Raw genomic sequence first — 71,751 nt, forward strand, 5'->3', positions numbered from 1 at the left:
TATGTCAGAGGTACCGACTGTTATTCCAAGGGTGAAAATTCCAACGGTTAAATTAGCCAAGAGTTATGAGGGGTCGAACTAAACAAGAAAAGAGACTTAGAGCTTAAGTTCCAATGTATCTTTACCTTAATGTGGGAGTCCATTTTTATAGTTAAGAGTTGCCTAAGTGAAAGAATAGTTAGGAACAGGTGGTGGCATAGTGATTGGTGATGGGAGGTCGAGATACATCCGGCCGATACCACGTGCCAGAGTCTGCAAGATGGCCGGGATGCATCAAACCTGTACGACGTGTCAAATTTTGTGAATCGGCCAAATACCCCTACATCAAGTGGGTACACAGCTCTGATGAGTCAATGAGTTGGTTGGCTCTATTCTGGAGAGAAATCAATGGGAACAAGCTATAAATTAGATAAAGCACTAGACCGTGGACATTTTCTTTTCTGCTTTATGCAAAAATTGGTAGGAGAATAAAGTTCTATATTGGGGAAAATATTTTACAATAATTTCATAAAATTATTTTCCTTAAATGAATTGCAATCAAACTAGTCACCATGAGAGAGAAGGGACCAATAAGGCAACCATAACAAATAGAGTCGATGATTAATATATACCAAGATCTAAAATAACCAGAAGAATGGCTGTGTTGTTGCTAGATTTTCTTTAACCGTTGCAGTGGTTCCAACTGCTAAGTGCCCATTTGGGAGGTTTTTCCCGTGGCAGCTTTGGGCTTTGCAAAGTGGGCCCCATTAGGACAGCATATAAACAATGTTTTGATGAAAAAACATGGGCCTTCAATAAAAAAAGGGCTTTGCACCTCAAAAAAAATAAAAAAGGGCTTTCGGTTGCAACTTCTCTCAGTGGCATTTCCAGAGCAGCTCAACCAAAGTCTCATCCCTCCCAAACTGGTCCTAAGTTGATTTCAGGTCGTCTGAAGTGCTCTCCATAAATTATTTAAAGAGGCTGAAGTGGATAGCCCTAAAAACAGCCAATTTGGGTTTTCCGAAATTTTCACCAAATAATATATATAGCTTATAGGTTGTCCTTATGGGCCCACCTTAGAAAGCCGAACAATCTTATTCTTTAGCCCTCCCAAGTCGCAAATAGATACTTAAACAAATGTATCATCTTTACTACATAATGTCAATACTTACCTTGGCTTCATGTCCAGGTCATGAGAGATATATCAAAATATTTGCAATTAGTGGTTATCCAAATATTTTAATATGTAAATCCAATCAATGAGTTAACGCATTTAAGGAAATGCATTAAAAAATATTTTGAAATAAAAAATGTTGTTTCATCCTCAAAATCTAAATGCCTTGCATTTGTAGTGTGAGTTTAAATTTAATCCAAAATTCCAACTATAGAGACCTTATAGTCTTTTTTCTAAGATGATTCTTTATATAAAGGTAATGAGAAACACAATGTAGAAATTCATCGCTTTCTTAGTGAATTTGAGCATGGCCCATCCTGAAATAGCACATCATTAATGTAGCATGTGTTTGGTATTATTTTCTATTTATTAAATAAATGTTTGTACTTAATTTGTCTTCAAAATTGAGAAAAGTACTTGATAAGCCATTTATTGACAACTAGGGGTTATTAGACGCCATTAGGCACCACATCAGCGGAACCATGAATAAACACTCAACCGTAGGAGAAAGAGTTAAAATAGAACTTTTGGTATGCATATAAATCAAAACCCACTTTTGTGAATATCGATGTGTACGGATGAAAATGATGAAAAACATACTGATTTGGCAATGACATGGCAGCGTTTTAATAAATGTCTATCACAAAACGTCTACAGAACAAAACACATGCATAGCATTTCTCATTCAAGAGATTTTATAGTGACATTTAAAGTTTACCTATAAACCAGACACACAATGAGGTTGTTTGGTACTGCTAACATTTCAAATATAAACACCGCACCACCAGTGCCATGTAGGCATTTTGTGCTAACATTTCAAATGTAAACACCACCGCACCAGTGCCATGTAGGCATTTTGAGTTTAGCAATCAATTCATAGCTTGATACCCATAAAAAATTTATTATAAGTCATAACTCATAGTAAACTATAGTCATTTCAAACACTTATTTTTCTGAATTTTATACTAAAAGAACAAACAAAGACATCAACAATTAAATACTAATAAAACATAGGATTAATATATATAGTGAAAATTGAGTTAAGGTCTGAGATTAAGAAATTCTATAAGATTTTAAAGGGTAGGAAGAAGATTGGATTAGATTAAGGTTGAAGGAATTTAGTTAGGGTTAGGATTAGGATTGGGTAGGTTGGGTTAGGGTTGGCCTCAACCCAACCTAACCCGACCCGACTTACAACCCTAATCTCATCAAAAGAATGAAAGAAAGACAAGCTGAAGAATTTAGGCAGAAGAAGCACAGTTTACCACAAACCCCCCGGTAAAAGTAAGAACAGAAATCTCCCAATGCAACTTGCTGAAGGCAAGGTTTGGTATCATGGTGTTGTGTATTCATTGTTTTTATGCATTGGAAATAGAGAAAAAAAAAACAAGCAGGTTGGGTTCAATGTGAGATGCAATAATTGTTTTAATATTTTATTCTATATAAGCCCTATTAATTTAAGCACCACATATTAAGATGTTTCCTTTCAAAAGTGAATTTCACATAACCCAAGAAAAAAATATGCAAAACATTTATACATAATCAGCCAACCAAGTAAAATTTAAGCATAATTGTCTATCTAGATACTAATATATCACCAAAACTAAATCACAACAAACATACAACACCACGATACCAAATTCTATAAGAATAAGACACCTTTTGCTAAATTATTCATTCTACTCTTAATGCCCATCAAGTGTTTTCTTTTTTATTCCTTCACAAAAGAATGCGAGTGTCAGTAGTGAGGCATTTCCCATCAGACCAAGGGATCCCTGGTATTTCTTGTGACCCGTTGGAAGAAAATAGTTATGAACTAACAGAATCATATTCTTTGTGAGTTGACAGTGGAAAATAACTAAAAAGAAAAGAATCACACGTTTTATACTGAAGAAAGAAAAATGAATCACAAGCTTTAGCAGCAACAATAATACAACTATTCAGATAAGCTAGTTTCATATTTTCAATTCTGTTGAGTTTGTTGGTTCAAACGTAAAAGAAAGGACTCTGGATCTCCTACCCATGGGAATTTTGTTCTCGCCTACCCACAAAATACTATCTTTTGTGAATTGAAAATATAATACTATATAGAGGATGAGATGTTTTTCCTATATAACTATGATTAATGTGGACAGAGTTCTCATGGATGGGAGATCTGGACTCGAAAAAAGCGGGTGGGAAAGCAATGTTTTTGCCATAAAAATTGCAAAATTACAGCTGAGTATTGTAGCGTGAAATTGTTTTTTTTACCCCCTACCCCCTGTGGCCTATGGGGGAAGCAAATGTGACTTGGGTTTAACACAGAAAGGAACAAAAACTCCAGTGAAGTGGTTAAATCAACACAAAGAGGTAAAAGAGCGCAAAAAAACAACAAAACAAAAGTTAAAAAGCTATGTGGCTTAAGAAAAAGTACAAAACCACAATCAAGAATCAAATGAGGAGGCAGAAAAGAGAATAAAAAGGACAAAACCCAAACAGAAAGTATGAACGCTGGACCATTTCTCGTGTGGTTTCACAAAACTGGTGGGTCAATTAGTCAACCAAAAGTCAACTGGGTAAGAATTAAAAAATGACAAAACAAAACGGAGGAAAAATCCAAGGGTAGTTTGGACTAATAAAAGGAATTCGGGGCTAGGAATAGTATTTAAGTTGGTAAGCAGGGGCTTTTTCATTAATTAAGGAAAGAAATCAAGGGCAGGTTGAGGCACCTCCCTGCGAGTTCTGATCTGCTCTATACTAATCGCGCCTCACACCATCCTTACAGTGCATCGTAGTCGTGAGTTGGGAATCTCTTCCCATAAATGATGACATTATGTACGGGAAATGTTATCAACGCACGGCTGCAATGATTTGTGAGGTTGGTGTGAAGCGCGCTTTGTGAGTAGCAGATCCGACCTCCCTTCTGCCCTTCTCCTTGCAGTTGGAGTTGGAACAGCGAGGGTACAGTATAAAATAGCCAAAGAATTAAAGGGGAAGAGAGAGAGAGAGAGGAGAGAGAAAGAGGTGATAGATAGTACAGACAGCAAAGTCAACAGGAAGGAAGTCTGCCTCGTAGCAGCCTTTTCTTTTGCACTGGCAAAGACCACAAACAAAACGGTTTCAAAGTCGGAAAAACAAACGCCAGCATCGGCGATTCCCCTCTCACTTAGATTTGTTTATTATTTCTTTTGTATTCGTATTCTCAGAGTAAAAGTTTTTACATGTTCTTCTCGCTTTCTCCCTTTTCTTTTTTATTTTATTTTCAGTTATTGTTCATATTACTAGTGCGAACCGAGAACAAGGAGAAATTCAACAGCATCGACATCCCAGGTCCCCTCTGACCTTACTTTCGCCTTCGATTCTCGAACAAGGAGATTGGTGGTGGATCGGTAAGAGGAATTATGAGATACCCAACTCACTTTTGCCCTTTATTTATTTGTTTGTTTGCTTTTTTTTTTTTAGTTTTGGTGGTAAGTATGGAGTTTAGACTTGTTTTTACTTGTGGGTTGTTGTTTCACGATCGTGTTTCTGGTTCTGATGATGCAGTTTGTGAAATTCCGGGAGAAATCGTGGATCTCTTAAGTGGGTTAAATCTGGAGTTTCGATTTTAGGTTATCAGAACAGGTAGATGTTGAAAATTTAGTGGAAGAAGTAGAGACGGTGCAGATTTATATGGATAGGTTATGCTGCTTTAATTCTCCCTATTCTGAGGTTAGTAGAATTCCCCTTTTTTTATCGTCTTTTGTGGATTTTTTTTCGATGCTTTTGTAGTAAATTATCTAGCATGGTAGTTTGATTAGTCTCCGAAGAAGCACGAATCTGTTTAAATTTGAAGTGGCTTTATATTTTGCGGTTTTGTACTGATTGGAAAATCAGTAGCTTCAGATGGCTTCTCTGTTTACTTTTTACTTTTTTCAGTTTGTGTCTTCTGACATTCAGTTAGGGTTAAATTGAGTTATATGGTTATTTTCCACTGCTCTTGAGCGGAGATATTCGTTCAGAAATTGTCATGGGTTGTCCATTTTCTTTTGTTGCAAAATACTTCTCTGCTAGGTATAGTTTCTTTTGCACCCCTATCATTTTGGGTTTTAGTGCAATTATTTCATACTGTTCCTGCTTCTTCTTCAGTTAGTTTGGTTGGGATTTTTGTTCAATATTTGGCTCTCAGCCTTATTGGATACTGTTAGGGGCCATTGCTTGGTGCAATGGTAAAATCTATGGCTGGCCAGCGTGAGAACACAAGTTCAAGTCTGAGCAGTCACTTTGTGAAACAGAGAACTCCAAACGTCTGGTCTGTGTCCAGAATACCCCTTCCAAGACCCTGGAAAATTGGGGTAATGGCCCTAACCTTGTTGGATACTGTTATTAAAATTTGTCTGGTTTTTGCAATTAGTAACTTAGCATAGTTCTTAGTTGAGTAACACTTCAAACTGAACCCAAGGCTGTTATTAGCGGGAATTTTTTATTACCTTTACTATGGTTTATTTTCGTTTTTTTTTTCTAGGGTTTGGAGGATTGGTTTCTACTTGGATTTGTTTGTCTCTTCGTCATATGAAGAGTTCTAGAAATTGTTCCTCTTATCTTTCCTTCTATTGTCTTTAAGTAATACTTTAGCTTCTCTATGCGCATTTTCTAGTTCTCATGAGTTTGATGTTAGTATTATCTCTTTAGTTTGTAGGAGTACGTTCCTCATGTAGCTCTGGTAAGGGGCGAAGCCACCAAGGTCCAACGAAGTATGGATTTAGCCTAGTGAAAGGTAAAGCGAATCATCCCATGGAGGATTATCACGTTGCTAAGTTTGTCCAGGTCAAAGGACGTGAGCTGGGATTATTTGCTATTTATGATGGCCATTTGGGAGATAGTGTTCCTGCATATTTACAGAAGCATTTGTTTGCCAATATTTTAAAGGAGGTGAGTTGTTTATGTGATGAGATTGCATATTTGATGCTTGGGCTATTTATTTATGAGATTAACCTGAAAGGGTGCAATCTAATTTCATATTTTCATCATTTTAGGAAGAATTTTGGACTGATCCCAATAGATCCATTTCAAAAGCCTATGAAAGGACTGACCAAGCAATTCTATCCCACAGTCCCGATTTGGGACGAGGTGGATCAACTGCTGTTACTGCAATACTTATAAATGGTCAAAAGTTATGGATAGCCAACGTTGGAGATTCACGGGCGGTTCTTTCAAGAGGGGGACAGGCAATACAGATGACTACTGATCATGAACCTAATACTGAGCGAGGCAGCATAGAGAACAGAGGGGGATTTGTCTCCAATATGCCAGGTTACAAAGACAACTTTGAATTCTTTGGTCTATTTCTTCTATTTGTATTTGTGCAATTTTATTTGTAAATAAGGTAAAAACAATAATCTGTATTTTATCTAGTTGTCTAGAAAGAAGTGGGATATGGCTCTTTGTTCTCTTTGGATTTAATGCCACAACTGAATCTCTAAGGACACATTCTTGCAACCAAAGCTACAGTATGTTTGTGAAAATTCTTTCTCACTTTCACCAATACACATCATTTGGCCATCATTAAGCATGTTTACCCAGTTAATGAGCCATTTGGTATGCACAAAAATCTGCTAATGAGAACTCCTAGGCCCCAACTTTATCAATACTTGAAAGTGTTCAAGAAAATTTCTCATGTAATCCATTATTACTCATTTTTCATGGTGTTTTATGACAGTTTTTTTAGTGTCATCATGCACAACCCCCCTATTGAATTAGTAATCTTTAACTTAAGTCTAACTTGGTGATATACAAGTGTTTGAGTCCCAAGGCCTCCTCTTGCAGGCCATAGAAAATCAGTCATTTTCCAAGAAATGTATTAAATTTTAAAAATTGAAACTCATGTGTATGTTTGTTTATATGTACCTGTATCAGACTAAATCAAAGTGAGGAGATTAAGACACCCCATGAATCCTCACAGAAGGGTGGTTCTTAGAATTTTGAAAACTAAAAATTTACTGCAAAACCCTTTTGCAATTAACTGTTGGTGAATTCAAGTTCTTAATGGATTCATTTCTTCTTCTTTTTTTTCAATTATATTGTTTCCTTTTATTTTATTTTATTTATTTTCTTTTTTTATTATCATTGTTTAACTTATGGGTCCTTTGTTCAATTTTCTAATGCATGTGGAGTGGAATAAGAAAAACTTTCATATGGTTAAAAAATAAGTTGTCAATTTCCTGCTTAACCTAAAATTAGAATTCAGCTGTCTGACCAAATGATCAAAACTACCTTTAGTGCTAACCTATAGTGCACTTAACTACATTGCATACAGATCATTCCATTTGAAACCTTCATCGAAAATGATACATTTTGATGTCGATCATTCTTACTGTTCCTCTTAGCTATTCCTATATATAATATATTCCCAAATTTCTAGGTTCTTTTACTTTATTATATTTCCTTTTCCTTGTTTTGTTTTTTTTTTTTTCTTTTCTTTCCTCTCAGCTAATAAAGGAAAATGCATAATCAATAGTTCAATATTTCTGCTAATAGGGCTAATTTTGTTTTGCTTCATTGTTTGATTCATCTTAATATAGTCATGGTATACCAGCAGGGAAAGGAGGAAACACTAAGGGCTTAGTTGAATGTAGAATTGAGGAAGCTTGAGAATAACTAAAATCCAATAAAACAATTGAGGAAATTTGAGGAAATAATCTATTTCTATGATTCATGGGGGAGGTCTACCTCCTGTGTTGTGCAGCCCATTGTTAACAAAAAATCTCATAACTTGTTATAAATAAGTCTCTTCCTTGTTGATGAGTTCTTTATTATTATTTTTTTAAATGAGAAGATCCCTCAATTAATTAAAGCAACCAAGTTGAGAAAGCCACTATACAGATGGATGGGACTCTGGCAGCTTACAAAGGGGTACACACAGCATTTATAGGATGGTCCTTTTTTATCTGAAATCAACAAAAAGTACTATCATTATGAATTTTGGAAGATTTTACTTGCAGATTGAGATATGACAAACATCTCTTGAATTACTGTGTGATCGAGTTCAATATCAGACCAGTCAGAAGTGCGTTTTTATTATTTGATTGTGTTAGAGATTTATCCATGCTTGCTTTATCTCCTCTAATCAACCTGGTCTTATTTGTAGGCCTTCCTGAAATATAAGTGTCATAAGCATCATCAGACAGGCCATCTAAATAACTGAGTTTCTTTGCTTGATCTGTGAGGAAAAATGATATGTTCTAATCCACAAAATGTCATCCTATCTAAAGTAGATAGGTAAAAAATATAATTTGGAGTTCTCTTCTGAATTTTAGGTTACACCTAAGGTTTTGAGATCTTGGATTGTAGAGTCAACAGACTAAAGAATAAAAACAATGGCAACAATTTTACGAGGAAACAATGAGAAAAAAAAAGGTCCAAGATAAGGCAAACTGCATATGTTGCCTATATCAGAATCAAGCTCAAGTTTCTTAGATGAGTTTTCATCTGGACCAATGATATTCCAATAAATGGAAGAGTATTCTGAATGTAAGGTTTCAAAAGAGGTGATTAGACTGAGTTCAAATGAGTCTTCAGAGGTTTGGTTCAAGAATAACTTTGATAAATTTTGCTTTAGGGATTATTGGAGTTGGATTTTGTATGATTCCTTGTTTCTTCTCTGGTTTGATGGACCCTAAGGGTATGTTTGGTTTGGAGGAAAAGGTAGGGAAAGGAAGGGAAAGTAGGGAAACCTATACAAGGTTTGTAAAGGTTTCCCTACTTTTTCCTTCAAAGCTAACACAGCCTACAGATTTCAAATGAGATATTCTCGAATGGATGGGAATAAACTTCTAAATTTTGAAGCAATTGTTTTATGTTGGAAATAACTGTTGAAAACAGCTAAGTGCACTGTTTAGGTTATAAAGCAATTGCTTTATGTTATTTCCATAGGTCAGTTCTAATTGCTATCTCCTGTACCTGATGAGTAGGTATTATGTGAAATATAAAGGCTATGGGAGGAGGGAATGCAATTAATATTCAATAAATGGACAGAAGTGAAGGATAAAAAAATTACTGGGAGCAATTTTAACATTAGAAAAGTCAATTCATTCAAATAATGGACACCCATAAAAAACCACAGCCACCAACAACCTAACAGGAACAAACACTGAATCCTACTGTTGCTCAAAAACAAAGACTGGGCCCTGATTGTCATTGAGAAATCTACATCAGAGCAGAAAAAGGAAAGCCCCTTTCCCCCCACAGATTGTCAACAACAAAGACTAGGCACTAAAGTCTCAGAATCAGGTTGATGACTGATTCTAGAATCAGGCTGGATCATAAATCGATTGTAAAAGCTGCATATAGAATCCAAACCAAAAGCCTCGGATTCTCACTGGAGTCCAATTCTGGATATAATCTAGATTCTTAGAATGCTACTGAAACAGCACCTTAGATGGTTTTTGGCATGAGCATAGAAATTTGCATATTGAAGTACTGATGTGGAGTTAGCTGAAATACCAATAGGGAAAATGAAGTTCTTATGTTTTTTTTTTTTTTTTTTTTTTTTTTTGTGGCTGCTGAATCAAGTTCTTAGTTTCTCTTAGTGTTTCAGGAGAGTTAAATGCAACAAGGGCCAAGAAGAATCTTCATAATTCTCTTTTCTTTCTTGGTTAAATCAAGTGTTTTTTTTCTTATTATTCTACACTTTTGGGTGACCAGAAATCTAACATCCCGTGATTGTTATTCTTCTCATGTCTCTTCCTAGTGGATTTATTTTCTTTTTATTGATTTTTTTTTTTTTGCATGGATCAAATCAACTAAGTCATTTCCTTTCTTTTTAAATGGTTGGTTGACCAGAAATCTGTTATCAAATTACATGATGATTCATCATATGATCTCATTAATGAAAACAAGTGATGCAGAATTTTTATAATATAAATTATTATGATTAGTCATTTGAATAATTTAAGAAATTCAGAGTTCGAAACTTGAAAAGTAAAAGGTTATGATTGTTAGTTGATTAGTTATTATTTTTGTTGAATGCTAAAAGTCTAGAACGTATTGCTTATAAACTTCTATTTTTGGGTCATTACGCCTCAACTATGCCTTTAGCCTTTTAAAATCTTGTTTTAATGGGGGGAAATGAATAATTGTGCACCATAATAGTTTATAGTTCATTTTTTTCCTGGAAATCAGTTGTAAGTTGTCATTGAATCCTTCAGTGATTTAATTTGAAGTTCAATAGTTTATTAGCATTTTAAGTACATGATATTTGTATATGGTTATATATATACATTGTAATTTATTTTTTTTATCCTTACTTTTCCACCCAGACATGACCTCCCTCTATCTGGAGATAGTTTATAAGGATATGGCCATTGATAGATTGAAATGGTGAAATAGGATATCTATAAATAACTGAAAATGGTTAGGATAAAGTTTTATTAGTTGAATTTAGAATTTCAGATGATTTTATGGTAGATGTATAACTTATCAGCAGATGTTTCCTAAAAGTTGATTTTGTTGATAATAATGATTGTATTGTGATCTTTCAATATAGGGCTGGTCATAAGGATTTGATGAAGGGACTTTAGGCCTACTACCTTGGTACGGGAATTGAGACAGTAGTAGAGGACACAACAAAAAACACACTAGAGGAATTCAATCACCCCCAATACATTATATCCCTAAACAGCCCTTGTTTCACAAGAGAGGCAGCCAAACTTTACCCAACCTTCTGAGTCCACTTGGATGAGAAATTCAATGTAGCTGTGACATGCTGAATCTCTCAAACCAAGTGCTCTAAACCCTAAGCTGATTATACTTTTAGGAATATATTTAGATCTCTTTGATGCTCTCCAGTAGGGCTAAACCTGTCATTCTATTGGAGTTCCCATTGCCATTGGGACTGGAACAAACATAAAGAATCATCATGTTACCATCCTTCCACAACCCCCTTTTCCAAATACACCTTAAGGAAAAGAAGAATATTTAAGGAAAAATAAGAAACAAAGAGAAGTTGTGCTTGGGAATAAGTTTCAAATAGCTGAACTTGATGTTAGTTTCAAAGAGAAGTTGCTATGAGTTTTGTTTTTCATCTTTTCTGGGTGATTGCTTATCACCGATCTGGATATAATCTCTCTTTTTCTATTAATGAAATTTTCTTTTTTTATTTATTACCAATAAAATACACTGGGAGGAAGGTATCTTAGATTCAAAAAAAAAAAAAAAACTCCATTTTAATTAGTCTAAATTATGCCCATTGAAGGTGTTACTAATTCATTCTCTCTGTGGCCCCAAAGACGAAGTAAATAGTTCTACAGCCTGTTTTGATTGTTTTCTCTTTGTCATTATTGTGAAATGCATTAATTTCAAGGAGTTCATGTTCAGTTTCAGCTTATCCACTCCAAATGGAAACACAATTACATTGATATTAACCTAATAAATTGTATGAATAAGTTATTGGTTTTTAAACCATATACAATAGGCTTGATGGCTCATAATTTTATAGCAGCCGTGAACCTCACACATCTATGGCATTTTCAATCAGGGGATGTCCCAAGAGTAAATGGCCAGTTGGCAGTTTCTCGTGCTTTTGGAGACAAGAGTTTAAAATCACACTTGCGTTCAGATCCCGACATTCAAAATGCAGACATTGATTTTAATACTGAACTTCTCATCCTTGCAAGTGATGGTCTATGGAAGGTTTGGCATTTTATTGTAAACAATTTCTGGACTAGGATCTGCTACCAACAAGACACTACATCTGTACATAGGGAACATCTTCCCATATATGACGAAGTATGGTAAGGAGATAGATGTTCCTGATTTGTGGCTGCAGGTGTCTTGTGGGTAGTGGATACAAGCACCTTTTTTCCATTGTATTTATGTTTCCATGTGGAAAACCTCTATGCATTTATGCACCATCTGGTCATTTATGCAGGTAATGGGTAATCAAGAGGCAGTTGATATTGCAAGGAAGATCAAAGACCCTCATAAAGCAGCTAAGCAACTAACAACTGAAGCATTAAATAGAGATAGTAAAGACGATATATCCTGCGTTGTTGTTCGGTTTAAGGGATGAAGCATAAAGGAGATATTTAATACTCAGCAGCTGCTATACATATTTTAGTAGGCCCCTTTTTGGGATGCCAATCTATGGGCAAAACCAATTAAGGGACTTCTGCCCCAGTAGGGTGGTACTGGTCGTCGTGAAACCCAGCACCAGCACGACTCACGAGTACGGAGTAAAAACACAGTTTACCTCCCCCCACTAGCCGCTGTAAATTTTTTTTTCTTCTTTTTTCTGTTCCTTTCCTAGGTTGTGGGCTTTGATATTGTTTGATTTCTTGAGCATATATGCTAGCAATGGGATGTACACAATTGGTTGTTATCTTTTTCATTTCTTTTCTCTATTTTAATTTCTATTTGCACGATGAAATCCATGGGGACGTGTAGTGGACAAACAGGGATTTTCATTTATTTGTGATAATGAATGAATGGAAAGTATGGTTTTGTTCTTGATGATGGAAGAAGGTGCACGTCTGTCTGTATGCGCCATATCGAGAAACTGGGCGGTGGGTGGATGGAGACGGACATCTCCTCCCAAGCAAGGCTTATCGGCTTAAGGCCAACCGCCAACTCTATCTTTTCTTCAATTGATGTCTGCATCGACTCGTTAGCTTTAAGCTTTTAAGGCCATAAGGGGAGGGCCCGTTCAGAGAGTTGGCTGGCTGGCTACCCATTCTATGCTCTTTTTTTTTCGCAATTTTGAGTTTTGACACTTGAACAACTTGTACCCTCCCGCTCCACACTCCACTCCAGCACCCGCTCGTGAGCGTTAAGGCATGACTGATGACCCTAGTACACCAAATCTGATGTTTGACATCTAGCCTATAATAAGAATCTGCCTTCATTCTTATTATCTAATTTCTATGTTAAAAATTCCTGTAGGAGAGGATAATTGGACCTTGGTAACAATCTTTCCTGTGTAAGGATTTTCTGTTGAAGAAGTTTCAGATTTATAAGTGTATAACTCGTTAATGAAACGCACCCAAGTCATCAAAACTTTTTATCACCACTTCAGCGGTGGAGGAAAAACAAAGGTTCTCATCTTTTCATTTCCCTTAAATGGTTTGTATAGCTTCCAAGTTAGTAAGGTATCAATTTAAGGGGAGTCTGAGTTTATAATGGTTTGAAGGCAGAATTGGGATTTTCTCCTCACTGTCACATTCCATCGTGTGAGGAGAAGATTCGGAGTCTTGAAAGGGAATTTTAACAATTATGAGACAAATTGTTGCAAGTATAAACAATTCAGAAATACACCATATATGAGTTTGAATTGTCTTCAACCATAGTCCTAATACTTGGCCAATCACCATATATGATACACCACTTGGGCCCGTGTATCAAACTGAAAGACATAATTGGGATGACTAGTGGATTATATCATTATAATGCCCATAGATATACATATACAGATACTTGACAGCAAGGTTCTACATATTGATACGTCCGATATGGGGCATATCGTGCAGTATTGTTACTTTTTTTAACCTTTTTTTCAAATCTGGTTAAGGGGGCAGGTTTAAGGTTTCTCTACCCCCTGAATCGGTCAAAATCCTGATACACTCTCTGTAGGGGCATATCGGGGTGCTCCCAATACAATACGTATCGACCAATGCGGGCCGATATGTGTCAATTTTTTTTAACCTTGCTTGATAGTGGAGACCTTAATAGGAGCCTTAATTCCTATATTCATCTATGTTAGTTTCTTTACATCTCATGTTGGGATGGTAAAGTATTTCCTCGTTCACTCGAAAATTGGTTTGCATATATCTTGACATTTGTTTGCGTTATGGTTGACCTAGCCCCAAACGTCACGTGGTAGCCTTTGCGGCCATTTTATCTCCCCAGCCACGTTGGTACCACGCGGAATAGATAAGTGCGACTAGGAAGGAGAGTCCCATACAGACGAGGAAGGTAACTCCGTCGAGGGAGATGACTCATCCCAAAGATCTCAGCAGGCAACCTCATCCTGACAATCCAGGAAGCCTCATCCGAATATGACATGGATTTCCGACTATAAATAGGTAACCACCACTCAGGATAAGAGACTTTTGGATCTTTAGACTTCTACTTTGCCTCTTTTGCTCAGACCAATGATATTCTTGCCTACTCGGTTCGACCTCATACCCTTCGTTTCACTGACTTGAGCATCGGAGTGCCTATACGGGGAATATCTCTTTAGGTGGTCAGCCCTTTGATTTTCTTTTTTGATTTCAGATCTTGGTGTATGGCTTCATCCTTCCACCTCGGTTTCACCATTTGGTAGGATTATCTGACTACGATCTTAGTTTGAGACACATTGGATCAGACAACATCAACATTTATGGATCTTTAGCTATAAAGGTCAGTGGGAATATTATTAGTAGCTTTCAAAATTCATTAAGGATGAAATATATAAGGGTGCTTACAATTTGGTTAATTTGATCATAAGTATTTTTCTAAAATTGAATTGGTCCTACTAGTTTTTACATTTCTTCAATCAAAATTAAACTGGTATCATTAGTTAATTGGTTGATCGACTTCTGATTTTTACTAGTTTGGTTCTTTGGTTTTTCAAAATTTTATATTTATAACATGTATTGTATAAGTAAATACATAGTATATTATATTATAAAATAATAAATGATATATAATATATAATATATTTATAAATATAGTATATGTGTATATATATATAATTAGGGTTGGTGTAGGGCAAGGACTTCATTCCCCATCCTCTATGTTGAGTACCCTGACAAGGATGGGGAAAATTGCCATTGCTATCATAAAGTGACACATCATACTAATTTCTTTTACATTGTTAAAGTCTTTAGGCTCGGTTTGGAAGGAGTACAAATGCAAATATGTACAATGCAAATACATACAAAATAATACAAAATACAAGGTTTTGCACTCTACAAATTGGCATTTGTACTCCATCCAAATTGAGCCTTAATGATAAATATGCCTTGTACAATTTGAATCGAGAAAAAGTAAATTGACTATATAACATATTTAACGTGATTGGTTGAAATTTTGATGTAATGTACTATAAATTTTTGAAATGCATCAGAGTTACTAAAACTAGAAGCCAAAGCTCGAAAGCCCTCTCAAATGAGTTCAGATCTACTAACCACAACACATTGATGGCCACGTTCATCCAACCATACATATGGAACATTGGTTGTATTATGGTCAACAATATTCTCAACATGTGGCTAGATGAATGTAGTTAGCAATGTGTCGTGGTCCAATAGAAAGCCATGAAGCCATGTTTACATGAGCCTAAAATAGGTTAACATTGGCATCTATGGGTACATTAGCTGGTTTGTTTTAGTAGAGAGAGAATTCAATTCCTGTTACCACCAACTTTGGGGAGGGGTTCTTTAGTATAGTGGTATGTTTTCCAAACAGCCCCTATGGGAGATTTAGGAGTGTCACTAAATACAAAAAAAAAAAAAGATTTACATAAGCGGGAAAATCAACTTTTTACTTCTTAGGCTTAGTTTGAAGGGAATACCAATTCAAATATGTACATTCAAATACATGCAAAATAAGGTTTTGTGCTCTACATATTTGTATTTGTACTCCTTCTAAACTGAGAATGCTATGTTTGGTTTGAAGGAAAAAGTAGGGAAAGGAAGGGAAATGTATGGGAACATTAAGGCTCTGTTTGGTTTGTGGGATGGGGATGAGTTCTCTCATTTGTTTTGAGGGAAATAGAAGGATGGGATGAGAAAAATGTGGGATGTCAGATCCCAAAATCGTGGATTTGGGGTTGCACCAAAACCATGCGACCCCAGTGAAAAAATTTGAGAAACCACTATTACTGGCCTTCTTCTTCACCTGGCAAGGAACCGGTGTGAGGGGCAACGACGATCTGTGACGATCTCCCTCCATCTTCCTCTTCTCTCTTCTCTCTTCTCCCTCACCTTCTTCCCGTCTTCACCAGATTTGCGACGATCTACGAGGGGCACTTCTATTCTTCCCATCTTCACCAGATCTACTTTCTCAGCTCTCACCACTGCAACTCGTTGAGCTCTTATTCAACTCTTGGCATCTCTCACCGCTGCAACTCATGGAGCTTTGTTCTTCAACTCTCAACTCTCACCACTACAATTAATGGAGATTTTTCTTTCTCAACTTTGGCAACAAACCAACCCGTTACAATGTTTTTTCTATTATTTTTTCATATATAAAATCAAACAATGGAAAGGTAAATTTTTACACTTTCTCATCCCATTCCACTCAAATCTTCCCACAAACCAAACGAAGCCTTACAAATATTGCATTGGTTTCCTTACATTTTCCTTTCTTTCCCTACCTTTTCCTTCAAACCAAACATAGTATTTGTGAAACTATAGCCTCTCCACAACAAATTGAAATTTTTTGCATTCCAACCCTCTACCAACATTATCTCAATTGGAACCAGTGGAACCTGCATGTATGAGATATGCAGTGTGAAGATGAAGTTGGTACAGAATTGGAATCTGTTTTGTTGGTAGGTGATCCGGGGCTCAGGCAAAGGAGCTTAATCAACGCAACGCAGAAAGCCCATTTGTTTTACATGTCGTGTTTTGTTGTAAAGGCTGCAAATGCAAATGGAAAGTATTCTCCACCTTTCATCCTACGCGACGTCATATTCCTCACAAAACCCAACGGTATTGGCGACACACAATCATCCAACTGCAGGGGCATTCCGTAATTTCATAAAAGTCGACGCCCTAAAATATATGTGTCTAGACCAAAACCAGTATCAGTTTTCGCGGCCCGGCCAGCGCCTGTCTAGCGTTCCTCCTTCCCCCGCAGGTTTCCAACCATCTACCCCTCGGTTCAGACTACAGACATCTAAAAAGTAAAAACTAAAACCCCTCCATCGCAAAACTATAAGGTGAGCAAGTTAACGAATCTTCTTCACTTCTTATTACTGCCATGACGATCTAGTTCGAAGCAAACCCTAACTAAAACCCTACAAAAGCCCTACCACTCTGCAATAATTTTCGCTAAAAGTAGAAACAGTAAAATATTGATCAAGTTTGCCGGCGATGAAACTGGGGAAGATTAATGTCTCTACCACAAAAGCTTGGATCATTATCGGCATCGGCGTCGCCGGGGTTATAATTCTCGCTGAGACCAGAAGGAGAAGAAGAAGGAAAACCGAAGCCAGGGAAGATCTTGGTGCATTCATCGAACGCTTCGAGCTCCTTCCGGCCCCCCAACTCCCTCCTCCCGCAGCTCGCCAGCTTCTCTCCGGCCTCAATTTCGCCATTAGTGACATGTTCGTATCCTCTTGTTATCGTAAAGGTTTGTCTTTATTCGGGTTTCTCTGTCTTTTTTCTTGGCAAAATTTTGCGTTTGATCGTGCTGTCGTTGGGACTTTGTAGTTTTGATGTCAAGGAGTATGTGACTGGATTCGGGAATCCGGATTGGAAGAGAACGCACGAGCCGGCTGGTCGGACTGCGGTTGCCGTGTCGTCCCTTTTGAAAAATGGGGCTACTTGTATTGGCAAGACAGTCATGGATGAATTGGCTTTTGGGTATGCATTCTGATGCTTATGCTGCCTTATTTATTTGTTTGGGTTTTATCGTCCTTGTTTGATTTTAATGGGATGCGCATGCAAGTTTTCTTTCTGGGTTTAATTAAATAAAGGAAACGAAACAAATGAGAAATGGTTTATTCGTTATAGTTCCCACTCATTGTTCCACGAGGAATTGCATCTCATTGAAGGAAAATTATGTCTCTGAATTTGATTCATAGACTCATTGGTCGTGTCAGATTGTTTCGGGTTTAGTTTATAACAGTGTACGATTGCTACTGCGTTCTTTTTATTAAGGCTCTGTTTGGAAAGAGCACAAATACAAATTTGTAGAGTGCAAAACCTTACATTTTATATTATTTTGTATGTATTTGTACTGTACATATTTGTATTTGTACAAAACCTTACATATTTGTACTCCTTCCAAACTGAGCCTAAGGAACAATTGAAGATCACCGTACGTCCCATTTGTATTTTCTTTTGCAGGATTACTGGAGAAAACTTACATCATGGAACACCGAATAATCCAGAAATGCCATCTCATGTTCCTGGAGGATCGTCAAGTGGTTCAGCTGTGGCTGTTGCAGCTGGACTGGTGGACTTTGCTCTTGGTAAGGAATGCAGGGCCGAGTGATTGATCTTGCATATGTTTTGAACGCAGAAACTCAGCATTTGTGTTGTTTACGCAGCATTGTAGTGTTTATATAAAAACAAAAAAATGATGCTAAGGTTTATATTGGCCTTAAAGATATGCATCATACATGCAACATCAACTTCTATTTTTTGAGAAACTAACAAGGTGGCATAATTTCTTGCAAATAGTGAAACTGCACAATTAAAGCTGTGAATGGAAACAGTGCACCTTATGTAGAAGTTTTGGCACAGGGCAAAGTTTAAACACACCTTCCTCAGTTCTACTGCAATGCCTCCCTTATTTATGTTTCTGTTAATGCATACTTTTTGTAGATAATAATAAATTAATAAAATACCTGCAATATAGGTTTTTTGTTAAAAGTTTTAATCACATATAAACTTAGGCTGATAAGTGTATACTCCTTTTTAATTTGGTTTACCAATGTTGGGTTGGCCTATTGAAAATGTTGACATGTTTGTTGAGAGTTTGTTCCCTAGATAGTCTGTGAATTCATGTTCTAGCCTTCTAGGGGAAAAAGTTCATCATATTGAAGTTTAAAGATTGCTGGGTTATCAGGTAGCTGAGTAACCATGTTGTTAGTTTTGTACCAACATGCAGGGAAGTTTCAAATATGCCTTTTTTTCTTCCTTTCTTGGTTTTGTTGTTTTGCATAGTTTTCAAGGTGCTGACACGGGGATGCTGTGTAGCCTAGGTGCCAAGGCAACCCACTTAAACATCACCTAGGTGAATAATCTTCGTCTAGGTTTGCAACCAACAATCATCTTTAACTTGTACTTACGAATAATCTTCATGAAATAAGCATTAACTTCATATCAAGATATAGAAAGTGAACATCTTCACAAGAAGAAAAAGAAAAGAAAACATAAAAATTATAGGGGCTGAATCTCTGTTTTTGTCCTAGGAAAACAAGAAAAGAAAGGGTGGAAGAGAAAGAAGAAGAATGTCTTGATTGTATAAAATTTTAAGTTCTTCCTTGCTTATCCATTCAGGTTTTGAAGTTGAAGACAACATACATGAACACGTTTGTTGATTAAACCCTAGCAAATAAAAACAATAAAAAGAAACTAGTATATAAACCCATAGAATGAATAATTTGGTTCAATAATGCCTATTTTATTACTTTTTCAAAAAATGAATATATTAGTTTTTTTCCCAAAAAATTTGATTTTATTATTATAATCTGAGAAAAAAATAAAAAATATTATATAGTGCGTACAAAGAAGCTACACGCTTAAGTGAGGCAAACCTCCATAGTCTGTTTGCTTCTTCTTTTGCATTGATTTGGTGGTAGCTTCAGAATATGCTTACTGTTTTCATTCATTTTAAGTAAGAATTGCTAATAACTAAGTTGTTGGTTATTGATTATCCAACTATCAATTGAACATTAGTTTTTTTTTTTTTTTTTTTTCTTTCTTTGATTATTCCTTCTTCTGATTGTAAAGTGATATCCTTGTCTTCTTTTTTTATAGTTGAATTAACAATTTATACTTACTTACCCATGCAACAATCTTTTACTTTGTTTGCCATGTTTGTTGTCCAGCTAAGGCCTTCATTGACCCATTCTCGCTAGATTATGCATAGATCATGTGGTTTTGCTTTTGCTATTCTTTTTGATCATGTGAAGCCCTTCCTATAATGTAGGTACTGATACGACTGGATGTGTACGAATCCCAGCATCGTGTTGTGGTATCATTGGATTCCGACCTTCTCATGGTGTTGTATCAACTGTTGGAGTTCTGTCAAACTCGCAAAGTCTAGACACTGTTGGTATGGCACATTTGTTCTTTATGCCGTTGGGGGCTGGAACTCTTGACAATTTAAAGCTTGAACTCTTCTGTACCATTTCAACATTTGTGGAAAGTTTTAAGTTTTCTAGCTGCTGTTTGATCCATTTAGTGGTCTGGGTCTTGTTGTATCTCTCTTCAATGTGCTGAATAAATTACATTACCATTTTCCAAAAAAAATATAATTTGTATTATGTTGGTGTAATTTCAATTATTCTTTTCTAGCTGCTAAGAAGTGTCTTACAATTCTTCTTGACAATTTAAAGCTTGAACTCTCTTGCTCATGGTGGTGGAGTGAATCCCTTGGACATCCTCTGTTCTCAACTGGATCTTGTAGGGCTGATCTTTAAAGCTTGATGATCAGATCATCAGAATGAGAAATCCCAGAACTCACTGTGTGGGTTTTGCAAAGGTGATCTATATGGTGACAATAAATAACTGAAAATTTTAGAAGGTACTTACCAAAGGTAATGATATGAACATGCATTCCTTAAGATTAAGCTTAAATAAACAGAAAATATCAGATACTCTAAATGGAATGGTATTCTATACACCTCTATTGATTTAGTCAAGCCAAATAGACAGCACGCCAAGCCATCATCTATCATTGTGGAAGAGAGAGAAGAAATGAATGGAGATGAGAGATATGGGCAGAAATAGAAGTAGGATAAAAGCAGAATGACCAAAACGTGGAATGAATTGGCAATGGTAGAGGGTATAATGGGGAAAGAAGGCAAGTTATAAGGTCTGGGTTTGACCTGTATAGCCTACAACTCTCAAGAAAGTGAGGGAAGGAAAGAACATATAGTGCAGGTAGAAAGGATAATATGTTAGAAATTGAAGGTCATAATTGGAAGATAAAGTGTAATAATTGATGACAAAGGCGTTCAAATCCCCTTTTTATATAATGTAATATATAATTAAGGAAATTGTAAAGGGTTAAGGAAAGTGAATGGCAGTTGAGACGAAAATCCATGGTAGAATTATTAATGAAATGTTTATTTGGTCTCAGTGATATATAATGTTGATACAGTCTAAGGATACTTTAAGCATGCTGAAATATTGAAAGACTTAAGCTCCATGCCAACTCTTTGGATATAGTTTTTTTTTTTTTTTTCCAGCTATTTGTTTCCTCTAAAGTATTCTCATTATGTTTCTGAGTTTTTTTCTCATTCCATAATTTGGAAAACCTCAGGGTGGTTAGCCCGGGATCCATCTATTTTGCACCATGTTGGGCGTATACTACTCCAGGTATCTCCAGTGGAGCTTAGAAGGACCAGATGCTTTATCTTCGCTGATGACTGCTTCCAACTTTCAAAGGTTCCTAAACAAAAGTCAGTCTATGTTGTTAACAGATCAACTGAGAACCTATCTGGGTGTGAGTATGCATGCATATAATGTTGTTTCTGACATGATAGCATTTAGAGAAGTATTTATTTTATGACCCTAATAGTAATGCTTGTAGTTTTTTTCTTGATCAATAAGTCATGCTTGTAGTTTGCTTGGCTTCCTCTAAAAGTCTTTGATGTGCTCATGTGCCCATGTTGTTTGAAATCATCATTTGATCTTTGTCTCATTAATTCTGCAGATCAGCCACCCAAACACATGAATATTGGTCAGTATATTGCTTCAAATGTACCAAGTCTAAAAGGATTTCATGAACCATCTTCAAACTTGCATCATGGAACATCTACTTTGAAAGCTTTGTCTACTGTGATGCTGTTGCTACAGAGGTAATTTTGATTGGTTTCATGGATTTTTGGGCACTGTACCAGTGGAAAAAGTATTTGTCATTTAGGGGTACTTTAAATCTGGTGGTGGGGCAATATATATTTGTTTTATATCAGGACTGTTTTTTGGATTGGAAACTACAATTTTTTTTCAGTAGCATATAAATGTAGTTTGAACAGAAAAGAATGGAAAAATATGATTGCCCAACCTTTATGAGATTGCTCAAAAATCAAAACAAAGACTGCATGGTTGCAGAGGCATTTGATTGGGTAGGAGATACTGCAGTTTGGTGTCCAGTGTTCAGAAGGAATTTAAATGATTGGGAGGTTGGGCAGTGGATGGAGTTGATGCAGCAGCTATTTGGTATAACTCCTGGCTCCACAGGTAGAGACAGAGAATTTGAAAGTGGGATAAAGAAGGATTTTTCACAGTGAGATCTTTCTATAATAAACTCACGAAGGTGGAGGTGGAGGTGGAGGTGGTGGATTTCTCAGAGGCTGTAGTATGGAAACCCGCAGCCCCTCCAAAAGTTGCTTTTTTATTATGGGTGGCAGTGTTGGGCAAATGTTTGACAGCGGAGGTTTTGGCCAGAAGAGGGATGAGTGTGCTGCCTAGCAAGTGCATTATGTGTGGGGAAGCATCCGATGACTTAGAAGTTAGAACATTTACTGATCCATTGCAGAGTTGTTTCTTTGGACAAAGTTTTTGGGGCTGTTTGAAGCGCAGTTTGTTTCCTAGAAAATGTGCTAGCAGTGCTTCAGAGTTGATATCTGAAGGTCTCTTGAAAGAAGGCAAGGTCATTTGGAGAGCAGGTCCAGCTTTAGTGATCTGGACAATATGGACAGAAAGAAACAAAAGAACGTTTGAAAATGTGTATGTTTCAGAGGAAAATTTATATAAAGGTTTTTGGGGTAGGATCCCATAATCTGTTCAGGATTAGACTTTATCTCTCCTTTTGTACTGCTGGAGCTCTTTTTGTATCTATTTGATGTACAGCTTTTGACTGGGCACTGCACAGCAGGTGTGCCTAAGGTATGCACCTCACCTAGGTTATAGGTGCAGCCCTTTCAAAAGGCGTGTGCTTGGTGTGCCTTGCGCCTCAGCCCAGGTGTGCGTCTTTTGAAAATTTGATGCCTTTTTGCTTTTTTTGAACTTATCGGCTGGATTGGGGGCTCTGCCGCTGTCTCCCATGCTATGCCCCTCAAGGCAAGCCCAAACAAGTCCACGTTAGGGTCTTAAATTCTCAGTTCTCACACAAAAAATAATGATTTTGTAATTTTAATTGCTATTTAAGAAGATATTTTATTAGGACGAATGAATGAACAACATTACCAAATCGAATATGCTTTACATGTTATGTTTATGTATTTTAATTTTAGATAATAGGTTTTTTATTTTTTTAAAAATTTATTTTAAAATTTAGCTTTATATTTTTTATTAATATTATGTTTAATATTTTTTTTGCATTTTTTGAATTTTTTGACTTTTATTTTTTATTTTTAGCATTTTTTATTGTTGTGCCTTGCTTCAAGAAGGTGCGTGCCTTGCCTTGCACCTTGTGCCTCAGGCTCAAATTGACCCATGCACCTTTTTTGCACCTTGCACTTTTAAAACACTGCTGCATAACTCCTTGTGCAGATTTGGTTCATACTTTTTGTCTAACTAGTAAGTGTGCACATGTGGTAATTCTAGATGATGATAATTATAGTAATAATATATCCAAAATTTTCTATAAACTTTATGTATTTCTTATTTTTTGTTTTTTATTATTAATCAGGTGTAGATTGCAAAATTCGAATCTGATTACATAAACACCTCATCGAAATACATGATAATTAGATTGAATTGTGAAGTTTCAAGTAACATTGACACGCCGATTTGCTTGGCTAGACTCTTATTTTTGTAGTGTTTTATCTTTTTGGTGTACCTTTTTTCTTTTATTCATTTATAAAAAAATGTAAGATTTAAATTGAAGGAATGAGGTGAAAAGTAGTAGTTCAATTTGCAATTTGAACCTTACAAATAAATAGGAACTAAATTAAAAAATGAATATTTTAGTCACTACTTTAAAAACCGAACTAGACCGAACGGTCGAACCATTTTAGCCCTGAACCGCTATTTTACAAAAAAAACTATTGAAATGGTCAGAGAATTATCGACTTGAATGGTTTAATCGTTAAAATGTTCAACCCGATTAGTAGTTTTGGGTTGCTTTCAAACTAATTCCAAATTTTTTATTTATTTTAAAATATAATTTAGAAAATAAAAAAATGAAAAAAAACTTTCATATCTCATATTCATGTTCAATTATTCCTGATGGCCAAAATTAGTTAGGGTTTTTAGTTTTTCCATTTTGATTTTGAGTTTTCTCATTTATGTGATCTTTTTAAGTTGTAATAGCAAAAAAATTACAACTCCAATGAAGAAATTGAAAAATCAATGCAAGAGATGAGAGATTAAACACCGACCTTGTATTAAAATATAAGGTACACCAAGTCACCAATGAAGCAAATGATTTGGGATTTAAGATAGATTTAGAAAGATGAGAGAGATGTAAGAAGAGGGCAAACAATGCTGTAGCGGTGGTGATGATGAACATGGAGATAGTCGCCGATGGCTTCTTCTACTTCTCAAGGCAAAATGGTTATGCAACAACGACCGGTGAACATGGTGACAACCACCTCTAGCGATGCTTCCTTCTTCTTCTCTTTCCTTTTTTTTTTTAACTTCTCAGCTTTAAGCAGCCGTTTCCTTCTCAAAGTCTCACACTCCCCTCTCATAATAATGTATATATACAGTGGACTTTAACCTATTCTTAATCTAACACTCAAAATAAAAAGTTACATTATATTTTACATCTTACCAGTTTGACCCACTCAAATTGGACGGTTGAACCCTTGGCCCGGAAACTGGAAGCCAAAGCGGTTCCGTTTCTGGGTCGGTTTTTAAAACCTTGATTTTAGTCAAAAGAAAGTTTCACAATCTTATTATATTTTTAATAGTAGTGTAAATATAGAATTATAGATGCATTCAATTTCTTCTATAATTTTTTTTTTGTATTTTTGTGTAAAAATAATTCTAATATGTCACAATTACTTTTTGTTTAAGATGATAAATACATGTGCTCAAATGCTTTTTTTTTTGCAAAATTTATGTATTTTTTATTTATTTTTATTTTTATTATTTATTTATGACATTAAAGGTTAACACATTTGACCCAAAAGTTGAACTTTTTATTATTAATTTTTATATTTCATTTTTGGTCTATTCTAAATTATGTATTTCATTTTCATTTTGAATAAAAATAATTCTTGTTTATTACACTCATTTTTCTAATTTTTGATTAATAAAAATATCATAAATGTTTTTTACATTTTGTTGTAAATTTCTATATTTATTTTTATTTGAAAGATTTTATTGCCTAACTATGACTTCATAGGTTGACCAATTTGATTTGGATGGTTGAATTGCTCAGCCACCAGTTGGATAAAGAATGCTTTTTGTTTTTGAGTAAGTTTTAAAATATACAAGTTTATATTGTTAAAAATTCTGACATAGATCTAGTTAGTAGCATTTATTAGTGAAAAATAACTTAAGAATATAGGATTTAATAAGAGAAAATGGGATTTAATATGACTTAATGAGAGGGGATTAAATGAGGTGGAAAGTAATAATTGAAGTTACATTTTCAACCCTTACAATTAGAAATGGATTAAATACACAAATATGGCCATTTTAATAGTCATTAAAGCTAGCATTAAACTAAAATAAAATGACTTTTATGCCCTTTCTCAAACAAAGAAATAGAGGGTAGTTTTAGTCCGAGAAAAATTTCACTGCATCCACACTTTTATATATTTTATAGATACATTGTTTTAACTTTTCTCAAAAAAAAAAAAAAAAAGAAAAGAATGGCAAAACGAGATTCATGCTGCTAATCCCATATAATTGGGACAAGGCTTAGATGATTCTGGTGGTGGTGCTGTGGTTGTGGTGGTGGTGATGATGATGATATAAATGTAGTTGCACTGTTATAATAGTAACAGTACTTCGCTTACTTTCTCTGTTTTGCCCTTCCTATTTGATCAACTTGTTACATTTTAGGGTTTCAAATATTTTGTTTAGATTTCTCACCATTCTTTGTTAATTCTTTCCTTATTTTTTTTTATTTCACATGCCTGAACATTCATATTCCTTAACCAGTGCTGCTGCCTTATTTAGAAATCTAGGAGACCTTAAGAGAAACTTCAAGCAACCCAAAATTCCCCATCAGTTGACTTAAACAACTGCTCTTCAGCCCTTTAGATTTCTTAATGCCAACCCTTCTCCCCCAGTTATACCCTCTTTTTTTCATGGATTTTTAGCACTTTATTGTTCTCTTTAAAACAGAGTTCATTAATTCTAATCATAACTCAAATAAATCCTACATTCTAGAAGTAAGCGAGGACCACATTTTTTTCCCTAGTTGTTCTATCTTCTATTCTATTCACCCTTAACTGACATCCTAATTTCAGTTTTTTTTTTTTTTTTTTCCTGCTACAAAGTCTTAATTTAAGTTGATATCCCCTGTTTTTCCCATGTATACTGTTTCATAGTACTTGCAAATTGCCACTTTTTTCTCCCCCATTTCTTATTGGGTATCAGTTAGAGACCTTTGAGTTGGTGGTCTTAATGCCTTTTATGTGATTGCCAATTTCATACTAACCAACACCGGTTATACATATAACCTTTTCAGATATGAGTTCAAGACAAATCATGAAGAGTGGATTAAAACAGTCAAGCCCAAGTTAGGACCTGATATCTCTGGTCGTGTTCTTGCAGCAATTAACACTAGCAATGAAAACATTAAAACTTTCTATAAAGTCAGGATTGAATTGCGTGCTGCTCTTCATAATCTCTTAAAGGTATTCAACATCTTATCTTTGAGCCTCTTTCTTGTAGACTAGGCATATCTGTTGCAGTTTGCTCATGCTTATCTATACTTTTGGTGGTTTTCAAAATTTTCTTGAAAATTGTATCAGTCATTTAACCAGGAAGGGGCCTAGTTTGTTTTTTTGCTGGTTTAACAAGGAGGTTCAACCTCAACCATATGAGACTGTGCTAGGTTTCGTTGTATCAGAATTGAGTTCTTTTCTGGGTCATCTAGGTTCAATTTGGTTTTTGAAAACATTTGTATATTGTTGTTATTTGTTTATTTCTATGTTTTTCTGAGAGAGAAGAGGTTGCATATTTGTTTAAGTGTTATGCTTGCAGTGATATTCCATAGCATATTAAGGTTGTTGATAGGACAGGGTTAGAAGTGATGTCATACAAAGGAACCTAGGAGTAGCTCCAAAAGGTGATAAAATGAGAGAAAGCATATTGTGATGGTTTGGTCATGTGCATGGAAGACCATCTATATCACCTGTTAGAAAAAGGGATCTGTTACAATCTGAAGGGGCTAGAAGAGCTAGGGGTAGACTGAAAAGGACTTGGGTGGAAAAAATAAGAAATGATTTAAGTGTCCAGAATTTAGCAATGGATATGGAGCTGAACAGAGTGTAATGGAAAAACAGGATTCATGTAGCGACCCCATATAGTTGGGACAAATGGAGGAATTGGGAGAAAGTGAGAAACTTGATTTCTGCTTCCTTCCATGGTTTGTTTTCCTTTTTCAGCGTCTGTATCGGATTTTTTGGAAGGAATCTGATGAAAAGAGGTTATAGATAAGCTGTTAGCGTATTTCATCTTGCCATTTGGATTTGACTAGATTAATGGGAGGTCTGATATGCAATACATGGCTTACCTAATTGTTGCACAATTGCTATAAATTCTATTGTTCTAGTTTGTTTGTTTTTTTTTTCTATGTAGCTTACTATCTTTTTAAGATTTTATTGATTTGATAACTGTTACAAATCTGATCTGTACTGGTTTCAGCTCTAGAATAGCAGAGAAGAGAGAGAGAAGAGAGAAAGAAATGAGAAAGAAGAGAAGAAGTAGTAGGAGAGAAAAACTGCTTCGAACTAGAGAGAAAAGATTACTTTCTCTAGTTGGCCAGTTATTATTATGTGTTTCTAATAAAAGTCACAAAGACCGTTATGCCCCTAATTAAGTATGGGACATAACACTTAAAACAGAATATAAAAGACATTACACCACACTCTTAATATAAAATAAAATGGCCAAACTACCCCGGTACAGCTGACTCTAACAAAAACATTTGATAGTAATGTATTTTTTGTGAGATCCTATGTTTCATGTTTGTTTCTTACCCTGTTTTAGGATGATGGAATATTAGTACTTCCAACAATTCCAGATTCTATGCTAAAGCTTAATTCCAGCAAAAATCTGTTCACTGAGTTCCACAATCAGGCATTTGCATTATTGAGCATTGCGAGCATGTCTGGGTGTTGTCAGGTATTCTAATATAATCAATCTTCTGGAAAAAGGATTTTAGTAACTTCTATTTTTCCATGGTTTTTATGTTAGTGGAATTATATAGATGTCACAGCCTTGTTTCTGACTGCAGGTTACTGTCCCATTAGGAAAGCATGATGGTAGTCCTATATCCATTTCATTTATAGCATCTCATGGGGCAGATAAGTTTCTTCTTGATACCATTTTGGATATATATTCCTCTCTTCAAGAACAAGCCAGCATCACCTCAAATTCATTGCCAATGCAAGATATTGATGGCAACATTGATACTTCAGAACTCTTGAAAGAAAAGGTTGGTTGTATGTACAATGTTGAAGTGACTATTTATCCAACAATAAGAGCTTCCATTATCTTGGCATTAAACATCTCATTCTTTTTATACGCTAAAAGTTATATGTAAATCATATACAAAAACTGTGTTTTAAAAGGTATGGGAGCCTCCAGGATAGGCGCCCCCAAAACGTCTTTAGGCATATGCCAGAGGCGCTGATCCCTCTGCAGGTCCATGAGGCGTGCTAGAGGTGTACACTTCATGTGCACCTCATAAAATGGCAGAAAAAAAGGAAGCAAAGGAAAGGAAAAGGTAAGGAAAGAAGGAGAAGAAAAATGAGAAAAGAAAGAAAAGGAAAGGGAAGGGGAGGAAAGAAAGTTTGGGCCGGGGGCTCTGCTTCCGGACCCCTTAACACCTTTTTTCATGCAGCTCAATTTGTTTTTTTGTGCCAGAGGGATCTCTCTCCACTAGTCCAATTTCCTTCTGCAATCCCAATTCTCTTCCATAGTTTCAGGAGAATGTTTGAATTAAATACTGCAAAATTTGCATGCTTACAAACTCATAAATTGTGTGTTTGCAAGTTCGGTTAAGAATTTAATTGACATGTTACTATATCTTGTTGACAATGAAAATATTTGTCCATTGGACAAGTATCAGAACATCTGGCACTGGTACCTCATTTGCACAGGAATTTTATTTTCCTCTGATATGCTTTCTGTTCACTATTTTCTTGTTGTTTTGCAGGGAAATGCTGCATTTAAGGGAAGACAGTGGAATAAAGCTGTTAGCTACTATAGTGAAGCCATCAAGTTAAATGGCACAAATGCAACCTTTTACTGCAACCGAGCAGCAGCTTATTTGGAATTAGGATGGTATGTCACATTTTGGTGACTAGTAAGTTGCACATTGCAATTTCAGATGATGATAATTCTCATTCATTACATAGACATGCCCTATTTTTCTACAAATTTTATGAAATTGTGTTTACTTTTTCTATATTTTTATTTTTATTTTTAATTTATTACATCATAGGTTCACTTGTTTTACTTAAATTGTTGAACTGCTTACCCTCACTACTCAGAGGAAATGCAGTTACAATTAGTTTTTAAAACATTGGTTTTTATGTGCTTTTCAACCTGTGGTCAAATTTGCTAGTTGGACCAGTTGACCAATCATCCATTGAGGATTCCAGGTCCATTTCACCACCAAACTACTTGCTTGTAAAAAACCGTAGATGCAGCAATGACCTGGTGGCCCAACCAGCTGAACTATTTGACCCAGAACAGGTTACATATAAATTGTCTTTTTTTTTTTCTGATTTTTTGCATTTGACTTCCAAGTTGTCCAATACAATACCTGACACTGATACTTTAATCATTTCCGCTGACCCACCATTCAGATGGAAAAAACAGTTTCATTTCCGGGTCGATTATTAGGAATCTATGTTGCTTGGTATCAAGTTAGCCAAAAAACAATGTTGCATGGTATCGAGGAATTCCCTTTAACAACTAATTTCAATTCTTAATTTTTGCAGCTTTCAGCAGGCTGAAGCAGACTGCAGTCAAGCAATATTACTTGATAAGAAGGTTAATAGAAAGGACATTTAACTTTTATTACTTTATTGAGATTGCGTCTTTCTTTTTCTATTCTTTAGTCTCATTGCTATTGGTTATTGAGATTGTTACTCTTTTGGGAGCTTCTCCCCCCCGTTTCAGAAATACAATCATACTTGAAACTTTTCTGAAAAAAATTCTGTTCTGTTACATATATACCTCAAATGATTTAAAATCCAGAGTGTGATGTAAAGCACACCACCATTCTAAGGCATGAAGTGTAAAGGAGGTATAAGCCTCCTAAGCATGGAAATTTTAATTAATAAATAATTAAAAATAATAAAATATTAAACAATATAGTAAATATCCCATAAATAAGAAAAAGTATGTGAAACTAGGAACTTTCATTTTTTTTTTTTCAATTTCTAATAATAAAACCATCACATTTAACCATAGAATTGAAGTATCATCATCCATAATTTTAATAGTATTATCAGCTATCAATATAGGGACCATTGCTTGGTGTAATGATAAAATCTCAGGCTGGCAAGTATGAGAGCGTCGGCTTGAGTCTGAGAGTGGGCACTTTGTGCAAAAAATGCCAAAGGTTAGGACGTTATTCGGTCTACCCCTCTCAAGACCTCAGATAGCTAGGAACAACATAGGATAATGGCCTTAATCTATCAATATATTGCCTGCAAAGTTGATAACAAAAACCTAAGAATTAACAATTCACATAAATTTCTTGCCATTATCATAGATGTTGAAATCAAAATTTAAGAATTAAAATTTGTTTTTGGGGATGTGATGCATATGCAATTTAGACTCTCAAGGGAAGCAAAGGGGCTAATTTAAGAATTAAAAATGATCATGCTGTCAGGCTTGAACCTGACCTTTGGCATTTTTTTTTGGGCTTCGCCGCTTGGGCACAAAGTGGCTCTCAGACTTTGAACCTGTGTTCCACACTTTTCAACCAAGCAATGGTCCCTTGTTAAGAGATGATACACAGAATTCAAAAATTATACTCTTTTTTTTTTGGTGAATTTAAAAAATTATACTCTGGCAACACAGTATTTGTTGGTTTCAATTCAAGGTGCACTTTACTTTTCTGAGGTAGCTTTTGTTAGAGCTATTTAGCTAGATAGGGTATTGGTCTTAAGCAAAAATCATTTAAATGACCCAGTAACAAACAGGTGGGGTTGGGGGAGGATTAGAAAAGATAGGATCAGAAATGAGTATGTTCTTGGGAATTTATGACCATGAATGGCCCCATTAGGTGATAAAATGAGGAAAAGTAGATTAAGATGGTCTGACCATATGCATAGGCTAGTTGTGATCAATAAGAACAATGACCCGATCCAAGTTAAGGGGTCTAGAAGAGCTAGGGGTGAGTGGAAAAATACATAGATTGAAGTGGTGAGATGATTTCGAGGGCCCGTAACTCCACAATGGATATGCACTGAATAGAGTGGAATGGGAGAAAAAATTCATGTAGTTGGTCCCATATGGTCGCATCAAAGTTTCTTTTCAGTTGAGTTGAGTCGATATTCCTGTGCATATAAATATTTATTTTATCAGCGTCATGTGCATATAAATATATATATTTTGAAGCCTTGTACATATAAATATACTTTTGCATACATTATGTATAGAAAATGCAAAACTTTTGGTCATGAAATTTTTATTCTAATTTTCATTAAATAAAGTCTACCATGTTTTACTGGAATTTATGGATATTGTCTAAGGTTTTTGATTTTGAATTTTAGTTATACCTGACTAATCCTGTACTTCTCTCTCTCTCGTTGTTTACATGTTCAAGTTACTGTTTACCAAAGGTAAAATTATCATGTAGCACCAATGGAGGTGTGATAGGAAAGGTGGAGAGGCACTTGATTTTGGTCAGTTAGCCTTAGTAGGAAACTAGGAATATTTAGGTCTCATATATCATCCTTTTTGTAATCAGTGAAGGCAGATTTTTATGGCTTAATGATTTTGTTGGTTAAATGGAATATATGTAAATGGGGATATGCTTGTAAGCAGATAGATACTTGTTCCAAATACTTGTGTCAATGACCATTCTGTATGTACGTGGGGGATCCTCTCTCTCAATACAAATAATATAACACAAATGCGATAAGATTATATTTTCAAACTATTTTACCGAAATTTTTCAAGGACATAGTTGGACACCGAATTTACATGAAAAATTGAAGTTTCCGACACAATCCAGCACACCCTTTACAGTTATCTAGGTATACTTCATTGTCTGACATGTTATATATGAAGAGCATAGTTTTCTCTTTTCTCACAAATACAAAATTGATATTATATTTTAGCATTTTATTTAGTTTAGCCGTCATTCCAGAAATCAAGCACCACAAGATTGCTAATCTTGTAAAATGTCATTTATTGATCATTTTTGCATGCAGCAAAATCACATGCAGTGATACTGAATTATCTAGTTGTTTTTAATCTTCAGAATGTGAAAGCGTATCTAAGACGAGGAACAGCAAGAGAGTTGCTTTTTCGTTATAAAGAAGCTGCTGAAGGTGTGAAGTTTGATCTGATCTTATATTATTATTGTCTTTTAACATTTTTTATGGATGTCTTTTAACGTCAAGTTTTCAAGTACCTAAGCATGTTTCAGTATTAGATTATTAATTTCACCCAAAAATGTCTGTTATGGCAGTTTGAATCTTCATGGTAGTTGGTTTGCCTTGTAAGAAACTATATCCATCCGTGATGTTTACACTGCTTTCCACGTTTTACGAATTTGAGTGGGACTTGCTCCTTGTTTTGCTGTTATAATTTTTTGACCGTCAATCAACGTGGTGGTTGGACCATTTCTTATCTGAAAAATCTGCTTTGTTTTTCTGAACTGAAAACTTTTTATTTCACTGTTGACCTGGTGCAGATTTCAAGCATGCCTTGGTTCTTGAACCACATAACAAGGTTGCAAATCTTGCAGAGAAAAGATTAAGGAAACTTGCAAGCTGATGTTGCCGGAACCGTCTCACTTCAGTATATTTCCATATACAGAGATAAGTCGATCCAAGATATTACGTTGAGTACGATTTTTGCTGGAAAAATCAACGAGTGATGAACTATCGCTCTCCTTTTTCCTACTTTTGTATTATAGAAAACCCTAATTTTGACATTTTGAGGGCGAGAGACATTGATCAAATGTCAGCTCATTGTAATCAGTGCTGAAACCGAGCATTATACTGTAATTTTCTTTATGATTAATGTGGTCAATAAGCCAGCGAACTCAGTTTTGTTCGTTCATGACTAAATCACCATCATTTCTTCCATCGAAATACAGTTCTCTCATGTCCGCCATTCAGCTTTATCTCTACCGGCTCTTTCATGAAGATTTCAACCATTAAGGGACCGGGAATCTTGTACTTGACAATTTAATTAGGGTTCTAGTGGCAAATGCTATCCTGTGGGAGCACTGTTCCTTCCATATGATACGAGAATGAACTGTCACCACACAACTCAGCTCCCATGAAATGTAGACCTAGGTGTTTCTATACCCTATAGAATGAAGTGCTATGAACGTTGGTATAATCCATTTCCCATACAAATATAGAATGAAGTGCTATGACACGTTGGTATAATCCATTTTCCATACAACCAAGGATTTGTGTTTGGCCCTAGGCCTGAAGTACCAAGTAGGGGTACAACTTGGATGGGTTCAACCTGAGCCCAACTTGATCCAACCTGAGTTATTACATGGGTTGGGCCTATACCAGTTCATGGGCTGGGTAGTCTGATGGCCTGGCCCAGCCTGACCTGATATTTTTTAGGTTTGGATAAAATTTTAGACTCAAGGGTTCGGGCTCGGGCATTTTTCAATAAACTTGGCTCAGGCCCGATCCTGATCTCGACCCTATACTATTACATGTAATAGAGATATATATTATTTATATATAATATGTATTTATTTATAAAGTCAAATATTAATTTATTATTCAGGAAATATGAATTAATGTATTAATTTATTAAATTATTATTAAATTAATATAATATTAGTTTATTAAATTACACAAAAAAGAGGGAATTTTATGTGTAGATTGGGCTTGGGCTCAAGATCTAGGCCCGAAGGTCAGTTTGGGCTTGGGCTCGGGCTTGGAGATTTTCTATTGATAAAGAGGCAAAGCTTGGCCCCAACCTGGTCCGATCCGACCTATGAAAAGATCTATTTGGGTATGGGCCAGAAAACTTGGGTTGAGGCCTGGGGAAAGCCCAAGCCTGACCCAAGCTCGGCCTAACTAACTTGATCCAACCTAACGTGAGCTTGACCCCAACTTGAGTTTTGTTGGGTTAAGCCTGGGTTATTTTTGGGTTGATAAAATTGGGTTTAACCTCGGGTTGGACCAGGCCCGAGTTGCATGTATTTTATACATAATGTGTGCATGTATTTTATTTTATTTTTGATCAATAACAACATTTCAATATTTAATCACAAAAGTAATTACAGAGAAGAAGATACACTTTCTTATCTTCCAATTGGAGCTTAGCACTCCCAAGAACAAAAAGGAAAAAATTACACTTGTCCTGAAAACATCGACTCCCTTTCGACTCCTTGTTTAGCTAACTTGTCCGCAAAAGAGTTAGCTGATCTTTTCACTTAGCTAATCTTAACTTCCATCTCTTGATCCAGCCACCTAAATTTCCTCTTCTCCTTATTGTACATCCAGAATCTACTGTTTTCTTTATTCAGCCACCCTACCACCACCTCTGAATCCCCTTCAATGATGAGTTTTCTTATATTCATTTCCTTGGCTCTTTGAACTTCTTCCAAAACTGCAACGATTTCAGCCCTGAAAGAGTCATACACTCCAATTGGGCCGAATAACATGGCTAAGACAAGCCCATTTCATCCCTAAACACACCTCCAATCCCGATTGTCTATGATTCCTTCGAGTACTCCCACCAAACTTTAGTTTTAAGAAGCCGGCTAGTGGGGGAGTCTAAGACACACGCAAGATTGCTTTTGTTTAGGTGCAGTTAGCAATCTCACTTCACTTCCTCAACAAATCAACCATTGTGAAGTCTGTAAACTACTCTGGGGATTTCAGCCACTGTACTGCCCTTATATGTATCAATTCTCTCGGTTCTTCATTGCTTTTTTCTACTTCAGAAAAGATTATGGAATTCCTTTCCTCCCATAAGGCCCAACATACTGCAGCCCTTAAATATCTCCACATGGTCCTTCTCCTTTTCCTTTGGCATTTGAAGAAAGAAGGGGAAAAAAGGCTTTGCAAATTTGATGGAGGATTTCATCTATACTCAAAAAGGGATAGTGCCCACCCTCAAATGGACTTAGCAAACTGGCAAGTCACCAATAAGTGAAAAACTAGTCTCCCCCTCTACTTTACAAAGAACACACCAATAAGGGGATAAACATGTCTTGGGTCTTTTCTTTTGGAGCATATCACCGGTGTTGATTCTTTCTAGAAAAGTTTCCCAACAAAAACTGTCAATTCTAGGGGGAATTGGTTTGCACCAAACCTCCTTAACCAGGAAGGGAGGGCCAACAGGACTAGGGGGTTGACTTACGACTTTGAAAAAAGAGGCACAAGAAAATGATCCAATAGGGGTGAGGGTCCAAATTATAGAATCCAACTTAGTAGGGTCCAAGAAAACATTATCAAGGATACCTAGGAGGCTCGAGATACAACCCAAGTCTGTACCTCTCACAACCCTTCTCAAACCCAAATTCCAACCTAACCCAGAAGAGGAAGGTTGCTCATTATAATATGACACTTATAATATACCTTATAAACATGTATTTTATACATAATGTATGCATACATATATATTATTTTATGTTATATAATATTTTTATATATAAACATTATAATTGACACTTATAGTGTACATTATATGTAATATTATACATATAAAAGACTGGTTTACGACTAGGCCTGGAGCTTGTTGGTTTGGGCCTTGGCCTATGCTAGCCCTTATCTGATGTGCAAAGCCCGACTTGAACCCAGCCCATGGGTATGAACGTGAATTGGACAGGTGACTATTTCACTAATGAAGTGGGTCCCCATTCATGCATTCACATGGATGGGTTACTTGGTTGATGACCTAGTTAAACCCATAGTGGTGACCTATTGATTGGTTGATTGGTTTAGACCGAGGATTCAAGTATTGATATCAGGTATGGTATGGATATTTGAAAACACATGCATACAAATGAAAAATAGGGAAACACTTGGATATGTTGAGGGAAATGCGTACAAATTATATAAATACATTAATAATATTAAATCTAAAACTGAATTATGAATAATGTATAAATACATGAAAATGCACATTTCAATAGGTCATGTGAAGAAAAGCATTACAATCAACAAATATATACTAAAATAGAGAAAATATACCTTTTTCTAGAAAATTATATAACTTTAAGAAAGTATAATATACATCTCCATAACATAACCTATAACTCATTTAAGTTATGCACTTAATAACATATAATTTTTTATTTTTTACATTTTTATAATTTAGTATTTCCGTTAGCGTCCCTTAACGAAAGATGAAAGGACTATTTAACCCATATTGCTTCTTTAAATTTTTAAAATGAAACATTTAAATAACACCTTGTCAGTCTTCTGCATCTTCTCAAGGATAAAATCCCGAAAACCAGAACAACCTCCCACTTCTGACAATCCATTTGATCTTTTAATGGCCGCAAATGTTGTACTAGATTTGCCTCCATTAATCAAAACAAAAAACCCCTCTTTTCCCCCTTGTATTTCTCTATCCAGTTGCCTCTTCTTCCACCAGTAATATCTGTTTCAGAGGTCTTTTGATGCTTTTCTTTCTTGATGCATGTGCTTTGGAAACATTTTTTTTTCGTTTTTTTATAGATTACAGAGGAAAAAAACTTTTATTCTGGACTCTGTGGCTTATTATTTTCATTTTTTATTTTTGACATAGATTACAGAGGAAAAAAACTTTTATTTTCATTTTCCACATAAGGTAGCAAATTGAGATCAATAACATTTGGTTTGCTTTTAATTATTAAAGAAGAATAAGACGTTCTATTCCAGCTGCTAATTAAGCCTACTTGAAATTATGAAATCGCTTGTAGTAAAAGAAGTTGAAAAATACGATCTAACTATATGTTTTAGCTAGGGTTGAACGGAGTTGTCATTTCTGACCAATCGAATTCAAGTAATTAATTCTAGATGGCTGTTAGCTTCATCGGGGCATCTGTCGAGTGTCAATGAACCTAGCCTGCACCTGAGTTGGAACTCGATCGTTTCGCAAGACAAGCCTGAATCTGAGGATAGTTGAGTTGAGACTCTAAATTTGAGCTTAATTGGTCATCATACCAGCTAACCAGCCTAGAAGATATGACGGAGAAGGAGGTTTTTGTCAGGCATTAAAACCTTCGCAATCTCATCTTATGATCATAAATCTTGATGAAGCGCGATCCGGCCGGTCTTAGCTGTCAACGACCTTGCTTCTGAACGGGGTAGCAGGGAACCTGAAACGAAAGAGATGAGGAAGCACCGGGGGGAACCCGGTGTAGCGGCTTCGAAGCTCAAGTTAGAATCCTTCAAAAGCAAGATAACACCAGATAGCGCAAAGTTTGCATATCTTCTTTGTTGGGGGGCAGGGGCTCTTATAATCACTTCGCGCACTCGCTTCGAGGCCCTTGTTAGGTCGGGTATGATTACCCTTGCGCTTGTTAATTCGACCGTCGTCCTTTCTGTTGGGACAAAACCGTCACTGCCTAACCGTCTCTCTAACTGGAGATGGCGGTGTCAGTGGCAGTGGCAGGTGGCCGTTTAGAGTGTGGCCGCCAAGCGTTAGATCCCAAGTCAATCAGGTGCGGCGCCCTCGGGCACGGACTTCCTCAATGTCAGGCATGGTACGACTTGTTTGGTTTTGGTGCCCAGAAGGTGATGCGGAGTGGTGAGCGAGGCGAAGTCTTGAGTTCGGAGGTATCTATAGGGCATGTCAGTTCGGCGAGGTGTATCCCAAACTGTTACAAGGTTGGCCAGTTCGGCGAGGTATATTCTGAGCTGTTACAAGGTTAGCCAGTTCAGCGAGGTATATCCCGAGCTGTTACAAGGTTGGCCAGTTCGGCGAGGTATATCCCGAGCTGTTACAAGGTCGGCCAGTTCGACGAGGTATATCCCGAGCTGTTACAAGGTTGGCCAGTTCGGATTACTTTGGTTTTGGGCCAAGGGTGAGTTCGGGCCCCCATAGGGAGTTCGGTCCGCTGGTGTCCCCTTGTTCACGCCTTAGGCTTGGCCCTTTTGCCGAGCTGTTGTTCTTGTCACGCGTCGCATAATTGTGAGGTCGGGCCAAATCTTCCTTCATCAATTGCCCCCCACTCCTCGCGCCAAGGGTCTTGCCCTGGTGCGGGGAGTTTCGCGAGGTAGTAGGTGGATTAGTCCCGTCCTTCGAATCTTGACTGCGCAAGTTGCTTTTGCCAGGGTTCTTCAGTTTCCGAGAAGGCTAGAAACGTGCCTACTCATAAATGCTAATGGTTGTGACAGCGCGCGTTTCAAATTTCAAAAATTCGCGCCGCTGGACGTGACAGCGGGTCATTCAAAAAGGCGTGCCACTGTTGTACGTGCGCGGGCGGCTGTCAGGGAGACGTGCGGCGCAGTCAGTTTCGGAAAGACGCGTGTCGGCGCGACATCGGTTTCAAGAAGGCGTGCGCTGACGATTCGCTCTTTTTGGAAAGACGTGCGCCAATCACATCTCGACCTTATGGGACATGCGGTCAGCGAAAACGTGGGCCGTCGGATCGTCTTTGATCTGCACGGTCAATTCTTGGTTACTATAGCTATAAATAGTGGGGGACCCCAGTCGATTTGTCACTTCTGCGGTTTGTCTGCTGAGCTCGCGTCCAAGTTTTTTCCAGCTCGCATCAAGGCTGGTTACATAGCCTTCAAGGTTCTTTGGCTTGTTCCCGTCTTCGGAGCCTTCAAAACTTTCTTCCGGTGACTACCTTCCTGAATCCACCTTTTCCTCGATGTCTAGCTTTGATAGCTCAGACAACTCTTCAAGTAGGGCCGATGTAGGTTCTACCAACTGAGCCGTGTCCCCCGACTGCCTCAGTGATCCTGAGGTGGAACTCGAGGACTATGAACCAGTAGGCCGAGCCGCTTCGGGCAATTTGGCGTGTACCTCCCGCCGAGGTCGGATGCTAGACAGGTTTGGTCCCTCGACCATGACGCCTGAGGGGCTTCAATCCATACTTATGTCTTACAACCTTCCCGGGGGGTATACATATTTTATTCCTTCGGGTAGCTTTCCTTGGGAACACGATCCTGATGAGATCGTGATTTTTCGAGAGCAGCTCGCTGCGGGGTTGCGACTTCCTTTCCACCCCCTTCTCGTCGAAGTCATAAACCACTTCGGTGTCACCATTGGCCAACTTCATCCAAACTCTATTCAGAACCTGGTGGGGACAATTTCCCTTTTTTGCGAGCAGAATTTCCCCTTGGACTTAGAGATATTCTCCTCCATCTTGATGCTCAAGAGACAGGCGGGTTCTCTTCCTAGGGGAAGACGGGCGTATTACCTTTCTCCTCGCCAGGGTTTTAAGCTTCTGCACGATCTTCCTAATAAGGTCCCGGCGTGGAAGCAAGACTACTTCGGTGTGCGAAGTGCACAAGGATGGCCCTTTCAGACCGGGTGGGGTGAGGCCGCTCCTGATTCAGGTGTTACTCTCGATAAAGAGACGGTGAAGGGCCTCTGGCAATGGGCACGACAAGGTTTAAAGTGCCATCACTACTTAACGGAGGCCAAGCTTATTGCGGCCGGCCTGAGTTCGGGTAGGTTTCTAGCTATGCGGTTTCTTGCTTGCTTTGTGCTTTCATTTTTTCTGATGTCGAACTCGTTTCTGCAGGTGTGATGGATGCAGAGAGAACTCGTGGGGGGCGTCTATTCCAAGGTATGAAGAGGAGGAAGCAGGTCGCCAAGCGAACTCGTACCGAGCTGCCCCTAGATAAGGAGCCCCAAGTTCCAGACCACACGCCGGAGGATCTGCCCAGGGAGCCCGAGGTGACCACCGATGCATGAAACTGTCGTGGCGCCTTACGCTGAGACCACTCATACGGGCGCTCCTGCATACTCATGTGCTCCTGCTCACTCTGGGTCCGCTCATACGCGGGCTGGGCCCTCGAGTTCGGGAGCTCAAGGGGAGTTCAGGAGTGTTGACGCCGAACTACGCTCTTCAGAAGAGTAGGGAGGCTACTTTCCCTGAGGAGGTCGCGGCGTGGACCGATCTTCCTTTGAATCAGGTTGCCTGCCGCGCCGTAACACATGCTATGGTGGTAAGTTAGATTCCGTTTGCCTTTTTCATTTTCTGTCGCTTTTGCCGTTATTGCTCCCTTGTTTCTTTTGGTAGGTGAATTCTTCAATTCATGCCTTAGCGGCCCAAGTGGAGAGGAGCTCGCGACAGGCACGAGCTGTTGAGGCTGCCGCTCACGCTGCTAAAGAAGATTTCCGTGCTGTAGAGGCGAATACCCGGGCTGCTGAGGCGGCCGCTTATGCTGCCGAAGAGGCTGCTCGCATCACGTTGGCCAGACAGACAAGGTCTCAGCGTGACGCCGAGGCCATGGGGGTAGTTGTCAAGCATATGGCAGACTTGAAGTTGGATTTGCAGCATCAAGTCGAATATCTTCAGGAGGACATTAGGGAGAGCACATATTTTTTCCCAAGGCATTGAAGACGCCAAGAAGAAGGCCGTTGAAGACTACATTGCCTCTCCGCGTTTTGACGATCTGATGGTGGATTCTTACAGGAGGGGGTTCAAACTTAGCAGGTGGATGATCCGGAATACATACCCCGACCTCGATGTTAGTGCCATATCCACTTCGCGTATAACTCAGGAGATGGCCAATGCTGCCGATGGCGAGCCGGACTTTGAAGGAGAGGCTGGGCCTTCGGGTGTTGTTGAAGTGCCTTCTGATGGCGAAGAAGTAGCTCCGGGCATGTAACAACCTTTTTTTTTTTGTAAGTCCCTTCTGATGGCCAATGTACTCCTGTTTCTTGCAACGGAATAGATAATATTTTTGCCCAAGTGTTCCTTTTCCTCGAACTGATTCTTTGTCGAACTGAATATGCCACTTGTCCGGGTTATTATACTTTCCGCTACCTGTTTTGCCATGAAGGCTTTTTGCAGCGAACTGATTTTTTGCCGAGCTGATAATATGCTCGACTTTTCTTTGCTTGTTTACGTCGAGGTTCCTCTTGGCTCTGCATCATGGCACATAGGACCTGATTTCGCCCACTTCGCTTGGCGGTTTATAGGTAGTATCGCCTTAAGTTCACGATGTTCCACGCTCGAGGTACTTGTTTGCCTTCCAAGGTTTCGAGTTCGTATGCCCCCCCAAGCGCTCTTTTTACTTTATAGGGCCCTTCCCAGTTTAGTCCAAGTTTGTCCACGCCGGGTTCGGGCACCATAATCTTACGAAGGACCAGGTCGCCGAATCGGAAGCTTCGTTGCTTTACTCTGGTATTGTAGTAGCGAGCTACCTGCTGCTGGTATGCCGCTGTTCGGATGTGCGCGAGGTCCCTTACCTCATCCAATAGGTCAAGGTTGGTACGTAACTCGTCTCTGTTCGTCCGATCGTCGTATGTTTCTAGTCGCAATGTTGGTACTTCGATTTCCGCCGGTATCACTACTTCAGTGTCGTAGGTGAGGTTGAAGGGGGTTTCTCCCGTGGCGGTTTTTTCTGTAGTTCGGTGAGCCCATAAGACACTTGGTAGCTCTTCGGCCCACAATCCCTTAGCTCGATCCAGACGTGCTTTCAGTCCGCGCAGGATGGCTCTGTTCATTACTTTCGTCTGACCATTTGCCTATGGGTGCGCGACTGATGTGAAGTTTTGTCGAATCCCCATGTTCTGGCACCACTCTTGGAACTTGATATCCTCGAACTGCTTGCCGTTGTCGGAGATTAGTACCCAAGGTAACCAGAAGCGACATACTATGTTCTTCCAAAAGAAGTTCTGTATGTTTTGGGCCGTAACAGTTGCCAGAGGTTCAGCTTCTATCCACTTCGTAAAGTAATCTACTACAACAACTAGGAATTTTCTTCCACCTGTTGCTGGTGGGAATGGCTCCAGGAGGTTGATGCCCAATTGTGCAAAGGGCCATGGGCTGGTGAGGTATTTGAGGTCGGAGGCAGGTTGATGGTGGATATTGACGTGCTTCTGACACTTGTCGCATTTTCTGACGAGCTCGACAGCTTCTGCCTTCATCGTTGGCCAGTAGTATCCTTGTCGAAGTGCTTTTTGGGCGAGTGCTCTGCCCCCCAAGTGTCCGCCGCACAGGCCTTCATGAGTGTCTTGGAGTACGGACTCGGCTTTGGCAGGTCGCAGGCAACGCAAGTAGGGGAGCGTGTACGACCGTCGGTATAACCGTTCATCTATTATGACGTATTTGGCTGCCTGGCGCTGCACCCTCTTGGCCGCATTGCGTTCTGCAGGGAGGGTTCCGTCTATCAAGAAGCTCGCGAGTGGGTCGATCCATCTCGGCTCTGCTTCCAAGACGGGAGCGACCTCCTCTGTCCCCCCGAGAATACTAGGCCGAGGTAAGTCCTCTATGTAAACAGTTCTCATGTTGTTGTGATTTGTGCTGGCTAACCGGGACAGAGCATCGGCCTCAGTGTTCTCTGACCTCGGGATTTGCTTGATGAAGTGTGACTGGAAGTTGAGCAGGGCTTCTTTTACTTTGGCCAAATATGCGATCATGGAGAGCTCGCATGCTTCATACTCGCCTGTAACTTGGTTGACCACGAGCTGGGAATCGCTGCAGATGACCAAGTGTTTTGCCTTTACCTTTTGCACTAGGTCCAGCCCAGCTATCAGTGCTTTGTACTCTGCCTCATTGTTGGATGCCGCGAACTCAAAGCGTAGTGCATATTCTAATTTTGTGTCACCCGGGCCGCATAAGACTATTCCAGCTCCGCTGCCTTGCCGGTTTGAGGAACCATCCACGTGAAGGATCCACGGCTCCTCATCGCAGTTCGCGTTTCGCCTAACCAGGACAGATGCCACACTGGCTGCTACTTCACGGGGTTCAGACTCTATTGGCTCGGGAGCTCCGGGTTTTCCCGAACTGGGGACCTCGGGCTCGACCTCTGGGGCTTCGTGGCAGAAGGTGCACTCGGCGATAAAATCTGCCAAAGCTTGGGCCTTAATAGCGGTTTTTGGCTTGTACTGGAGGTTGTACTCGCTGAGTTCGATGGCCCATTTCGTCAGTCGACCGGAAACCTCGGGTTTGAGTAAAACTTGTCTCAGAGGTTTGTCAGTCAGGACGATGACGGGGTGAGCCTGGAAGTATGGGTGGAGTTTCCGAGCTGCTGTCACTAGTGCGTAGGCTAGCTTTTCTATCTGCGGGTACCTTGTCTCTGCTCCCTGCAAAATTTTACTAACATAATAGATGGGTCGCTGAACCCGGTCTGTTTCTTTTATTAGTACCGAACTGACCACCTCGTCGCTTGCCGAGAGGTACAGTTCTAAGACCTCACCCTCCTCGGGCTGGGCTAAGGTTGGCACACTAGCGAGGTAACCTTTTAGCTCGCCAAACGGGAGCTGGCAGTCCTGGGTCCTCTCGAACCCTTTGCCTTTGATTGCATTGAAGAAAGGTAGGCAGCGATCTGCTGATTTGGACATGAAGCGGCTTAGAGCAGCTATGCGGCCGTTTAGCCTCTGAACTTCTTTTACTTTCCGAGGTGGTCTCATATCTAGAATGACTTTTATCTTGTCCGGGTTGGCCTCGATACCGCGTCGATTGACAATGTACCCTAGGAATTTGCCCGAGGTGACGCCGAAGACACATTTCTTGGGGTTCAATTTCATGCTAAACTGACGCAGGATTTGGAAGACAAAATCTAAGTCTTGTATTAATTCTTGTGAAAACTGAGTCTTGACGACCATGTCGTCTACATAGCATTCTATCTTCGTGCCAATCAGGGGCCGAAACAGCCTATTTACAAGTCTTTGGAAAGTCGCCCCAGCATTTTTTAATCCGAAGGGCATGACCTTGTAGCAATATAGGCCGAACTCGGTTATGAAGCTGGTTTTTTCCTCATAGGATGGGTCCATCTGGGTTTGGTTGTAGCCCGAGTAGGCATCCAGGAATCTTAGCAACTCATTTCCCGAGGTCGCGTCCACTAGGCGGGCAATTCTGGGGAGGGGGAAGCAATCTTTCGGGCAAGCTCGGTTCAGGTCGGTGTAGTTGACGCACATGCGCCACTTTCCGTTTGCCTTTTTTACCAACACCGGGTTGGCTACCCAGCTCGGGTAATGGACTTCCCTTATAAAGTTTGCTGCGAGGAGCTTCTCGACCTCCTCGTCGACCGCCCTCCAGCGTTCTAGGGCTAAGTTGTGTTTCTTCTGTCTAACGAGTCTGACTACAGGGTCAGTATTAAGTTTGTGAGTTATCAGGCCGGGGCTAATGCTGGGCATGTCAGCCGCGGATCAGGCGAAAATATCTAAATTTTGAAGTAAAAAGCTCACCAGTTCGGTTTGTAGGGGTTCCTCGATGGAAGCTCCGATCTGAAGTGTGCGAGCTGGGTCCGTAGCCGAAGTCGGGATTGCAACCGTTTCCTCCGTGGGCGAAGCTCGTTCCTCACCTTGCTCCGCAGGCCACTCCAGCTTGAGGTTATCGGCCGCCTTGGTTTTTCCCTTCAGGGCGGCAACATAACACTTGCGGGACTCGAGCTGGTCGCCCCGCACTACCTCCACACCGAAGTCCGTAGGGAACTTCATGGCCAAATAGTAGGTGCAGACCACCGCCCGTAGGATATGCGTGATCGGCCGCCCTATTATGGCATTGTATGGGGAGGGGGTCGCGACCACCAGGAAATCATGGTTGAGTCTAACCGCACAAGGCCATGTGCCGACTTCCACAGGTGCTATTATTTTTCCGAGGGGCCTGACTTCCTCTCCGCTGAAACCCACCAAGGGAGTGTTCGCGGGCTTCAGCTCGCTCCTTTGTAACTGTAGCTGGTCAAATGCTGATTTAAAGAGGATGTCCGTTGAGCTGCCTGAATCTACGAGTACGCGTCCGACCTCAAAGTCGTTGATCCTTAGTTTAATGACAAGCGCGTCATCGTGGGGGTAGCGGACCCCTCGCGCGTCGTCCTCCGTGAAGAAGATTGGTTCTTCGGTCTTTGGTCTTTTTGGGGGGTTCCGTTCTTCGAGGGCCGCTTCGTGAACTGAAGTCCGGGCTGTTGCCGAGGTACACCCTGCTACCTCCCACAATTACATGGATGGTTCCCCGAACTGGCCTCTCTTTCGAAGGCTGCCGCTGCAACGGTTCGGCATGTCTGTTGCTAGACTCGGGGGCATCCTTTTCATGCTCCCCTTGCCGACCTGCCTTATTGTTATTATTGTTGTGCTGTACAAAGTTTCTCAAGTATCCGCGATGGATGAGCCCCTCTATTTCGTCCCGGAGGTTATTACACTGCTTGGTACTATGACCATGGTCTCTATGGAAACTACAATACAAATTCTTATTTCTCTCGTTCGGATTTCCTTTTAGGTGAGGTGACCACTTCACGTACGGGGCGTCTTTGATCGTCATTAAGATCTCGGTCCGCCTTGTGTTTAACGGCGTGTAATCCATCCGAACTGCTAGGGGAGCTCGGAACGACTGGTTTGGCTTCAGCTCCTGGGCTGGGTTTTCTCTATCGACCGGGTTGGAGAGCTCGCCTTCCCTCTTTCTTTTCTCGTTCCCGCCTTCGGTTCGTTGGTTGATTTCTTCCTTTATCCTCATGAACTTGTCCGCGAGCTTGAGGAATTCGGCCACGGTTGTGGGCTGGTTAGCCACCATGTGCCATTTGAATTCTTTGTGCGTTACCCCTCTTTTGGCTGCCGCGAGCTGCACTGCGGGGTCCAACCGCGGTAGCTGCAAGCATGCTTCGTTGAATCGCTTGATGTAGCCCCGGATGGATTCTCCTTCCCTTTGGACTACTCCGAAGATGCTTTCCTCTGTTATGGGGCACCGTTGGCTGGTGACAAAGTGTGCGATAAAGACCTGCACGAACTGGGCCCAACACTTTATCGACCCGGGGGCTAGGTTCCTGTACCAAGTGCGGGCTACTCCCCTGAGGGTGGTGGTGAAGGCCACGCACATGCACGATTCGCTGGCCCTGGAGAGGTGCATTTGAGACTGGAAAGCGTCAACGTGGTCGTTGGGGTCGAAGGACCCGTCGTACTTGTCCAGAGGTGAGAGCTTGAAATTTTTGGGTAAGGGGACCACCAGGAGTTCTGATGCGAGGGGGGAAGGAACCGAGAGAATCGGGGCAACTCCTACCTCATTTGAGCTCGTCTCTTCGCCTCTGAGCTCTGACAAGACACGGGTGGCGGTTTGGTGACTTCGCCGGCACCTTCGTTATTGAGTGGGCCTTGTGCTGGCGCTGTTGGCCTCCGTGTTACCGAGCTCGATGGGCCCAGAATGCTGGTAGTCTGCCGCCAGGGCGCCGAATCGGTTTTTCGTGAGCGGGAACTCGGGCTTGGAGCGTCGGGGTGCCGACCTCGCGGGCGAGGTTCCCGACTTGCCCGCGAGTTGCGAGGCGGGAATGATATTTTCTCTCTTCGGCCTGGGGACGAGGCCTGGCTGTTAGGCGGGTTCTGGGGCCAGGAGGCCTTCGCCTGGTGGGGGCGTCCATCCTGCGGGGAGGCCTTGACCGGCCTCGGAGCGGGGTGGCGAGGTGGAAGTAGTGGTTGGTTCAGCGGCAGTTGGGGGAACTGCTGTTGATAGTGATACTGGGAGATGTTGTGTAGTACTTGGTGCTGGTGAAGCTGGTGCTGCTGGAACTGTTGCATTTGGGCTTGCATTGCGCATGCACTGCATTAGGTCGTCCAACCGGTTTTGGCTGACTGCCACGGGGACAACAGTTGGTTCAGTAAACGTTGTTTCAATAGGGGGAGGAAAGGGGATGCTTGTGGTAGGAAGGTTTACGGGCGCCATTGCTTGTGGCGTGTTCAAGCTGGGGATCCCATCCACCGAAAGGGGGATTGTGAACTGTCCAACGCACACCACGGGGACTTGAAGTTGTTTCCCGATGGTGTTTGTCTCCGTGCCACGTCCGGCGTTGCTGGAGGAGGCCATGAGTGTTGGGTTTTTTGAAGAAAAGGGGTTATGGAAGTTTGGAGGGAGGCTTTTTGAAGCGTTTCCCACAGACGGCGCCAATTGATGAAGCGCGATCCGGCCGGTCTTAGCTGTCAATGACCTTGCTTCTGAACGGGGTAGCAAGGAACTTGAAACGAAGGAGATGAGGAAGCTTCGGGGGGGAACCCGGTGTAGCGGCTCCGAAGCTCAAGTTAGAATCCTTCAAAAGCAAGATAACACCAGATAGCGCAAAGTTTGCATACCTTCTTTGTTGGGGGGTAATGGGCTCTTATAATCACTTCGCGCACTTGCTCTGAGGCCCTTGTCAGGTCGGGTATGATTACCCTTGCACTTGTCAATTCGATCGTCGTCCTTTCTGTTGGGACAGAACCGTCACTGCCTAACCGTCTCTCTAACTGGAGATGGCGGTGTCAGTGGCGGTGGTAGGTGGCCGTTTAGAGTGCGGCCGCCAAGCGTCAGATCCCAACTCAGTCAGGTGCGACTCCCTCGGGACGGACTTCCTTAGTGTCAGGCATGGTACGACTTGTTTGGTTTTGGTGCCCAGAAGGTGATGTGGAGTGGTGAGCGAGGCAAAGTCTTGAGTTTGGAGGTATCTATAGGGCATGTCAGTTCGGCAAGGTGTATCCCGAACTGTTACAAGGTTGCCAGTTCGGCGAGGTATATCCCGAGCTGTTACATGGTTGGCCAGTTCGGTGAGGTATATCCCGAGTTGTTACAAGGTCAGCCAGTTCAGCGAGGTATATCCCGAGCTGTTACAAGGTTGGCCAGTTCGGATTACTCTGGTTTTGGGCCAATGGTGAGTTCGGGCCCCCGTAGGGAGTTCGGTCCGCTGGTGTCCCCTTATTCATGCCTTAGGCTTGGCCCTTTTTCTGAGCTGTTGTTCCTGCCACGCGTCGCATAACTGTGAGGTTGGGCCAAATCTTCCTTCATCAAATCCTAAACTGAAAGTGCTAAATGATGAAACAAGCTATATAATAAAAAGATGCAAGCATGATGTCATGATGATGATGATACCAGAGAGAGAATCCGCTACACACTGAATGGATTTATAAACGTACGCTTATAAAAACCCAATTAATTGTTTTGTAAGTACCGTCGATTTGTTAAACAAGCCATAAATGAATTCTTTTGTAAGCCCTTCTGAAATATACATACATATACATGAGAAAAATGAATTAATGAATGAATAAGCAAACACAAGAGTAGACACGCCTTGGAAATTCTACATAGAGCTGGATTGGCGGAACCAGAAACAGCTATACTGTAGTTAATGGTGGCAAAGAAACCTTCACTCTAGCTATTTCTTCGCTTGGTGAACGATCAGTATGGCAACAAGTCATGTGTGCTGCTTTGCACATTTAATCGATATCGTGGAAGCAACATCTTTAGCCCAAGCTATCAATTGGGACCTCACCTCTTCATCATTATCCAGCTTCCTAACATCATCCATTCTACTACTTTTATCGAATTCTTCCTCTGTTTCTTCGTTAACCAGCAGGTATCGCGGTATCTGATCCACCTCTCTGCTATCCAACTCATCCAAGTCGATGCCGCACTTTACATAATCAGCACCCGCCATGGCTAAAGCTTCTATCGACATATTTTGTTCTCTCTATTAATCTACTCATTCTCCATGCCAGAATTTTAATTTATAGCTTTCTCACGTTACGAATCGTACGATAGGAAGGTTTTATCAGGAATTGAAGATCACGGGTGCAAATTAAAAGAAGAATTAATGCGGCTTTAGTTAACTGAATCATATGGCTTTTTATTGACTAATGGTTTTCTCTATCCTCGCGCTCTGGGGTTGTCGCAGATAGAATAGAACTAGAAGAGTTGTTTCCAAGATGCACACGAGAATTTAATTTCTAAACAAACTCTGATTCTGAGAATCACAAGATAAACGCTTTATTCAACAATTAAAACATGAAAGAGTTAAGTTGAAGTCAGTTGAGGTGACCATTTGATTTGACTTTACCCCCTTTAAGGCTTTAACCCTCGTGCAGGTACGTACGACTAGCCGTATAATGTTGGGTTGATCAGTTGGTCAACCTTATGGTTATACAAATGGAAGTTCAAAGTTCAAACGAACTTTCATTGGTCAAACACAGTTTTTTTTTTTTTAAAAAAGAAGAATAGCAAAAGAAATCACTAGATGTAATGTGGGTAATTAATTAACTTATGAATTGAAATACCTGATGATTTTGTTCTTCAGACACTACTTTTTAAAAATGTTTAAATAATTAAAGATTTAATAGAGTTTGGTTATGGGTAGGATTCTGGTTTCTGCTGGGATACGGAATAGGGTAAAGGATTCCTACTGAAAAGGTATTTATTTCTCTCTTAACTTTAAACAGGAGGAATTGAAATATATGGCATTGCCGGAAGCAGGGTTTCTTTTTTTATTTTAAGTTTCTCTGTCACTGCAGCAGCTGCAGGTTGTTGAAGCTCTCCAAGCAAGAGATACCACGAAGGGTTCTACTAATTCTTTTTCATATATTCTTTTTTAGTTCTCGGCTTTAATCTGTATTTCTAGTCGCACTATTTGTCTTTACATTCCTCATTATCATCACCATTACTATTACATCAGCTTGTACGTCTGCACTTTGACTGATAATTACATAGTCACACAGTTAAGAAAAGAGAGAAAGTTACCCTCTCCATGATCACGGGTATATTGATTGATACAAATATGTCTACTTTAATTTCCTTCTTTCTTCCCTATCTAGCTAGTTTTCAGAGTGGTTTCTATTTGAAGCCTCTACATTGAAAGTTAAAAAAAAAAAAAAAAAAAAATGATAGGACAGATTTTTACTTTTACGATACTAAAGTCATTATCGATGGAGGGAGATTCAAATTTTGAAGAATCCCTCTCCTCTCTCTCTTGTCTTTTGTATTTTCTCTTCCCACCCTTGAGTGCATGGGAATATTCATTCTCCTACATTGTTTGGGAAAGTAGGGAAAATTGAGTATATTTGTAGTTTTGACACACGTCAACAGTCTTCTTCTCTGTCTTCTCCCTACAGTTTTTAATTCCGAGTTTCTACAACAATATTACAGCATTGCAACTTCGGTTTGGAAAGCGATTACCGATAAATTTCATTCTGCCCATTTTATTATTTTTACAACATTCTTAAAACCGCATTTATGGAACCTATCTCTGCTAATCCCTTCATAAGGAACCGGATACTATTAACAGTTCCCAATTTTTTTAAGATTGAACCCTTCAATGGAACCAACTACAAGTGTTGGAGACAGCACCTGCTGTTTGCCTTAGAGCAATTAGGGGTAGCCTTTGCCTTGACCGAACCGAATCCACTAAACATGGAGGAATCAACCCGTTTTGTTGTTGCAGAACACTGGACTACAGCCGGCCACCTCTGCACCAACCATATCCTCAACTGCTTATCCAATGAATTATATAATGTTTACTCTTCCTACAATTATGCCTATGAAATCTGGAATGCGTTGGACAATAAGTATGCTCTTAAAAATGACAGAAATAAGAAATATGTAATTGCCAACTGATGAGGCAGATTTGGCCCTCCAGTGGAATTGTAACACGTGGCACCCCATGCCAACTAAGTATGGCCTAGCTTGCCATAGGCAGCTTGCCACAGGCAGCTCGCCATAGGTAGCCCATCACAGGCAGCTTGCCATAGGCAGCTCGCCATAGGTAGCCCACCACAGGCAGCTCGCCATAGGCAGCTCGCCATAGGTAGCTCGCCATAGGCAGTTCACCATAGGCAGCTCGCCCCAGGCAACTCGCCATAGGTAGCTCGCCATAGGCAGCTCGCCATAGGTAGCCTGCCACAGGCAGCTCGCCATAGTTAATAGCTCGCCATAGGCAGCCCGCCACAGGCATAGGCAGCAGCTCGCCACAGGCAGCTCACCATAGGCAACTTGCCACATGCATAGGCAACAGCTCGCCATAGGCAGCTCGCCATAGGCAACTCGCCACAGACAAGTGCCAGGGCTTGCCACAAACAGCTCGCCCTATGCAACTCGCCATGGGCAGCTAGCCATAAGCAGCTCGCCACAGGCAGCTCACCCTAGGCAGTTCGTCACTTGTAGAGAAGCTCGGTACAGGAGTAGTTTGGCGTATCGTAGGAAGATCTCCTGCCTGACGACCTGGCCCAGACACTGACCTGCCGACTGACACGGGCGCCAACCTGACAACCTGGCCCAGACACCGACCCGCCGACTGACACAAGCGCCGCCCTAACAACCTGGCCCAGGCGCCAGCCTGACAACCTCGAGGAGTTCACCAGCGTACCCCGGTTCTGATGGGATGTGACGAGTCTTACCGTTTGGAGGCTTTTCACCCACCTAACCTGCGAGGACTTTGGTATATAAAGACCTCACCCCCCTTTGGTGGGGAGGGGGAAAATGTGGAGGTAATCCCAGCTCTCTAGCTCTCTCGTTTCTCCAATATTATCTTCAAAGCTCTCTACAATCAGAGTGCTAACTTAAGCGTCGGAGAGCCCCGCTGGAAAAATACCCCCGGGTCCTCTGATTCAGTTCTCGCAGGTACCTCAGCTCCCATCGCATACAAAGAGGAGGAAAAAATGGAGTTCTCGTAGGTCCTTCAGCTCCCGCCGCCTACAAAGAGGAGGAAAAGATGGAGTTCTCGTAGGTCCCTCAGCTCCCGTCACCTACAAAGATGAGGAAAAGATGGAGTTCTCGCAGGTCCCTCAGCTCCCACTGACTACAAAGGAAAGAAGACCACCTCATGCTGAGAGCAGTCGGGTTGCGCTGCACCAGGGGGCTCCACCATTCTCTAAGTCACAGGCCGCCTGGTGGGGAGTTCTCCACCAGGTAGCTCTCCACTAGGCAGTTCACCACCAGGTAGCTCTCCACCAGGCAGTTCGCCACCAGGCAGTTTGCCACCAAGCAGTTCGCCACCAGACAGTTCGCCCCCAGGCAATTCTCCACTAGGCAGTTTGCCACCAGGCAGTTCACCACCAGGCAGTTTGCCACCAGGCAGTTCACCACCAGGCAGTTCGCCACCAGGGAGTTCGCCACCAGGCAGTTTGCCACCAGGTAGTTCGCCCCCAGGTAGTTCTCCACCAGGCAGATCGCCACTAGGCAGTTCGCCACCAAGTAGCTCATCACTAAGGCACGTCACCACCAGGTCAAATGACAAGGTACTTAGCCAAAAAATTTTTACATCACAAAACATTGGCACGTGGCCGAAAACGGTTACATCACCAACTTCCTACACTTCACCATGAAAGAAGACATGGATGTGTCTGCTCAAATAGATGCGTTCCAGGTTCTTGTGGGGGAACTAGCAAAAGAAGGCCTGATATTGCTAGATGAATTCATTGCCGGTTCTCTCATAGTGAAATTGCCACATACATGAAATGATTTCAAGACTAGTATGAAGCATAAGAGGAAAGACACATACTTTGGACCAAGTAATGGTCCGAATTAAGATAGAAGAAAAGAACAAAAAGAAAGATGGGGATCAACTTTCTAAAACCAATTTGGTTGAGGAAAAGACTACAAAATCTAAAAAGAATTTGAATGTGAAAAATGATCAAAAGTTCAAGAAGCAGTAAAAGAAAGGAAATTGTTGTGTATGTGGCAAACCTGGGCCTTACAAGAAGGACTGCCGATACCGAAAGAAGGACTATGGGAAACCGAAAGTCAATTTGACTGAGGATGTTATCGCAACCATGGTAACTGAGGTAAACTTAATTGACAAGCTGAAGGAGTGGGTACTGGACACTAGTGCTACCAAGCACATCTGTGGGGACTGCAGTTCCTTCTATGAGTATACAACTCAGACTGAAGGAGAGCAAGTCTTCATGGGAAACTTACAAACTTCAAAGATCATCGGCAAAGGAAATGTGCTCCTGAAATTGACTTTAGAAAAAATTCTAATGCTAAATGATGTGTTGCATGTGCCGAAGATCCGATGGAACTTGGTATCGGGAGCACTCCTCAGCAAAGTGGGACTGAAGCTCACTTTTGAAGCAGACAATGCCATGCTAACTAAGAATAATGTTTTTATTGGAAAAGAATACAATGTTGGAGGATTGTTTGTACTGAACATTTATGATATTGTTATGAATAAAAATGCTTATTCTTTTGTTTATATTGTTAAATCCTTTGATATTTGGCATGCTACACTAGGACATCGTAATGCTCCTTATTTAAAATGATTATGTAAATTAGGAGTTTTGAATATTCCTATTAATTTTATAAATGAAAAATTCCAAATATGTATATAAGCAAAATTTACTAAGAAACCTCATAAAAGTGTACAAAGAGAAATTGAATTGTTACAATTTATACATAGTGATCTAGAAGACCTTAAATGTCATGAAACTAGAGGAGGAGAAAGATACTATATAACATTTACAGGTGAATTTTCTAGATATGCAAAAGTAGTTCTACTTAGATTAAAAGATGGGGTTGATCAAGCTTTCATAAACTACAAAACTGAAGAAGAAAACCAGTTAGGAAAGAAAATAAAAAGACTTGGAATAGATAGAGGGATCGAATATGATTGAAAACCCATTAGGAAATTCTTTGAAGAAAACGGAATTATACATGAAATCACAGCCCCCTATCAACCTGAATCTAATGGAGTTGCAGAAAGACTTAACAGAACACTAAAAGAGATGATGAATGTAATGCTAATTAGTTCAGGTGCACCTCTGAATTTGTGTGGGGAAGCAATCCTAATGGCTTGCCACCTATATAATAGAATACCACCCAAGAAGAAAGGGCAAATACCTTTTGAACTCTGGCATAACAGAAAACCTAATTTGAATTATCTAAAAGTTTGGAGCTACCTAGCAAATGTTAGAATGCCTAAACCTAAAAGAAAAAAATTAGGACCGAAAACTTGTGACTGTGTATTCATTGGATATGCACAAAATAGTGTGACTTATCGGTTTCTTGTAATTAAAACAATTGAAAATGTTGTAGAAAACAACACAACAATAGAGTCCCGAGATGTAGAGTTCTTTGAGCACATCTTTCTTTGGAGAAAAGAAACAATAAATAGGGAACCTTCCTAAAACCAAACCAGAAACCAAGAACAATTGAGTGCTCAAGGAGTCAATACTTCACTTAGGCAAAAACCAGACTTAAGGAGAAGTAAAAGACAAAGAAGAGAAATAAATTTGGGTGATAGAATGTTCACAATTTCTAGTAGACAAGGACCTAGTAACCTATTAGGAAGCCATAACTTCACCTGATGTTGTATTTTGGAAAGAAGTCATAAAAAGTGAAATAGACTCTTTAGTCACTAATCACACTTGGGAACTTGTAGATCTTCCACCTGGAACTAAGGTAGTGGGTTACAAGTAGATTTTCAAGAAAAAACTAAACCCAGATGGTGCAATAGATAAATTTAAGGCCAGATTAGTTGCTAAGGGGTTTAGACAAAAGAAAGATGTAGACTTCTTTGACACCTACTCCCTGGTTGCAAGGTTAACAACAATTAGAGTTTTATTTGCTATAGCATTCATCTACAAAATAGTAGTTCATCAAATGTATGTGAAAATAACTTTCTTAAATGGGGAATTAGAAGAAGAAATATATATTAAGCAACTTGAAGGCTTTATAATGTTAGGACGAGAAAATAAAATATGTAAATTAATTAAGTCTTTGTATGGCTTGAAACAAGATCCCAAACAATGGCATGAAAAATTTGATAATGTGTTAGTAACTAATGGATATAGCAGAAATGATTCTGATAGATGTGTTTTTAGCAAATTTGAAAATAATAAGGGAGTCATGATCTGTCTATAAGTTGATGATATGCTAATAATGGGAATTAGTCTAGAGGTAGTAAAAGAAACAAAATAATTTCTAATGTCCAAATTTGATACCAAAGACTTAGATGAGGTTGATGTAATATTGGGGATTAAAATCCATAAACAACAAGTGAAGTTTATTCTGTCCCAATCACATTATGTAGAGAATATTCTTAAGAAATTTGGACACTATGATTGTAAACCAATTAAAACACCTATTGATTGTAGTATTCACTTAAGGAAACATGTAGGAGAACCTGTTTCACAAAAGGAGTATGCAAGTATAATTGGATCATTATCTTACTTAATAAACTGTACAAAACCAGACATAGTTATAGCTGTGGAAAAATTAAATCAGCATACTCATAATCCCGGAAATGAACATTGGGAAGCTCTAGTAAGATTATTAAAATATTTAAAAGGAACCATAAAGTTTGGTTTACACTATTTAGGTTTTTCTCATATTTTAGAAGGTTTTGCTGATACAAATTGGATTTCAGATTCAAAGGATAGTACTTTCACCACTGGGTATGTATTTACTCTAGGTAGAAGAGAAATATCATGGAAATCGATAAAGTAGTCATGCAATACAAGTTCAACAATGAAGGTCGAGTTCATTGCACTAAAATTGGCAGGGTCCGAGGTAGAGTGGCTAAGGAACTTGTTGGCAGATTCCGTCCATATCTCTCCATTGTGATTGCCAAGCAGCAATAGCCAGAGCCAAGAACCAGACGTACAATGGTAAAAAAAGGCACATCCGCTTAAGGCATAACTTGGTAAGACAATACCTCAATGAAGATACAATCGCTCTGGATTTCGTAAGGTCTGAAAAGAACCTTGTAAATTCGTTAACCAAACCACAGACTTCTAAGGTGGTTTATGAGGCATCAGTAGGAATGGGGCTGAAACCCGTTACTAAGGCACTAGTGATGGACACCCAACCTATGTGAAAAAAGATCATTGGAATTAGGTTGAATGGGTAAAAACGAGTCACTAAGTGACTTGGAAAAGTACTATCAATTTGTGTATCATTTCAGATGCCGATGTAAGATAGCGCTCACTACAGTTTGAGGAGATTGAGCATGAGGCTCTTAATCAGTTAAGAATTGTGTGTGCAATGCACGCTAATAACTAACTTGAGTGTGAAGTGTGGCCACTTCTAAGAGAGATCTAAGGCTGACTCTCTAAAACACTTATGATTCTAAGAGGGGAACAAAGCTGAAGTGTTTCAAAACAAAAGAACCACTAAAGAACTGGTGAGTTGAATTGGTTGGCCGGTTAGCTAGTTATGACAAAAAGGAATGGTTGAAAGAGTCTGATTCCACCCATACTGTGTAACATAGCCTATCATACTTAAATGTTGATTGAAGTCCAAAAGACATCACCATAAATACTTTTTTCACTACGATGCTCAGATTGTTTGATCTTGTAATTTTGAATCTTGTGGGGGATTGTTGGAGGGTGATTCAAAATTTCAAAAATCTCTCTCATCCCTCTCTTGTCTATTGTCTTTTCTCTTCCCACCCTTGAGTGCATGGGAAAACTCCTTATCCCATATTGCTTGGGAAAGGAGGGGAAGTTGAGTATATTTGTAGTTTGCTCTCTATGGGTAGGGACCATAGGAGGAGAGCACTATAGATATTCAATGGATGGGGGTTGGGGGTGCTTTTCACACACGGTTGCGGACGCGTGATGCACTAAATCATTTTGTTTTAATTGAATTACATCTTTTCAATTTAAAATATGTTTCTTCAATTTCAAATTTATTTTATATTCAATGGATGGGGGGTTGGGGGTGCTTTTCACACACGGTTGTGGGTGCGGGCACGTGATGCACTAAATCATTTTGTTTTAATTGAATTATATTTTTTAATTTAAAATGTGTCTCTTCAATTTCGAATTTAATTTTAAAATAAATCGTTTTCTTTTTTCGTGTCTCTTCTTCCTTCTTATGCCTCTTCGAATAGGTGCACTGTTTTGATGAGGCTCCTGTCTAAAAGGATACATCCGTGTCCATTCGGGTCTGAAACCAATCTATAAAATGGATGCTGGTCGATCCAGTTTTCACATACATTTCGAGAGTCTTCTTCTTTTTCTTCTCTATAATATGAGCATCATCTTTCCTGTTGTTCACGGAGATCTGGTAAGCGAGTGCATGCCTATCAGTGGCTTGTGGGTTGTTTTATCTTGGTGATTGATTTATGATCATCCGGATGCATCATAAGGAGAAATGTAGTTTTAAGGAGAGTGACCAAGTGGCACGACTCAGTCCTCGTTCTCCCTGCAATTCTCTGTTTCGAGTTTCTGCAACAACATCACAACACTGTAACTTTGGTTTGGAAAGCGATTACCGATATTTCATTCTGCACTCTTTACTATTTTTACAACAATTATTCAGTTTAAATTACTAATATATTAAGAATCATAGCAAGAAGAATATTAATAATAAATAATAATAATGATTGGTACTGAGATCATGTCAGTTTCGTTAGAGGCTCTCGCGATGGCGGGGGTGGATTACGCTGAATGCGGTATCGATCTCAAAGAATGGGAACACAGAGAATTGGAACTACCTCCACCACATCTGTTGGCTGAAGAAGAGAAGAAGATGAATGAATTATATGACCTTCGCATCAACTGTTCCTTACTGAATCCACATAGCAAGTCATCCATTAGCTTGATACGCGAAGAAACTTGCTACTCAGAGAATAACAATGGCGAAGGGTGTCATCATCATCCAAACCTAGGACGTTTGAGCAGAACCGTGGAGAATCGAAAGAAGGTGACCGGTAGACACCTGAGGTCCATGCAATATATTGGCAGCGCGCGAGGATGATAGAGGCAATAACAAGGCTCGTTATGACAATTCGATCGGACGCCATTAAAAAGGGGATGCGAGTTATTAAGTCGTCAACACCAGCGGCACCATTGATGAGATGACAAGCTGTTGAATGGATTTCTCCTAGAAGTGCTCTATCTTGGGTCTCCATTATTACTTACTTCTTAAAGTCTTTCTCCTGGAAGTCTCTGACTGTGCTCCTGTGAATTAATGGCTTTTACTGATTTCAACTTTGGACCTATTTCTCTAACTTGCTCTTAATTATTTGAAGCTGCATATTCTCTTTGATTCTAATTACTGAACCTCCTTAGTCATACTCATATATAGGAAAGATGCATCTCGCATCAGATGCCAGCTTTTGTTATTTTATTTTCATGGCATGTAAAGGACGTAAACTCCAGCAGCTTCCTTATTTTTGTACTTGTGCAATAATAGTAGTATATGTGGTATAGTGCTTAATTAAAAGTTAAGCTGCTTTACAGGTTCGCCATGACTACATAATTACGTATAAATTAGTGCCACCTGAATGATCTTGGATCTCTTTAATCGGGTGGTATGGTTTCAGAACCATACCAATTTTTTTGAAACCACACAATGCAAAAGAGCCTGTTCTCTTCATGGGGTCATCTTAATTTTACATGGCTGTGATGTGGGAATGAATTGTGGGTAGCAAGCAGATCCGGAGTAGCATTGGCAATACATCATTTGGGATAATCACCATGTATATAGGGTATTATAACTTGAAGATCAGAGTATTGATCTTATGGGAGAAGAAAGACAGAAAGACGTGATATTATATAGACGATGGTTGAGGGAACAATGGGCCTAGTACACGACATCCTTGATTCCTTTCCTTTCTGGGCATAAGTAAAGGATGTGGATATCCAACAACGAAGCGCCGTTGTTGCTGGAACTGGAACATACCTGTGCATAAGTAACAACGTAACAGAGACATCCAAAACAAAAAAACCCATAGATGTGAGTATGATGGCGGTTGTTGAAACAGAACCTCGTACGGTGATTGGTGCTCACCTGCTGGAGAGCAAGGGCGTTGGTAGGAGATTGATCAACAAGTAATTAAGCTTGTAGTGAGCAAACACTCTCAGAAGGAGGTAAGTTGGTAGGCTGGTAGGGACTAGGGAGCGAGCAGTGAGGTTTGGAAACACAAAGCTCTAGATTTCTAGGGGTGGACTGAACAATTAAAATTTAAAACCCCTTTCTGTTTTTTTTCTTTATTGTCCTAGTGTCCTAAGTCCTAACTAAGGCTGAATTTCTCACGGGTTTTACAACATGAATGCAATTTGCTTGTACTGTGCTCTATTAAAGCTCGTGCCATGTGGTGATTGGCTAAAGCAAGGTACGTCATCTCTCTTTTTCCACCCCCACCTTCAACCACCCAAATAATAGTTAAGGACGGCGCACAGCAGACACTGCTTGGGTGGGCCACAGATCGATCTTAGAGAGAGAGAGAGAGAGAGTAAAACTGTTAGACAGTGGGAGTAAAACTGTAAAAGCCAGTGGAATCACGAATATAACGATATGAACTTTGCAATTTGCAAGTCATACGCCCGTGTCTCTCTTGACGCCATGAAAAAAGAGAGATTTGAGGACTTGTATAAATACCTGGTGCAGTCATCTCGTTTGGTTCAAACTTCAAACATTTATTTTGTTTTCTTTGCTTTGAATGTTTCAATGAAGCAACGCCCCGGGCGTCTTGGGATCATGTCTATTGAAGCTCTGGCAATGGCGGGTGTCGACTATACAAAGTGCAGGATCGACCTTGAAGAGTGGGAACGCAACGACTTGGAGTCATCAGCGCCACTGTATCTTCTCCAAGAACAAGGATCAAACAAGGATAAAGACACAAAAGATGTAGATCATAAGGGGAGCACTGCCGCCCAGCACCAAATCAAGGCAAGGATGCAAGCTTGGGCGAAAGCTGTTGCTTCCAATAGCGCTACTGTTTTTCTTTGGCTTTGAGACAAAGAAAACATGTCCAAGTTCTGGTGCCTTAAAAAGCATTAATGGATTAGGAAAATAATCAACAAACAGCCTTCAATTCGCTTGATTCCATATTAATTTCGAATAGCGTCTGAGCAATATATCATCTCTTTGACATTTTTTTTTCACTTTTTATAGACTCCTAATTAGTAACAAAATTCAGCTTGCATCAGCCATATCAGGACTGAGGTAGCTAATCCTGTTGAGTTTCGGCAATAATAGAAAGTTAGAAACCACTTTTGATTTCTCTTTAGGTTGAAACTTGAGAGTTGAGGGGTATTGGGTCGTCGCTTTTTCTTCACATAACTTGCTTAGAAATCAAGGGGCTGATTTGGGCACACCCCTATTCTCAAATTAATGATAAGAGAACGAAACTGCATTACCAAGAAACAAAATAACAAATTTGCAATTTTGCATGCCTTTTCTTCTTCTCCGCTCTATTGCGTGGCTGAACATTGAATCAGGTATTTCTGAAGATTAAAGCCACAGATTCAGTTGCAAGTTCCAAACGGAAGACAAAATATCCAAAGCTCACAGAGACAGACTTCATGAACAAAGTTCTGTAGCGTCTTGAAACTTGAGAATGTTGTTAAAATGATACACAAACTGCCAGATGAATTGTTCACGATAGGTTGCTAGATGAATTGAGACTATCTTACCAGTATGGATTTCATTTTGTTTTAGCAACCTTCTATCAACGCCAATTGACGGTTTTAAATAGCAGGACAAGTCATCAACGATGATGGTAGAACAATAAAAAAAATCATACTGCTCATGGAGTAGCAATTCTCAAAGTAAAAAAAAAAAGAAAAAAAAAGAAAACTACCTTTGGAAACAAGTTCGCATCAGCTGCCATCACTGTGTAATCAATCCTGAGACGATCCGATAAAACACGCACACTCATGCAACACAACCAAAAGTCATCACCTGATGTTTTGATTTTGACATGGAGATCTGCCCGTGTTTTCTTGGATGTTGCAGGCAGGATGACGCTGAGAAGGTGGTTGCAGTTGATGCAAGCTCGTTTAAAATATACATCCCACATTAACATTTCGGAGAACTTTCATGATACAGGATGCATGCTGGCTGTCCCTTCGGTATATATCATTATCTGAGACGCTGGAGAAAAGGGAAAAGATGAAACAAGAAACTATGTGCCCAGAAATGAAACTAATTGCAACTTCTGAAATATATCATTGCAATGCAAGTTAGATCTCAATTAACCTTAAGGCCAACCTACCAAATGATAAATTGAACCAAACAACAAAAACAATAGTTCCGTCCAATCCCTATTATCTTCCACCCGACAGTTCAATTGCATCTTGGTTATACATTGAATCATCTCCCCAATCGAATCTTCTTTGTAGTCTCTCATACTCTTGTCTACGAGTAACCTCAACCTGCTGCCACTCTTCCCACCTCTCAGCAAGCCCTTCTCCTTCTAGCATCCGTACCACCTCTGACATTGTTGGACGGTCCTCGGGTGATGATTGGGTGCAAAGCAATGCAACTTGGATCATCATCTCCACCTCTTGGCTGTTATAGTTTCTATTTAGGTTGCGATCTACAATAGCATCTAATCGTTTCTCCCGTTCTAGCTTCTTCACCTACACCAACAGTAACACAACATGACTAAGCAACGATAAAGGACTCAGTTGATCCAACGGCTAAATTGGTAACTACGAAAAGAATTTATCATTGATGGCGCTCATAATCACATAGAATGACAGAAAGCGGACAAGAAACCAATTTGGGTATGTGCACCCATCTGCTTCAGTGTTCATACTCGTACTAGGCCCTTTTTTGTTAAGAGAAAAGGTATTTGCCAAGATAAAGTAGTCAAATAGTAACTAAACAAGGTTGCGCAATCTTACATGGTCAAGCAATAATACATCATCTTCTTCTTCGAGTCGTGAAAAATCAATTGCACGCTGTCCGGTCACAAGTTCTAGAAGCATAATTCCATACCCAAAAACATCAGTCCTCTCTGATGACCTTCCGGTGGATAGGTATTCAGGTGCTATGTGGCCCATAGTTCCACGGACTTGTGTTGTCACATTTGTCTTTCTTACATCAACCAACTTTGCCAGGCCAAAATCACCAACAACTGCTTCAAAATCTTTATCTAATAATACATTAGCAGCCTTAACATCACGATGAATTATCTTTGGATTGCAATGTTCATGAAGGTACTCAAGTCCACGAGCTGTGCCTAAAGCCACTTGCTTTCTAGTAGGCCAATCCAACACAGACTCCCCAGGTTTAATCTCTGTTTCAGAAAAACATCCGTCAGAAAGATGAGTAAACGGACACAAGTAGAACATGACAGTTCAAAAGCAACAGAGGGGAAAAATAGTCCAACGTCTTGTAGAAGCTTTCTGCCCAAGGCCATGCAAGACAAACTTTAGAAAATTCTATACAATCCAGGAGGTCAAACATCCCCAGATATTTTGGGGAAATGAAAGTAAAACATCAATTAGCAATAATGAAGCAATAGATTCCTTCAACTTAAAAAGTTATCCTCGCAGGCAAGATTTAGTTATATCTATTTTGAACACAAAATTATTCTGAAAATAAGACCTGTGGGTAAGTGCCCTACGTAAGACAACTGAGTCACTAATTTCTACTCATTGAGAGTACCAGTTCAAAAATTACACTGGAAGTGTTTGGACTTGATGCAACCTGCAGAGGCCCAGGTTTTGCCATTTCATTTATGTTGACTTGTACCATTTCTTGAGTTATCTTCGGGGCTATTTCTACTTACATCATGATGATCACTTGTGCTAAATGATCTCTGAGGTTTCTTCTATGTCATCCTCGTTGTCTACGTTGATACTTACTGAACTCTTCCCATACCCAATACCCTATTCCCATGGAAGGATACTCTCTTAACAGCCCAAAAATGCCACCCCTAATTATTTGCACTTTAATCCTAAGGCAGAGAGACTGGTCTTAGGACTAACATTCCATGTGTGACTAGATTGGTGAAAACTTTTCATGGCTTAACTATGGTGCAAGTGTAACTAGATGTTGTCTATTACATATAAATAACAACCCAAGATAGTATGATAAAAGCTAAGTGATGAGTCCGGATCTGCTCACCACAACACATTGCTGGCCACATTCACCCAGCTGCACATATGGAACATCAGTTGTGTTGTGGCCACCGATATTCTCAACGTGCGGCTGGATGAGTGTGGCCAGCAATGTGTTGTGGTTGCAATTAGAAGTAGTCAATTTTTTATGTTTGTTTCTTAAAATTGCAAGGAGATTATAACATTTTTATTTTTTATTTTTTTGAGAAAAGCAAAAGTATAGAATTCCATTAAACTAAAATAATTATCCATGTACAACTAGAGGCTGTACGATAGGAATATACAAAAAATACCCACTGCCAAAAAGAAATACCCTGCCTGGCTGCCTGTTTTACAAAAAGATTATCATATACAAAAAAAAAATTAAATAATGAGCTAGTCTCCAAGGGTCACCCTCATCTCCTAACTACTTGATTGTATTTTCAAGAGTTTAGTGGTTAGATTCAAAATACCCGTCTCTAGCAATGTAAATAACAGTTGAGTGCAGCCATAATTTCTGCATTGGTAGATTGGCAGTGCCAATTGGTACACTAAACGCCCAACGAATGTTAGAGGTGTGCCTTTTAACAGTCTAACTACATATTTTGGCTTTCCTTTTATTTTCTTGATTCCACTGATCAAGAAAAAATAGCTTTTACTCCTATTTGCAAAAGGTGTGTTCATCACAAGCTTACCCTACATCAATTCCCCCCACCCAAGCCTCTTCCTCTAGATTTAAGGATTAGTAAGTATAAGTTTTTCTTATTTATTTATTAGGGGAGGAAGGTAGTTTGCTGTTGTTAATCAAAAACAAGTAAATGAGCAAAACATTTTTTTGAATAGGTAAAGCAAAACTGTATTAATCAAAAGTAAAAAGTATACAAGTGTAACGATTCACAACTGGGCAAAACATGTAAACCAAGAGTTACCATGAGATAATTATGATGTAAAACAAAATTAGGAAATACAATGAAAAACTAATGCATTTTTCCCTTAGAAAAATATGATAAATTTGAACTTCTCACAAGCCCCAGCAACCTTAAAGATACAAGCATTTTTTTCTTCTAGTTTAAAATGATATTTTTATCAGTAACAATAAACTTTGAAAGGAGAAATAAGACCAAATAGAGAGAAACAAGTCAGCTGTGAAGAACAAGGCCCACAGCATGTCCTGCTACAATAGGTTCCAACAATATAAAGATAAATAAAATACACCAATCGATCCATAAACAAAGGGACTAATCGCAAATAACTGGGCTCTGGGCATGATATAACACCCTCCTTTCAACCCCACAACTAGCCAAGTTGTCATCCAAATTACTCAGTCTCCAGATCCAACTGAACAAGGAGTTCATTCTGGAAGTCAGATGTATCACTGCCCTGACATGGTGTAGCAAAAGTCAGAGGTACCACTTCACTGATATGTTGTTTATGTATAACTTCCCTAAATTCTTCCATTTCCTTTGATACTAAAACTACCATTCTTTACTGAACCCCTAGGAACACATAGTTGCAGGCAAGGTTCAAAATATCGATACAGGGCAATATGTGGTAGGGCGTATTGGCCTGTATCGGTACTGTTTTTTTTTTTCGAAACTGGTTCAGAGGGGCCGGTTTAAGGCCGGTCTACTCAGGAAGGCTCCGATACGTGACGAAATTTTGATCCTTGGTTGTAGGATAATCCACCACGGCCTACATAACACTGACTATCTGAACTAAACGCCATCCTGGGGAGGAGCACAATTTGTGAGGATAGGGAAGCATGGCACAGGTCAACCAACTTGTTTTTGAATTCCAGCCTTTGCTGGTCCCCAGATTGAGCTAGAGGATTACAATTCTAAACATGCTTGAGCATTGACCAAGAAAAACCACTCATATGCTTAAGGGAAGCCACTGACCCAGTCCAGCCTGATATCCAACTGATTGTTGGGAATCTAACTAGAGTACCACAAAACTCTAGTTAACAATATAAATATCTAAAAAGGAAAACAAGCTTTTATCTTGTAATGGTCAATTTAGTGAAGTGTAGGGCTATAATTAGGTCGGATTCAGATCAGATCTAGCTATGTCCAAATCTGATCCGATTATCAAAATGTTAGATTCGAATCAGATCCAAAATCTGATATGTTGGACTTCGGATATTGTGCTTAGAATGAAAAAAAGTTTAAGAAGTTTAAAAAATAATAATTACATTTTAACTTATATAATAAATTTATATAATACAAAGTATTAATGTTATTAATTATAAACTTTATATAGTTGTATATAATACCTACATCTATACATAATTATATTCCATATATTAATCAGACTTAGATTTTAATTGGATCAGATATCAGATCAGGTTTTGGACTTTCAGAGTCCATTGACAGCCAAGTGAAGTTGTAACATGATTCAATTATTTGGATTTATCATGAATTCTAAACCCAAGAGAACTATTTTATTGGAAAAAGGAAAATAGGATATTACTTTGCTAGCTGCACCAGATTTAGCCTGGAAACAACTTTTCTGTGCCTAGAACTAGAGCACAAGGTCCATTTGCCAAAAGCAAGACATTGAAATCAAATGATACCGCATAAAATATTATCTATCAAATAATAGTGCATGTTCACCAATAGAAAGAACTAATACCTCGTAGACGATAAGCAACACTTAAGTTCTGCATAAAAGGATAGACCAAAAGCCTTTCTGTTGGAGTTGTACAGAAGCCAATTAGCCTTAGAAGATTCCTGTGAACAGCTACACTTATCATCTCAACTTCACGTAGAAAAGCTGCTTCTCCTCCAGGACTTTCATAATCAGTCAATCGTTTGACAGCAATCTTTGTTCCATTCGCAAGCAATCCTTTATATACCTTTCCAAAACCTCCCTGTCCAAGAATATTTTTCTCGCTAAAGTTGTCGGTAGCAAGTTGTAGTTCTCTCCATGCAAACCTTTTCAACTGACCTAATGCAATTCTTCTATCGTCTTCACCTGATATTACCACATAATTAACTCATTAAACAATTTCCCTACATCTATAAATGCTATGACAGATCAGAAATTTCATGGATTACTTTAATTTATCTAAAGTTTTAGGCTTTTAGCAACACACTAAATGGGAAAGATTCTGAAGGTCTCTGTCAAAACTGCCTGTCAATATAATGTTTTCAACTCATAAATAAAGAGCTGATCCTTTTTTATGGCATTAGCACAGAAAAAGGTTTAATAATATCTTTTTAGGTATGAGATGAATGAAACTGAGAGGTACATCTGCAGTATCATTTAATCAAAGAATATCAATAAAATTGAAACAGAAATTTGTTAGATGGCTGTAAGGCCAGAATGTTGTATGTAGCAGAGTATCAAGCAATGGAGAAACAAAACATCCATAAAAAGAGCATAGTAGTGATGAATATGATAAGATCAATGAAATGAAAGGAAGTAGTCTAGGTTTAAGCATGCACATGGACTTGGATACAGGAGTCAGAATCTGACACATATCTGGGAATCCCACTTTATTAACACAAAAAAGTAGGATTCATGTGTATGGCTCACATAAATAATATTTTAATATATATATTGCATGTTATGATTTTTAATACTGCTTTAAAAAATCATAGAACTACATAAGCAGAACTTAAATAATTAAATTACTTTTGCAACTGACAAATTGAACTCACAGCCCTTGCCTATTTGCTACATTACCACAGTAGTTATTTTTCATTGCTTTCTTAATTTTGACGTTAATTGGAAAAGATTCAATAAACAATGAAATATGGACCCTAAGTTATGGGTAGATGGGAAAAAACACAAATACTAGAGTGCCCTATAAGACAATTTAAATGATTAAACTAATACTAGTAGAGGCATTTAAAGTGAGGATTCATGATTTGGAGAATCAGAATGGTGGGCATTTTGGTAAATCCACCAGTTTACACTATGCTTGAGTCTGACATGTATTTTGGAGAATCAGACATGAGTTGATTATCAACATATGTTGACTTGAAAGTCCCCTCCAAACGTGGGGCATCCATGCAATACCGATAGAAGACCACATATCCCTCAGTAAGGAGTGATTTGATGCAAGTTTATGGGTATAGAAGATCTAGAGAAAGGTTAAAAGGGCATGAGGTCAAGGCAGAGGAAAATGACTTCAGGGCAAAATTTAAAAGAGGATCTAAGAAGAATATTGAAACAGGAACCATGAGGCTGATCCATATAGTCAGGAGAACCTCCTCAAAGCCTATTATCCAGTGCTGGACCTAATCGATGACCAAACATATTTAGTGATCTGAGGACACAACTTAAGGTAGTAAGAAATGAATTGAGGTTACGACTCAACTTGATAGAGTGGAAATAGCTAAAGGATTCATTTAGTCAACCCATATTTTCAAGATAACCTCCTCAAAAGAACATTTTCAGTGTTAACATAGTCAACTAAAACATGTTTAATACTCATTGTATAATCCAGGAAAAGAATACTGCATAGGAATCCATGTTTCTTCCATTTCAGTTCCAATTTTCAAAATTATAAATGTTATGAATAGAATGCTCTTTTTAAATTTTCAAATCCAAGTAAAGATCACTTCCAAGCATATGCATGGATATTTGCTCTCTCATTGTGAACCAAGCCTTGATCTTTAAAGAAATCAGGGACATGCATAGGATGGATATAAAGAACCAACGGGATGAAATCGTGAGGTATTGATCTTTTCTCTTTGATGCTTTTAGTACTCTTTTGGGGGGTTGAGATGTGCTGTAGTTTAAGTATTCTTGTGTACAGCTTTTGACTTTTGTGGGATTCACAATTTATTAGGAGGATCATTTCTGAATCTATTGTATAACATTTTGCTTTTACACTTCAATGAAACTTACAGTTACCTATCAAACAAAGAGTTGCAAATGTCATGGCAAATTTCTTGACATGAAAATATGGCATGATCTTTAAATCTTCTCCTTTCTCCTAACTTGCAAATAAGCAATGACTGGAAATACAGAATATCTAATCAACACGTGTACATGACCTATGTAGATAAATATAATCCTGACCAAATATTATATTTGATATATGCGTTAAAATATAAATGGCAACAAGGCATGAAAGGATAAAAAAAGCACTATAAATTTGCCAATATGATCAACCTTAACTGGTCATTTTGGCTCATTAATTAAGAAGAAATAGCAACCTGCAACATCTACAAAAAGTTCACGCCTGTAGCCTCTATGCTTTCCCTTCAACAGAAGAAGTAGCAAGCCTCCACAAAGGAGGAACCCAAATACTGATCCAATAACTCCAAATATAATTCCAAATTTTGATTTCTTGGAAGTACCTGCAAAGAAAGAAAGAAAGAAAGATATAGGCAATATACCTACCAAAGGATGAAAACAATTGGATGCCCATAAGAATGCATTCCCCCAAAACGGTTAGATCCAAGTTCTATCACAATAGCATTTAGTTACCTGAATCACTATTATCAGACACACAAAGGTATGGAGAGTTTATGCCACAGTTTAAGTTGTTACCCGTAAAGCTGTATTAAGAGACAATTAGAAAAAAAACTGTATTAAGATACCAATCAAGTTAATTTAAATATTCATGAATACCAATAACTAAATATGCATAAAGACCATCACAAAATGAGGTATATCAGAATATGTAGTCCATACTTGTACTGTTGAACTTCAAATAAAGCCTCGGGTATTTGACCACTGAGATCATTGGAAGCCAGCTGACTGTCAAAGTTGTTTAATTGAGTATTGTCAAATACTTGTTTAAGGGAGATGGTCAACTAAAAGACCATGCACTAAGATATCACTGATAGCATATAAAATTTACAGAAATCTAACTCATTTTCAGGCATTCATCCGATAATTCGTATTTATCAAAAGTTTGTTATGAAATTTTGAGAACATACAGATTGATCAATTTTGGAAGAGTTGTAAGTGACTCAGGAATGCTTCCACTGAGATTATTTTGACTCAAAATCCTGCTCACATAAAGCGAATCACAATTTTAAGTGAGAAGAATACAAGAGATTCAAACAAATTAAATAGTTTAATGAAATTCAACTGATGCAAGAGCACTACTTACAAGAACTGAAGCTTTTTAAGATTTCCAAGAGAAGATGGTATTTCTCCAGTTAAATGGTTGTCTTCCAAATCCAAGTTTGTCAAACTAGACAAATTTCCGAGCTCCTTTGGTATCTCACCAGTTATGCCATTACCTCGTAATGTCCTGCACAACAAGTGCATATAATAGCTACCAATTAATGAAACCATAACTAATCATTAAAAAGTAGAGGGAATACAAGAACTGAAAAGTCTTTCCCAAACACATGCCAATAAATATGAAAATTTATCCAACGTTTAAGATACAACTAAAAACACTATCAAACACAAACCTAAAGTGACCATATTGCCACTTTGCAGGTTCAAATCCAGTACCATGGAGACTTTGAGTTATCGTTTTTCAATTTAATTTAATTTTTTTATATATTTAACAGAAACTTTCATTAATATATATTAAGAGAAGAGGAGGGCTAAAATCTCTTAACCCTCCCTAAATGTACATTTAAATTTACAATATTGCCCAGAATATATTGACTCTTCCCACCCCTTGTTTGGCCAGTGAATCTGCCAAGGAATTGGCACTCCTCTTAGTGCACTGAAACTTGATTTCCATGTTTTGAGTAATTGGCCAGTGAATCTTCATTTTTCAATTTTAATTATCAAGAGATGAAGAATAATCTCTTTTCCAAAAGATTAAAGAGAAGCAAAGTAAATATCCTACATGTTAGCATGACACAAGTACAGAGATTATTCTCTTTTCCATAATCCTCCGTTTTCCAAAAGTAATCTAAATCTTTGATGACTGTGGAATCTAAGACGCAGGATGGGAAGTATTTTAAACTTCTGGTATTTCTAAAGGAGGACTCATAACGACCATTTCAATGTACAAAATTGGAATATTTCTGCCTTGACAATGATATGCTCCTGACATATTAAATTATCTACTATTGAGTCATCAATCTCACAAATAAAATTCGATGGCAACAACTATAGATATTCTAACTGTATTTGCACACTTTTGTCTTATAGCATCTTCTAATGTATACTTAAGTAAAATGGTCATTGTATTCAGTGTAAAGAGAAACCACACAAACCATATAGGGGTCTCGTATTTTTAACATTCATTTTTGTTTGTCTCAAAAGTTAAGGTTTTCTGTTATCCCTGGTCCTGTTGTTCTAAGTATCTTTTATGGAATTAAGATGCATTTAGGCTATGTTGGTTAAATTGCTGCAAAGAGTCACTGTTCAAAGAATGAGTTTTGAGCTAAAAATGATTCTTTTTTAAGCAATTTTTTTTTGGCTTCAAAGTTGAAAGGATTCATTATTAGAATGAATTTTGGGCCCAGAAAACTTGAAAAGCGATTTTTAGTATCACCTATCAAAAAAGTGATTCTCACAAAATTCATCAGAATTGATGTTTTGAAAGCATCCCAAATACAGCCTTAGTATCTCTGGTACTTTTTTGCATCTTCTGTAAAGCAATAAAACTCTTGCTTCCACCCACTTGTTTCCTACCATCCCCCACCCCACTTATACTGCTGCAGTAAGCAGTATTAGTTTCTCAGAATCCCAAGATCCAGAGAATAGAGATCATATGGAATGCTTTCTTTTGCACCCCTTCTTCATGGAAATATTTTCTTAATTAGAAGATTTAATAGAATTTTCTATCGTGAGATGATGAATTGTTATCTAATGATGACTGAATGCCCATATATGCCTAATCTATTGGAGTTGGACACAACACTTACCCAATAAACAGTTCTTAAATAAGTAAAATGATACGTTTGAACATATTATATTGTAAAAAATGTGTGCATGTTACATCACTAAATCATTTCCTTTCTTTCCCTTTTATTTCTTTTAAGATGTGATCTGGTGCAAGCTGAGAGGTGTAGAAGAGATAATGGCATGCCAAAAAAGAAAATGAATTAAAGTAGCAGAAGTTATTTGAGTTGAAATGATACAGAGAAGATTAGGCGATTAGGATGGCCCCTGCACAAAGATGACATGCAGAAATCGAGAAATCATCCAAATTTTTACCAATAAAAAAAATAATAAATGAATGAAATGATATGATGTGAAGGCTCACAAAATGGATATGGCCCTTGACAGAGAGGAACAGAGCCAACCCTATATGGTTGACATTAGGCTTTACTGAACTGAATTGAATTTACTTGAATTCTTTCTATCTTGTCTCTGTTTTCTTTTTTCTTTTTCTTCTTCTGGGTGGATGAGGGATGGGAGGTATTTACAGCCCAATGTGTCAATTAAATAAAACAAATACTACAGTAAGCAGAGCAATTTATTAAAGCAATTCATAATGGCTTAAATGAATAATAAAAATATAAATAAATAAATAAATAAATAGATTAGATTGCTTGAAGATGACATGCCATGTATAAATAGTCTTAATTGTCTTAAGAAATGCAAGTATTAGCTCTTTTCTTTCCCCAACTCTTGGGATAAGGGTTTTGCACTCTCTTCCTATTATAAATTTAGAATTTATCTGATGGATTAACTTCATCAATTACTCACCAAATATATATATATATATATATACAAGAAAATAATGAATTAGGGAAAACTAAGTGTAGTCAATAATCCATGTCCAGTACTGTCATACTCCATACATACAGGCTACCAAGAGTTTTCAGAACTCCAATTTTAGGTGACAGGTATCCAGAAAATCCCATGGATGGTAATGTTCTGCAAACAAATATAAATACAACAAATCAGAATAAATCAAGCCAAAAACCTTCATATTAAAAATAGCCACTCAATAAAATGTTT

At 38.9% G+C, this 71,751-nt stretch overlaps 3 protein-coding genes and 1 pseudogene across 6 annotated transcripts in view; 3 read left to right on the forward strand and 1 right to left on the reverse strand.

The window, feature by feature from the left end:
- Positions 1-3,826: 3,826 nt before the first annotated feature.
- LOC148850511 (putative protein phosphatase 2C 10) lies at positions 3,827-12,622 on the forward strand. Of its 2 annotated transcripts, none has more exons than XM_088944672.1 (7): positions 3,827-4,257; positions 4,399-4,521; positions 4,679-4,843; positions 5,804-6,043; positions 6,148-6,424; positions 11,646-11,800; positions 12,039-12,622. In XM_088944672.1, exons 3-7 carry the CDS (start codon positions 4,805-4,807, stop codon positions 12,177-12,179), a joined length of 852 nt encoding a protein of 283 aa, XP_088800798.1. In that variant the 5' UTR covers positions 3,827-4,257; positions 4,399-4,521; positions 4,679-4,804; the 3' UTR covers positions 12,180-12,622. The 2 variants fall into 2 exon arrangements, with proteins under 2 accessions (XP_088800798.1, XP_088800800.1); XM_088944674.1 differs by having other exon boundaries at positions 4,091-4,257; positions 11,646-11,901.
- Positions 12,623-16,900: 4,278 nt separating this feature from the next.
- On the forward strand, positions 16,901-33,383 carry TOC64-V (translocon at the outer membrane of chloroplasts 64-V). Its single transcript, XM_088947714.1, has 13 exons — positions 16,901-17,420; positions 17,527-17,679; positions 18,166-18,290; positions 19,976-20,101; positions 21,314-21,496; positions 21,707-21,851; positions 26,585-26,753; positions 28,111-28,245; positions 28,358-28,558; positions 29,282-29,409; positions 30,072-30,123; positions 32,570-32,639; positions 33,005-33,383. Exons 1-13 carry the CDS (start codon positions 17,188-17,190, stop codon positions 33,085-33,087), a joined length of 1,803 nt encoding a protein of 600 aa, XP_088803840.1. The 5' UTR covers positions 16,901-17,187; the 3' UTR covers positions 33,088-33,383.
- A 26,998-nt stretch (positions 33,384-60,381) lies between these two features.
- LOC148850513 (putative LRR receptor-like serine/threonine-protein kinase At5g10290) overlaps positions 60,382-71,751 on the reverse strand; it is a 14,672-nt gene continuing 3,302 nt past the window's right edge. For 2 of the 3 annotated variants that reach the window (XR_016099489.1, XR_016099490.1), the window contains exons 4-13: positions 71,596-71,667; positions 68,984-69,127; positions 68,808-68,879; positions 68,560-68,625; positions 68,353-68,423; positions 68,079-68,222; positions 65,542-65,883; positions 61,711-62,105; positions 61,077-61,443; positions 60,382-60,955 (exon numbers count right to left, since the gene is read on the reverse strand). Coding sequence is in view for 1 of the 3 variants with exons in the window: in XM_088946078.1 (XP_088802204.1) it covers positions 61,129-61,443; positions 61,711-62,105; positions 65,542-65,883; positions 68,079-68,222; positions 68,353-68,423; positions 68,560-68,625; positions 68,808-68,879; positions 68,984-69,127; positions 71,596-71,667 (1,621 nt within the window). In the remaining 2 variants the exon portion in view is untranslated. Of the gene's footprint in view, positions 60,956-60,991; positions 61,444-61,710; positions 62,106-65,541; positions 65,884-68,078; positions 68,223-68,352; positions 68,424-68,559; positions 68,626-68,807; positions 68,880-68,983; positions 69,128-71,595; positions 71,668-71,751 lie in introns of those variants that run through there. The other variant, XM_088946078.1, reaches the window with a different exon arrangement.
- On the forward strand, positions 70,888-70,999 carry LOC148850514 (U6 spliceosomal RNA; annotated as a pseudogene).

The sequence above is a fragment of the Nelumbo lutea genome, chromosome 5, assembly GCF_056320005.1.
Source record: "Nelumbo lutea isolate HS-2025 chromosome 5, American lotus-T2T, whole genome shotgun sequence".
Lineage (NCBI taxonomy): Eukaryota > Viridiplantae > Streptophyta > Magnoliopsida > Proteales > Nelumbonaceae > Nelumbo > Nelumbo lutea.

Excerpts from the sequence above, each read along its gene's own strand:
- LOC148850511 (XM_088944672.1), top strand. The coding sequence starts at position 4,805 with ATGGATAGGTTATGCTGCTTTAATTCTCCCTATTCTGAG. Across the intron at positions 4,844-5,803 it reads TTAATTCTCCCTATTCTGAG|TTTGTAGGAGTACGTTCCTC; the intron begins GTTAGTAGAATT and ends TTATCTCTTTAG. Across the intron at positions 11,801-12,038 it reads CAAGTGATGGTCTATGGAAG|GTAATGGGTAATCAAGAGGC; the intron begins GTTTGGCATTTT and ends TCATTTATGCAG.
- TOC64-V (XM_088947714.1), top strand. The coding sequence starts at position 17,188 with ATGAAACTGGGGAAGATTAATGTCTCTACCACAAAAGCTTGGATCATT. Across the intron at positions 26,754-28,110 it reads CTCTTCATAATCTCTTAAAG|GATGATGGAATATTAGTACT; the intron begins GTATTCAACATC and ends ACCCTGTTTTAG. Across the intron at positions 32,640-33,004 it reads TTATAAAGAAGCTGCTGAAG|ATTTCAAGCATGCCTTGGTT; the intron begins GTGTGAAGTTTG and ends GACCTGGTGCAG.